This window comes from Triticum urartu, chromosome 7 (genome assembly GCF_003073215.2).
Source record: "Triticum urartu cultivar G1812 chromosome 7, Tu2.1, whole genome shotgun sequence".
Lineage (NCBI taxonomy): Eukaryota > Viridiplantae > Streptophyta > Magnoliopsida > Poales > Poaceae > Triticum > Triticum urartu.
The window spans coordinates 458,243,275-458,315,363 of NC_053028.1; the positions used below are offsets into that span (position 1 = coordinate 458,243,275).

At 43.4% G+C, this 72,089-nt stretch overlaps 1 protein-coding gene across 1 annotated transcript; it reads right to left on the minus strand.

Annotated features, from left to right (window-relative positions):
- Window positions 1–23,738: 23,738 nt before the first annotated feature.
- On the minus strand, window positions 23,739–27,235 carry LOC125521747 (probable polygalacturonase). The gene is made up of 5 exons (XM_048686812.1): window positions 26,739–27,235; window positions 25,487–25,607; window positions 25,068–25,242; window positions 24,885–24,955; window positions 23,739–24,602 (listed from the first exon to the last, which is right to left on the minus strand). The coding sequence occupies exons 1-5, from the start codon at window positions 27,189–27,191 to the stop codon at window positions 23,965–23,967; spliced, it is 1,458 nt and encodes a 485-aa protein (XP_048542769.1). The 5' UTR covers window positions 27,192–27,235; the 3' UTR covers window positions 23,739–23,964.
- Between the last annotated feature and the right edge of the window lie 44,854 nt (window positions 27,236–72,089).

Genomic DNA, 72,089 nt, shown 5'->3' on the forward strand with positions numbered 1-72,089 from the left:
TTGATCATAAACCCACAATTCATCGGTCTCAACAAACACACCACAAAAAGAAGAAGATTACATCGAATAGATCTCCACGAGAGAGGGGGAGAACTTTGTATTGAGATCCAAAAAGAGAGAAGAAGCCATCTAGCTAATAACTATGGACCCGAAGGTCTGAGGTAAACTACTCACACTTCATCGGAGAGGCTATGATGATGTAGAAGCCCTCCGTGATGACGGCCCTCTCCGGCGGAGCTCCGTAACAGGCCCCAAGATGGGATCTCGTGGATACAGAAAGTTGCGGCGGTGGAATTAGGTTTTTGGCTCCCCCTCTATTCGTTTGGGGGTACGTAGGTATATATAGGAGGAAGAAGTACGTCGGTGGAGCTTCGATGGGCCCACGAGGGTGGGGGCGCGCCTGGGGGTATAGGGCGCGCCCCCCTACCTCGTGCCCACCTCAAAGCTTCCTTGGCGTAGGGTCCAAGTCTCCTGGGTCATATTCGGGAAGAAAATCATGTTCCGGAAAGGTTTATTCTGTTTGGACTCCGTTTGATATTCCGTTTCTTCGAAACACTGAAATAGGCAAAAAACAGCAATTCTGGACTGGGCCTCCGGTTAATAGGTTAGTCCCAAAAATAATATAAAAGTGAAAAATAAAGCCCAATATAGTCCAAAACAGTAGATAATATAGCATGGAGCAATCAAAAATTATAGATACGTTGGAGACGTATCATCTTCCACCACAAGACCATAAGCAAAAAGGCAAGGACAAGCTTCAAGAGGAGATTGATGCATTCGAGGAAGCTCCCAAAGCCTTGGTCAAGTGGGTTCCCAAGACTACATCAAGTTCTACTTCATCAAGTACGACTACAACTCCAAGGATTCCCATCAAGATGGTGTGGATCCCAAAGAAGAAGAACTAGAGAGTTCTTGAGGATGACTCCGCCAACCTACTTCACTCTTATCATTTTGGCAAGGACAAGTGCAAACAACTTTCATATCTTGCACTAGTTCAAGGAGTCACAAACCCTCTTGTTGGTAAGACAAGGGACAAGGTAACCTAATGCTTCCATGGACATCATCTTGTGTACACATCACTCTATGTAAAAGTGGTAACCCCACTGGTGCTTAAACGATGAGTATGACCTACGATCAAATGTTCTAATTTGACTCCTAAGTCAATATACTCATATATAGATGACCTAGTCATCGCAAATTGCTTAATAGATGCTAGAGTGTTTGTGCATGCTTTGTCACATATTTATTTCGCTATCTTATTGTGTGAGCATGTTGGTTGCATATTTTACTCATTCGAGGACATCCATTTGTTGCTTTGATTGTTTGGCCTTTTCTCTTTTGCCAAATGGATGGACAAGAATGCCTAAGAACTCCCTCTAGCTATCTATGCTTTTCTCGTCTCAAAATCTATTCATGCTACATCACAAAGTTTGATCAAGTCAGATTTGAACCACTCTGTGTGAGGAGCACTCGGAGTTCCCGATTCGTCATAGACTTAAACTTCCAAAACCTCTTTGTGCATTTCGGTCTGACCGATTCATTCTTTTCGGTCCTACCGAGATCACTTAGTTGATCTAGGTTTTCAATCTCGGTGCAACAAATTAGAACCTTTCGGTCACATCGAGTTGCAGTAACTGCCTGCAGTTTTGCATCTTGGTGCCACCGAGTTGTTCCACTCGGTCACACAGACAGGGTCAGGTTATATATACCGACGGGTCAAATTTTGGAAATTTTTCCGAAACCTCTTCGCCCGTGCATAACCTACTCTGCCTCTTCGGGTCTCTGGATCATCCTCTCGTCGCCAGCGACCTCCCGCCGCTGGTCTCCGCCACTGTCAACGGCAATCTGCCCCGTCGTTGCCGCTGTAGCAAGTTCGCCGCCGAACTAGGGTACGAACTTGATCTTTGTGCTAATCCATAACTTTGATTCTTAGCACATTGCTTTTCCATGATTCTTGCCATGAATGAAATCATCCTATCCAGCGAAAACATCCTGTAGATTAGTTTTGATTTGAAAATTTAGGGTTAGGTCTCCGTCGAAGTCATCTCGGACCGACCGAGTTGTAGAGATCGATCTCACCGATTTGGCTTAGGCCATTGCACATGCCTTTTCAGTCTGACCAAAAATTGCAAATCGGTGTGACCGAGTTCAATTCTCTGTGAAACCCTAGCAGTCTCGGTGCCACCGAACTGTGACTCGGTCTGACCGAGTTCACTAGTTTAGGTTCCAAAAACTGCTTTGGTATCACCGAGTTTACAAATCGGTAGATCTGAAATGCTTTCTGTGAAGAACTAAAACTAAGTTTTTAAGTCATATGTTTTGAAAAACTCATGTACTTTGTGATGCTCATCTACTCTACCTCATCTATAATCTATTCACAGGGTCTGCTGACAGTTTGCCTGCATGATGTCTGACCAAAGTGATAGCCAGAACAAGTCTGAGGAGTAGGTTCAACTGAGTGAGGGCACTAGTCCCTCCAGTTCTTCTGATGATGGCAGCACGAGCACACCAAGTAACTTGCCAAACGCAGCTACCAGGACAAGGAAGAAGAAAACTTCCGATTCAGAGGATGAAGATTATGTGGCTGTTGAGGATGAGGCCACTTCAAAGAAAAAGGTGCTGAAAAAGGAGTATGGCTCAGCTGCTACAGTCAAGCCAGGGATGCATAAGAAGGCACCAGCAAAGAGAGTCCCCATGTCTAAGGCCAGAGCATCCACTGCTGAAACCTCCAAGCCATCTGAAGAGGCAGTTGGAGAAGGCAAGAAAAGGAAGGAAAGGGTCAAGAAGACCACTGCCAGAGTGCTTGGCAGATCATCAATTATGATAGATGATGATAAAGAAGAAGAGGATGCTACACCAGCACCCAAAGCTCAAAAGCTCATGGGAGATGCAATCAGATCAGGGGCTGCTCCATCTAAGCCCAAAGTTGCTCCCAAGGCTACTGCTCCAGCTCAGAATCCTAAACCCAAGAGAAGCACTAGAAACATCCCTGCTGAGGAGAAAAACAAGGCCCCAGTGCCTGAAGCTGCCGAAGAAGAAGATGACTCAGTTGTGTTGAGGTAGCTGAAACCCAAGATCCCTGGCCACAATGATGCACATCCAGTTGCAGAAAACATGAAAATCAGGAAGGATGCAGGATTGAGACTATGGAGACAGTCTGATCCATATGCTATCAGGAGAAGAACTGTTGTGGACTACAGGTTTCATACTAAGGAACAACGGGACTTCTATGAGACAGTGTTGCTTGACAAGAATCCCATTGTGTGTGACATGAAATGGGTTGACTGGGAATACATCCAAGAGAATGAAGATCACTATCCAGGTGTGTATGACAGCTTCAAGGCATGTGGAGTTGATACCTTTGCGGCCCAGAAGCTCACCAAGTGGAACGATGAGCTGATCATGCAGTTTTACTCCACTACTCACTTCTATCCAGGTGGAAGGATAGTTTGGATGTCTGAGGGTACCAGGTACCAATCTTCTATTGACGAATGGGCTAAGCTGATCAGCGCCAATGCAGAGCATGAAGATGACTTGGATGTTTATGCTGAGAAGAAGAAAGACCACAACACAATGGCCAACATGTACAAAGAGATCCCAGATGCTGCTTTGGATACTCACAAGTTTGGATCTGTCCACTACTTGTTGTCTGGTCTGCCTACTATAAATTGGATCCTCAGACACACACTGCTACCCAAGTCAGGTGATCACAAGATGATCAGAGGACATGCTATAAACTTGCTGCACATATTTGATGTCCCACAGAAGTTCAAGGTCATGAGTTTGATTGTTGAGACAATTAAGAGGACTGCTGCTGACCAGAAGAGAAGTTGTGGGTATGCCCCCACAAATTCAGGAGCTCATCAACTCAAAGATGGGCACAGGCACATATCTTTTGGATAAGGAGCACCTACCCATATATCCTGAATTTGAAGACAACACTGTTGTCATGGATGAAAATGAACCATCTTCAGCTCAAGCACATGAAAAGAGAGAGAAAGCAAGGGCAGAGAAAGCTGCAAAGATGCCAACTGTAGAAGAGGCATCTCAGGTATTCTTGAAGAGCAAGTAAGATCATCTTGGATATCTGATCCAATCCACCCTGAGGATTGAGAAGGGCTTGGCCACCCTGACTAAGAGCCAGGAGAATTTGGAGAGGATCGTTGAGCAGAAGTTTTATGATCTGGATGTCAAGGTAACTGAGATCCAAACTGCAGTTGAGCAGCTACAGGAGGAAGCAGAGGAGAAGAAGGGCAAGTCTACCACTGATGCTTTCAAGCGTGTGCCACGAGGTCCAAGGTCTGCTGCAGTGCCAGTCTCAGATGCCAGAACTTCAGTGTCAGCACCAGCAGCCACAGCTCCAGTGCCACCTCCAGCACCCACTCCATCAGCTCCAACTACTTCATCAGAAGCCTTCATCCTTGGAGTTCTCTCTACACCACCTCCCGAAGATCAAGCCTGAGAGTCGTTTAGCACTATGCATTTTTGAACTTTTTGGTAACTTGTTGCCAAAGGGGGAGAAAAATCTATAGATCATAGGCTTCGAGAGAGAGTGTGGTTCTTTTTATCTCTCTTGCTATTTTGGTTGAACTTCTTTATTGAGTGCTTGTGTGAGATACTTTATGTCCTTGTGAGATACTTGTTGATCATGTGGTTGATCATATGCTACCCTTAATGTTTGGTTGAATGATGCTATCCTTTATATTCCTTATATGATCATTCACTTGTTTGGTGATGAGTTCATGCTTTTAATCTCTATCATTTTGACCACTCCACCAAGATGTATATGACATGGAAGAGTAACTCATTATCCTAATCGATTGTGCATTTGCATTCAAAAGCAAATTTTAAATAATGCACAAATTTAGGGGGAGCTCTTGTTTATCACATACTTCTCAAAGCGACGATGTCTTTTCAATCTTATTTATCATTTGTCGAAACTTTGATCTATATGTTGTCATCAATTACCAAAAGGGGGGGATTGAAAGTGCAACTATCCCTGGGTGGTTTTAGTAATTCCTAACAACATATAACTCATTGAGCTAATTCTACTTAAAGATAAACATTTCAGGAAATCTCAATGATTGGCAGGGCATGGATGAGAAAAGTGGATCCCTCAAAATGCTAAGGTCAAAGAATTGGCTCAAGCTCAAAGCTCAGGACTCTACATCTTTTCACTTTAACTGATCCAAGATCACATTGAGTCCATAGGAAAAGCCAATACTATTAAGAGGGGATGAGATGTTGCCTAATGGCTTACTTGCTCAAAGTGCTTAGTTATATGCTTCAAAACCCTCAACTACTTTCTCATATCCACATATGTCCCAAACCAAAAGTCAAACTCGGCCCCACCGAAACTTTCTATCCGGTGCCACCGAGTTCGGTTGACATAGCCACTGCCGGAAACTCTAGTCTTTTCGGTCTCACCGATAGGGATCTCGGTCTCACCAAGATGGGATTGTAATCTCTCTGTTTCCATTCGTAACGTTTCGGTCAAATCGAGATGAGCGATCATTCCCACCGAGATTGCAATGAAAACTGTCTGTTTCCCTTTCGTAACGTTTCGGTCCAACCGAGATGAGCGAATCGGTCCCGCCGAGTTTGCCTGACCAACTCTCTGTTAGTCCATTACCAAAATCGGTCTCACCGAGTTTATGTAATCGGTCTCACCGAGATTACGTTATGCCCTAACCCTAACAAAATCGGTCCCACATAGTTGACATGTCGGTCCCACCGAAAATCCTAACGTTCACATTTTAAACTAAATCGGTCTGTCCGAGTTTCATGATTCGGTCCCACCGAGTTTGGTGATTTGTGTGTAACGGTTAGATTTTGTGTGGAGGCTATTTATACCCCTCCACCCACTCTTCATTAATAGAGAGAGCCATCAGAACATGCCTACACTTCCAACATACATTTTCTGAGAGAGAACCACCTACACTTGTGTTGAGGTCAAGATATTCCACTCCAACCACATAAATCTTGATCTCTAGCTTTCCCCAAGTTGCTCTCCACTCAAATCATCTTTACACCAAATGCAAATCCCGTGAGAGAGAGTTGAGTGTTGGGGAGACTATCATTTGAAGCACAAGAGCAAGGAGTTCATCATCAACACACCATTTGTTACCTTTTGGAGAGTGGTGTCTCCTAGATTGGTTAGGTGTCACTTGGGAGCCTCCGTCAAGATTGTGGAGTTGAACCAAGGAGTTTGTAAGGGCAAGGAGATCGCCTACTTCATGAAGATCTACCCGAGTGAGGCAAGTCCTTCGTGGGCGACTGATGACCCACAAGTATAGGGGATCTATCGTAGTCCTTTCGATAAGTAAGAGTGTCAAACCCAACGAGGAGCAAAACGAAATGATAAGCGGTTTTCAGCAAGGTATTCTCTGCAAGTACTGAAATAAGTGGTAACAGATAGTTTTGTGATAAGATAGATTGTAACGAGCAACAAGTAACAAAAGTAAATAAAGTGCAGCAAGGTGGCCCAATCCTTTTGTAGAAAAGGACAAGCCGGAACAAACTCTTATAATAGAAAAGCGCTCCCGAGGACACATGGGAATATCGTCAAGCTAGTTTTCATCACGTTCATATGATTCGCGTTCGATACTTTGATAATTTGATATGTGGGTGGACCGGTGCTTGGGTGCCGTTCTTACTAGAACAAGCATCCCACTTATGATTAACCTCTATTGCAAGCATCCGCAACTACAACAAAAGTATTAAGGTAAACCTAACCATAGCATGAAACATGGGGATCCAAATCAGCCCCTTACGAAGCAACGCATAAACTAGGGTTTAAGCTTCTGTCACTCTAGCAACCCATCATCTACTTATTAGTTCCCAATGCCTTCTCTAGGCCCAAATAATGGTGAAGTGTTATGTAGTCGGCGTTCACATAACACCACTAGAGGCTAGACAACATACATCTTATCAAAATATCAAACGAATACCAAATTCACATGACTACTAATAGCAAGACTTCTCCCTTGTCCTCAGGACCGAACGTAATTACTCACAAAGCATATTCATGTTCATAATTAGAGGGGTTATAATATGCATATATGATTTGAACATATGATCTTCCACCAAATAAACCAACTAGCATCAACTACAAGGAGTAATCAACACTACTAGCAACCTACTAGCACCAATCCCGGACTTTGAAACAAGAATTGGATACAAGAGATGAACTAGGGTTTGGAGATGAGATGGTGCTGGTGAAGATGTTGATGGAGATTGCCCTCTCCCGATGAGAGGAGTGTTGGTGATGACGATGGTGATGATTTCCCCCTCCCGGAGGGAAGTATCCCTGGCAGAACAGCTTTGCCGGAGCTCTAGATTGGATCCGCCAAGGTTCCGCCTCATGGCGGCGGAGTCTCGTCCCGAAAAGTTCCTTCTTATTTTTTTCTCATCGAAAGACTTCATATAGGAGAAGATGGGCGTCGGAGAGCCACCAGGGGGCCCACAAGGTAGGGGGCGCGCCCTAGGGGGGGGACGTGCCCCCCACCCTCGTGAGAAGGGTGTGGACCCCCTGGCCTTCATCTTTGGCGAGGATTTTTCTTTATTTATTTTAAGATGTTCCGTGAAGTTTCAGGACTTTTGGAGTTGCGCAGAATAGGTCTCTAATATTTGCTCCTTTTCCAGCCCATAATTCCAGCTGCCGGCATTCTCCCTCCTTATGTAAACCTTGTAAAATAAGAGAGAATAGCCATAAGTATTGTGACATAAAGTGAAATAACAGTCCATAATGAGATAAATATCGATATAAAAGCATGATGCAGAATGGACGTATCAACTCCCCCAAGCTTAGACCTCGCTTGTCATCAAGCGAAAAGCCGATAATAATAAATATATCCTCGTGTTTAGAGGTAGAGGCGTCGATAAAAAATAAAATACAGACATGAAGGCATCATGATTATTCTCATAACAGCAACATATATAGCTTTTGTCATATGATTACTTATATTCAAGTGATGATCTATTCACAATGCAAAAGTATAAATCATAAACCTTATTGGGCTCCTACAAACTATAATCTCAGTCATTGAAGCAATTGCAATTTATCATAACATCGGAAAGAGTCTATGTCAGAGCTAAAAAGCAAGTCCACATACTCAACTATCATTTAGTCCTCCATAATTGCTAACACTCATGCGATACTTGTGGTTACGGAGTTTTAATCGGACACAGAGAAAGATAGGGGCTTATAGTTTTGCCCCACAACCTTTTACCTCAAGGGTAATGAATATATATATATATATATCATGTTCTTTCCAACATGATGAGCTTGCCAAAGGATAAAATGAAAAAGAAAAGGTGAAGATCACCATGACTCTTGCATAAGGTAGAAGATAATAATAAAGGATAGGCCCTTCGCAGAGGGAAGCAGAGGTTGCCATGCGCTTTTATGGTTGGATGCATAAAATCTCAATGTGAAAGACGTCACTTTATATTGCCCCTTGTGATATGAACCTTTATTATGCAGTCCGTCGCTTTTATTACTTTCACATCACAAGATCGTATAAAGCTTATTTCTCCCACACCAATTAATCATACATATTTAGAGCAATTTTTATTGCTTTGCACCGATGACAACTTACTTGAAGGATCTTACTCAATCCATAGGTAGATATGGTGGACTCTCATGGCAAAACTGGTTTAAGGGTATTTGGAAGCACAAGTAGTATTTCTACTTGGTGCTGAGAATTTGGCTAGCATGAGGGGGAAAGGCAATCTCAACAAGTTAGAGGATCCATGACAACATACTTTATCTCAGATATAAGAAAGACATAACTCATTACGTTGTCTTCCTTGTCCAACATCAACTCTTTAGCATGTCATATTTTAATGAGTGCTCCCAATCATAAAAGATGTCAATGATAATATATCTATATGTGAAACCCTCTCTTTCCTTATTACTTCCTATTAATTGCAACAATGACCAAAGCTATGTCTGCCAACTCCCAACAACTTTTAATCATCATACTCTTTCTATGTGAAGTCATTACTCTCAATAAGATCAATATGAAATTTTTGTTTCTTTTTATTCTTTTTATCTTTCTTTTATTCACCCAAGATCATGGCAAAATAATCAAGCCTTTGACTCAACACTAATCTTTATTATATATAGCTCACGGACTCGATTACATAGAGAGATCATAAAGCAAAACTCAAAACTAGATCATGCCATAAACTTTATTCTACTAGATCAAGATACTACTAATAGGATCGAACTAATAAAAACGGTAAAGATAGGAGTTGTGATTGTGATACGATACCGGGGCACCTCCCCCAAGCTTGGTAGTTGCCAAGGGGAGTGCCCATACCCATGTGATTATGTCTCCTTTGTCGGTGAAGAAGGTGGTGGTGATGTTGGCTTAGTTGATGGCTTAGGCTTCTCCCTTAATTTGTGCTTTAGGACGGCATTTTGATCCCTCAGATCATCAATCTCCCACTCCAGGGTTAATATCTTTTTGCATAGGTCCTGCTTATTTTCCTACAAGAGACGAAAAGGGATAAACTCGAACTTGGGTTTCTTTACCCTATCAGGGAGACTTGACTTTTTGAAGTCCACGTGCATGTCCCCAAGTTGAGGTAATGGTGCTTCATCTTCATCTGAGCTCGTCTCCTCCTTCCCCTTGGGTTCATAGTCCTCTTCTTCCTCCGTGGTCCATCCATCGTGTTCCACATCTCCATAGACCTTTGGATTTGCTAAGTAATCATCCACATAGCTTTCTCCTTCCGAATCCTGGGAAGACATGTTGATTTAATCTGCAACGGGACAGCCCGAAACGAAAACAAAGGATAATTGCGTGATAGGGGAGTCAAAACCCCCGGGAGATTATATAATGAATTTTTACCGACCAAAATATGTAACGTGCAAGAAAACGGAGTCCGGAAGGCACACGAGGTGCTCACGAGGTAGGGGGCGCGCCCAGGGGGGTAGGGCGCGCCCACCACCCTCGTGGGGCCCTCGTGTCCTTCCCGGACTGCTACTTATTTTTCTATTTTTCTAAATATTCCAAAACGGAGAAATATTGCCCTAACAATTGTTTTGGAGTCGGTTTACTTACCGTACCACATACCTATTCCTTTTCAGAGTCTGGAACGTTCCGGAAAGTGTCCCTTATGTATTCCTCCGGGGTTACGGTTTCAATAATATTGGTTTCAACATTTATGGGATTACCTGAGATATAACGTTTGATTCTTTGACCGTTTACCACCTTCGGATTTGTGCCCTCGAAGTTGTTGATTTTTATGGCACCGGAATGATAGACCTCTTTGATAACATAGGGCCCTTCCCATTTAGAGAGAAGTTTTCCTGCAAAAAATCTTAAACGAGAGTTGTATAGCAATACATAATCACCTATATTAAACTCACGCTTTTGTATCCTTTTGTCATGCCATCTTTTAACTTTTTCTTTAAACAACTTGGCATTTTCATAAGCTTGGGTTCTCCATTCATCAAGTGAGCTAATATCAAATAACCTCTTCTCACCGGCAAGTTTAAAATCATAGTTAAGCTCTTTAATATCCCAATATGCCTTATGTTCTAGTTCGAGAGGTATAAGTGACATGCTTTTCCATAAACCATTTTATACAGAGACATACCCATAGGATTTTTATATGCAGTTCTATAAGCCCATAATGCATCATCAAGTTTCTTGGACCAATTATTTCTAGACCTATTAACAGTCTTCTGCAAAATTAATTTGAGCTCTCTATTGCTCAACTCTACTTGACCACTAGACTGAGGGTGATAAGAATATGCAATTCGATGATTAACATCATATTTAGCAAGCATTTTACGGAAAGCGCCATGAATAAAGTGTGAACCACCATCAGTCATTAAATATCTAGGGACTCCAAACCTCGGGAAAACAACTTCCTTAAGCATTTTAATAGAAGTGTTGTGATCAGCACTAATAGTTGGAATAGCTTCTACCCACTTAGTAACGTAATCAACAACAACTAAAATATGTGTATATCCATTAGAGGCAGGAAAAGGTCCCATATAATCAAAGCCCCAAACATCAAATGGTTCAATAACAAGAGAATAATTCATAGGCATTTCTTGGCGTCTACTAATATTACCGATTCTTTGACATTCATCACAAGACAAGACAAACTTACGGGCATCCTTGAAGAGAGTAGGCCAATAAAAACCAGATTGCAATACCTTATGTGCAGTTATATCTCCAGCGTGGTGTCCTCCATAAGCCTCGGAATGACACTTGCGTAGGATATGTTCCTGTTCATGCTCAGGTACACAACGTCTAATAACACCATCTACTCCTTCTTTATAAAGATGTGGGCCATCCCAAAAGTAATGTCTCAAATCATAGAACAACTTTTTCTTTTGTTGCTATGTGAAGCTAGGTGGTATAAATTTAGCAACAATATAATTAGCATAATCAGCATACCATGGAGTACTACGAGAAGTACTTATAACATTTAATTGTTCATCAGGAAAGCTATCATTAATAGGTAGTGGGCCATCAAGAATATTTTCTAACCTAGACAAGTTGTCTGCAACGGGGTTCTCAGCTCCCTTTCTATCAACAATATGCAAATCAAATTCTTGTAGAAAGAGAACCCATCTAATAAGTCTAGTTTAGCATCTTTCTTTTCCATAAGATATTTAATAGCAGCATGATCAGTTTGAATAGTTACTTTAGAATCAACAATATAAGATCTGAACTTATCACAAGCAAATACAACTGCTAAAAGCTCTTTTTCAGTAGTAGCATAATTTCTTTGAGCATTGTCTAGAGTCGTACTAGCATAATGAATAACATTTAATTTCTTATCAACTCTTTGCCCTAGAACATCACCTACAGCAAAATCACTAGCATCACACATAATTTCAAAGGGTAGGTTCCAATCAGGTGGCTGAACAACAGGTGCAGAGACTAATGCTTTCTTAAGTATTTCAAATGCTTCTACACAATCATAATCAAAGACAAATGGTATATCTTTTTGCAATAAATTAGTCAGAGGCCGAGAAATTTTTGAGAAGTCCTTAATGAACCTTCTGTAAAATCCGGCGTGACCAAGGAAACTTCTTATACCTTTGATGTCCTTGGGACATGGCATCTTTTCAATAGCATCAACCTTGGCTTTATCAACTTCAATACCTCTTTCAGAAACTTTGTGCCCCAAGACAATACCTTCATTAACCATAAAGTGGCACTTTTCCCAATTCAAGACAAGATTAGTTTCTTCACATCTCTGCAAAACTCGATCAAGATTGCTCAAGCAATCATCAAAAGAGGAACCATAGACGGAAAAGTCATCCATGAAAACCTCACAAATCTTTTCACAAAAGTCAGAGAATATAGCCATCATGCATCTTTGAAAGGTAGCAGGTGCATTACATAAACCAAAAGGCATACGTCTATAAGAAAAATTACCAAAAGGGCATGTAAAAGTAGTCTTTGATTGATCTCTAGCCGACACAGGTATTTGAGAGAAACCAGAATAACCATCTAGAAAGCAATAGTGTGTATGTTTGCATAATCTTTCTATCATTTGATCAATAAAAGGTAAGGGGTAATGATCTTTCTTAGTAGCTTTATTTAATTTGCGGAAATCAATTACCATCCTATAACCTGTGATAATTCTTTGTGGAATCAATTCACCTTTATCATTAGGAACAACAGTAATACCTCCTTTCTTAGGGACACAATGGACAGGACTTACCCACTCACTATCAGCAACGGGATAGATTATACCTGCCTCCAGAAGCTTTAGTATTTCTTTTCTTACCACTTCTTTCATTTTAGGATTCAGACGTCGTTGAGGATCACGAACTGGTTTGGCATCTGCTTCCAAATTTATTTTATGTTGACATAGAGTGGGACTAATGCCCTTAAGATCATCAAGAGTATATCCAATAGCAGCACGATGCTTCTTCAGAGTTTTCAATAACCTTTCTTCTTCATGCTCTGAAAGGTTAGCACTAATAATAACATGATATATCTTCTTTTCATCAAGATAAGCATATCTAAGATTATCAGGCAACGGTTTAAGCTCAAACATAGGATCACCCTTGGGTGGAGGAGGATCCCCTAAGATTTCAACAGGCAAGTTGTGATGCAGAATAGGTTCCTGTTTAAAGAATACTTCATCTATTTCCCTTCTTTCATTCATGAACATATCATTTTCATGGTCTAGCAAATAGTGTTCTAAAGGATCACTAGGAGGTACGGCAATAGAAGCAAGACCAATAATTTCATCCTTACTAGATAATTCTTCCTCACGATGTTGTTTACTAAATTTTGAGAAATTAAACTCGTGAACCATATCATCCAAGCCAATAGTAACAACATTCTTTTTGCAATCTATGGTAGCATTAACAGTATTTAAGAAGGGTCTACCAAATATAATGGGACAAAAACTATTTTGTGGGGAACCAAGAACAAGAAAATCAGCAGGATGTTTAGTTTTCCCACACAAGACTTCAATATCTCTAACAATTCCAATTGGTGCAATAGTATCTCTATTAGCAGGTTTAATAGTAACATCAATATCTTCTAACTCAACAGGTGCAATTTCGTTCTTAATTTCTTCGTATAAGTCAATAGGTATTACACTAGCACTAGCACCCATATCACATAAGCCATGATAACAATGATATCCTATTTTAACAGAAATAACAGGCACGCCTATCACATGTCTATGTTTATCTTTATCACAAGGTTTAGCAATTCTAGCAGTTTCACCTTCGAACTGAATAACATGTCCATCTATATTATCAGACAAGAGATCTTTAACAATAGCAATATTAGGTTCTACTTTGACTTGCTCAGGAGGTGTATAAGTTCTAATATTGCTTTTACGAACAACAGTTGAAGCTTTAGCATGATCCTTTATTCTAACAGGGAAAGGTGGTTTCTCAATATAAGAAGTAGGAACAATAGGATCATTATAAGTGATAGTCTTTTCTTCAACTTTAATAGGTGCAACTACTTTTACTTCTATGGGAGGATGATATTTAAACCACTTCTCTTTAAGGAGATCAACATAAGTAGCAAAAGATTCACAGAAAGAAGCTACTATCTCAGAGTCAAGTCCATATTTAGTGCTAAACTTACGGAAAATATCGGTATCCATAAAAGATTTAACACAATCAAACTTAGGTGTCATGCCTGACTCCTTACCTTCGTCGAGGTCCCAATCTTCAGAGTTGCGTTTAATTCTATCCAATAAATTCCATCTGAATTCAATAGTCTTCATCATAAAAGAGCCAGCACAAGAAGTATCAAGCATGGTGCGATTGTTATCAGAAAGCTGAGCATATAAATTTTGAATAATCATTTCTCTTGAAAGCTCATGATTGGGGCATGAATATAACATTGATTTAATCCTCCCCCAAGCTTGATCGATGCTTTCTCCTTCGCGAGGCGAGAAATTATATATATAATTGCGATCACGATGAACAAGATGCATAGGGTAATACTTTCGATGAAATTCCAGCTTCAATCTTTTATAGTCCCATGATCTCATATCATCACATAGCCTATACCATATCAATGCGTCTCCCTTCAAAGATAAAGGGAAGACCTTCTTCTTAGCAACATCATCGGGTATACCTGCAAGCTTAAATAATCCACAAACTTCATCCACATATATTAAGTGCTCATCAGGATGCTTTGTTCCATCTCCTGTAAAAGGGTTATCTAGCAGTTTTTCCATCATACCCGAAGGAAATTCAAAAGGAGTTTCATTTTCAATAGGTTCAGTAGGTTGAGGAGCAACTCTTTGCTCTACTGGACGGGGTGAAGATACCCCGAACAAGCCCCTCAGAGAATTACTTTCCATAGTAACAAGTGATAGTAAATTTCAGCACACTATATAAATTTTTCCTTACCAAATTCCACCTACCAAAGGCACTACACTCCCCGGCAACGGCGCCAGAAAAGAGTCTTGATGACCCACAAGTATAGGGCATCTATCGTAGTCCTTTCGATAAGTAAGAGTGTCGAACCCAACGAGGAGCAGAAGGAAATGATAAGCGGTTTTCAGCAAGGTATTCTCTGCAAGTACTGAAATAAGTGGTAACAGATAGTTTTGTGATAAGATAGATTGTAACGAGCAACAAGTAACAAAAGTAAATAAAGTGCAGCAAGGTGGCCCAATCCTTTTGTAGCAAAGGACAAGCCGGAACAAACTCTTATAATAGGAAAAGCGCTCCCGAGGACACATGGGAATATCGTCAAGCTAGTTTTCATCACGTTCATATGATTCGCGTTCGATACTTTGATAATTTGATATGTGGGTGGACTGGTGCTTGGGTGCTGTTCTTACTATAACAAGCATCCCACTTATGATTAACCTCTATTGCAAGCATCCGCAACTACAACAAAAGTATTAAGGTAAACCTAACCATAGCATGAAACATGTGGATCCAAATCAGCCCCTTACGAAGCAACGCATAAACTAGGGTTTAAGCTTCTGTCACTCTAGCAACCCATAATCTACTTATTACTTCCCAGTGCCTTTCTCTAGGCCCAAATAATGGTGAAGTGTTATGTAGTCGACGTTCACATAACACCACTAGAGGCTAGACAACATACATCTTATCAAAATATCAAACGAATACCAAATTCACATGACTACTAATAGCAAGACTTCTCCCTTGTCCCCAGGAACGAACGTAATTACTCACAAAGCATATTCATGTTCATAATCAGAGGGGTAATAATATGCATATAGGATCTGAACATATGATCTTCCACCAAATAAACCAACTAGCATCAACTACAAGGAGTAATCAACACTACTAGCAACCTACTAGCACCAATCCCAGACTTTGAAACAAGAATCGGATACAAGAGATGAACTAGGGTTTGGAGATGAGATGGTGCTGGTGAAGATGTTGATGGAGATTGCCCTCTCCCGATGAGAGGAGCGTTGGTGATGACGATGGTGATGATTTCCCCCTCCCGGAGGGAAGTATCCCCGGCAGAACAGCTCTACCGAAGCTCTAGATTGGATCCGCCAAGGTTCCGCCTCGTGGCAGCGGAGTCTCGTCCCAAAAAGTTCCTTCTTATTTTTTTCTCATCGAAATACTTCATATAGGATAAGATGGGCGTCGGAGAGCCACCAGGGGGCCCACGAGGTAGGGGGCGCGCCCTAGGGGGGGCGCCCCCCACCCTCGTGAGAAGGGTGTGGGCCCCTGGCCTTCATCTTTGGCGAGGATTTTTCTTTATTTATTTTAAGATGTTCCGTGAAGTTTCAGGACTTTTGGAGTTGCGCAGAATAGGTCTCTAATATTTGCTCCTTTTCCAGCCCAGAATTCCAACTGCCGGCATTCTCCCTCCTTATGTAAATCTTGTAAAATAAGAGAGAATAGCCATAAGTATTGTGACATAAAGTGAAATAACAGTCCATAATGCGATAAATATCGATATAAAAGCATGATGCAGAATGGACGTATCAGCGACGGCCATGGTGGGATAGACAAGGTTGCTTCTTCGTGGACCCTTCGTGTGTGGAGCCCTCCGTGGACTCGAGCAACCGTTACCCTTCGTGGGTTGAAGTCTCCATCAACGTGGATGTACGATAGCACCACCTATCGGAACCACGCCAAAAATCTTCGTGTCTCCAATTGCGTTTGCACACTCCAAACTCCTCCCTTTACCTTCATATGCAATTGTTTTACTTTCCGCTGCTATACTCTTAGAATTGCGTGTGTAGGTTGATTGCTTTACTTGTGCTAAGTTGCTAAAATCTGCCAAGAACTAAAATTGGGAAAAGGCTAGATTTTTATTTGGTCAAGTAGTCTAATCACCCCCCCCTCTAGACATACTTTCGATCCTACACTAAGACTCCATTCTCCGGAACAATGGAGCGAGCAACGAACTTGTTGGAAATAATACATACTGATGTATGCAGTCCGATGAGTGTTGAGGCTCGCGACAGGTATTATTTTCTGACCTTCACACATGATTTGAGTAAGATATGGGTATATCTTCTTGATGAAACATAAATCTGAAACATTTGAAAAGTTCAAATAATTTCAGAGTGAAGTGGAAAATCATCGTAATAAGAAAATAAAGTTTCTACGATATGATCGTGGAGGAGAATATTTGAGTTACGATTTTGGTCTTCATTTGAAACAATGCGGAATACTTTCGCAACTCACGCCACATGGAACACCACAGCGTAATGGTGTGTCCGAACATCGTAACCGTACTTTATTAGATATGGTGCAATCTATGATGTCTCTTACCGATTTACCACTATCGTTTTGGGGTTATGCATTAGAGACAGTTGCATTCACATTAAATAGGGCACCATCTAAATCCGTTGAGACGACGCCATATGAACTGTGGTTTGGCAAGAAACCAAAGTTGTCATTTCTTAAAGTTTGGGGTTGCGATGCTTATATGAAAAAGTTGCATCCTGATAAGCTCAAACCAAAATCGAAGAAATGTGTATTCATAGGATACCCAAAGGAGACAGTTGGGTACACCTTCTATCACAGATCTGAAGGCAAGACTTTCGTTGCTAAGAATGGATCCTTTCTAGAGAAGGAGTTTCTCTCGAAAGAAGTGAGTGGGAGGAAAGTAGAACTTGATAAGGTAACTATACCTGCTCCCTTATTAGAAAGTAGATTCATCACAGAAATATGTTCCTGTGACTCCTACACCAATTAGTGGGGAAGCTAATGATGATGATCATGTAACTTCAGATCAAGTTACTACCGAACCTCGTAGGTCAACCAGAGTGAGATCCACACCAGAGTGGTACGGTAATCCTATTCTAGATGTCATGTTACTTGAACATGACGAACCTACGAACTATGAGGAAGCGATGATGAGCCCAGATTCCGCGAAATGGCTTTAGGCCATGAAATTGGAGATGGGATCCATGTATGAGAACAATGTATGGACTTTGATTGACTTGCCCGATGATCGGTGAGTCATTAAGAATAAATGGATCTTCAAGAGGAAGACAGATGTTGATAGTAGTGTTACTATCTACAAAGCTCGAATTGTTGCAAAATGTTTTCGACAAATTCAAGGTGTTGACTACGATGATATTTTCTCACTCGTATCGATGCTTAAAAGTCTGTCTGAATCATGTTAGTAGTTGCCGCATTTTATGAAATCTGGAAAATGGATGTCAAAACTGTACTCCTTCATGGATTTCTTAAATGAAGAGTTGTATATGATGCAACCAGAAGGTTTTGTCGATCCTAAAGGTGCTAACAAAGTGAGTAAGCTCCAGCGATCCATCTATGGACCGGTGCAAGCATGTCGGAGTTGGAATATATGCTTTGATAAAGTGATCAAAGCATATGGTTTTATACAGACTTGCGGTGAAGCCTGTATTTACAAGAAAGTGAGTGGGAGCACTAAAGCATTTCTGATAAGTATATATATATGAATGACATATTGTTGATCAGAAAGAATGTAAAATTTTCTGGAAAGAATAAAGGAGTTTTTGAAAGGAGTTTTTCAAAGAAAGACCTCGATGAAGCTGCTTACCCATTGAGCATCAAGATCTATAGAGATAGATCAAGACGCTTGATAAGTTTTTCAATGAATACATACCTTGACAAGATTTTGAAGTAGTTCAAAATGGAACAGTCAAAGAAGGAGTTCTTGCCTGTGTTGCAAGGTGTGAAGTTGAGTAAAGACTCAAAACCCGACCACAACAGAAAATAGAAAGAGAATGAAAAGTCATTCCCTACGCCTCAGTCATAGGTTCTATAAAGTATGCTATGCTGTTTACCAGTCCTATTGTATACCTTATCATGATTCTGGCAAGGGAGTACAATAGTGATCTAGGATTAGATCACTGGACAACGTTCAAAATTATCCTTAGAGGACTAAGGACATATTTCTCGGTTATGGAGGTGATAAAAGAGTTCGTCGTAAAGAGTTACGTCGATGCAAGCTTTTTACATCGATCTAGATGACTCTAAGTCTCAATCTTGATACATATTGAAAGTGGGAGCAATTAGCTAGAGTAGCTCCGTGCAAAGCATTATAGACATAGAAATTTGCGAAATACATACGGATCTGAATGTTGCAGACCCGTAGGCTAAACTTCTCTCACAAGCAAAACATGATCACTCTTTGGGTGCTAATCACATAGTGATGTGAACTAGATTATTGACTCTAGTAAACCCTTTGGGTATTAGTCATAGTCACATGGAGATGTGAACTAATCACATAAAGATGTGAACTAGATTATTGACTCTAGTGCTAGTGGGAGACTGAAGGAAATATGCCCTAGAGGCAATAATAAAGTTATTATTTATTTCCTTATATCATGATAAATATTTATTATTCATGCTAGAATTGTATTAACCGGAAACTTAGTACATGTGTGAATACATAGACAAACAAAGTGTCACTAGTATGCCTCTACTTGACTAGCTCATTGAATCAAAGATGGTTAAGTTTCCTAGCCATAGACATGAGTTGTCATTTGATTAACGGGATCACATCATTAGAGAATGATGTGATTGACTTGACCCATTCCGTTAGCTTAGCACAATGATCGTTTAGTTTGTTGCTACTGATTTCTTCATGACTTATACATGTTACTATGACTATGAGATTATGCAACTCCCGAGTACCAGAGGAACACTTTGTGTGCTACCAAACGTCACAACGTAACTGGGTGATTATAAAGGTGCTCTACAGGTGTCTCCAATGGTACTTGTTGAGTTGGCATAGATCGAGATTAGGATTTGTCACTCCGATTGTCGGAGAAGTATCTCTGGGCCCTCTTGGTAATGCACATCACTATAAGTCTTGCAAGCATTGTGACTAATGAGTTAGTTACGGGATGATGCATTATGGAACGAGTAAAGAGACTGGCCGATAACGAGATTGAACTAGGTATGAGGATACCGACGATCGAATCTCGGGCAAGTAACATACCGATGACAAAGGGACCAACGTATATTGTTATGCGGTTTGACCGATAAAGATCTTCGTAGAATATGTAGGAGCCAATATGAGCATCCAGGTTCCGCTATTGGTTATTGACCGGAGACGAGTCTCAGTCATGTCTATATAGTTCTCGAACCCGTAGGGTCCGCACGCTTAACGATCGGTATTATGAGTTTATGTGTTTTGATGTACCGAAGGTAGTTCGGAGTCCCTAATGAGATCAGGGACATGACGAGGAGTCTCGAAATGGTCGAGACGTAAAGATCGATATATTGGATGACTATATTCGGACATCGGAAATGTTCCGAGTGATTCGGGTATTTTTCGGAGTACCGGAGAGTTACGGGAATTCATCGGGAGGGTCAATGGGCCTTCGTGGGCTTTAGTGGAAATAGAGGGCAGCAAGGAAGTGTGGGGTGCGCCCTCCCTAGGCCCAAACCACATTGGTTTAGGGCTTTGGGGTTCGGCCCCCTCTTTCCTTCTCCTCTCCTCCTCTTTCCTTCCCCTCCTAGTTGAACTAGGAAAGGGGGAACCTACTCCTAGTAAGAGTAGGATTCCCCCCTTGGGGCGCACCCTATGAGGCCGCCGGCCCCTTCCTCTTGCTCTTTTATATACGGGGGCAGGGGGCACCCTAGGACACACAAGTTGATTGTTCCAAGTCGTGTGCGGTGCCCCCCTCCACCATAATCCACCTCGGTTATATCGTAGTGGTGCTTAGGCGAAGCCCTGCGTCGGTAGCATCATCATCACCGTCATCACGCCGTCGTGCTAACGGAACTCTCCCTCGAAGCTCTGTTGGATCGGAGTTCGTGGGACGTCACCGAGCTGAACGTGTGCTGAACTCGGAGGTGCCGTACGTTCGGTACTTGGATCGGTCGGATCATGAAGACGTACGACTACATCAACCGCGTTCTCATAACGCTTCCGCTTACGGTCTACAAGGGTATGTAGACGATACTCCCCCCTCTCGTTGCTATGCATCACCATGATCTTGCGTGTGCGTAGGATTTTTTTTGAAATTACTACGTTTCCCAACAATAGTTGTCTCAGTTGCAAGTATACATGTGACTCGCAACTTGTCTCGTAGTTTTGTGTAGTTGTCCCATTTGCAAGTCCAGCCTCTGACCAGCAACTCGTCTCGTAGTTTGTTTTCGTCCTACTTTGCTAGTCCACCTTCGGCTTGTAGACCTTTTTTTTTATTCTTCGCCCCAATTGCAAGTCCACCATTGACTTAAAATTGGGCTCCTAATTTTTTTTCGCAGTTACAAGTTCACATCTACTTGCAACTAGGGTGAGTGACTGATTTTTTATACAAGGTACAATTCCATCTTCAATACGCAAAATGTGAGCCCTCACCCTGACAGTTAATATTTTATTTTTTTCTTTGTTCTCCCTATTTAGCTGCTCAATATTGTTTCATTTTTATTTTTTCCACCCAAACCATTTTTTTCAAATGTCCCACTTGTAAGCCCATTTTCGACCCTTTTTTAAGACATGCAACCGAGTGAGAGGGAACCAAGTTTTCATGTGTATTTTCTTTTGAAAAAACCACCATCTATATGATCTTTAGTTCCAGCCCATTGAGTTAGTTCCCCATCTTTCGTTGAAATCTCATAGTTGTATACAAATAAAACACATCCTTTTTGAGGCATATCCTTTTGTAGATAAGGCTAGTTTGTTCACCAATGCAACAAATGTTTGCGTTTTTCAAATTTTGTTTTGGAATTTTGTAAAAATGATAGCATTTTTCAAAAATTGTGTGCACCAATTCAAAAAAATGTTCGTGTTTTTCAAAAATTGCATTCATCAATTCAAAAGAAATCTAGAATTTAGAAAATATTGAGGTTTTCAAAAGTTGTTCAGAATTTTAATAGATGTTCTCATTTTCAAGTTTGTAAATTTACAGGTTGTTTTAGTTATATGGGAATTTTTAAGTTTCATGGACATTCTTATAAGTTTCCACTCACATGACCCTCGCATGCCCAGCCTGGGAGAGACATGCATTGCCGCCCGCCCGTGTACGTACATACATACGTACACTGATACACACATGTGTGATTCTTCAAGGTATACATGTCAAGCAGCGGCAACATAATGCGTATCATGCACACAAAAAAACTGTAGCACAATGCGTGCATGAAGTGTAGCAGAGACAGTACAATGCGTACCATGCGAAAAAAAGGCGGCAGCACAACGCGTGCTGTTATCGTGAGCAGCGGGGCGCCAGCGAGGCAGCCACACACACACACGTATTACTCCTGTACTCCATCACGTATATGTGCCAGGCAGAAACAGAATTGTTTCAAACCAAAAAAAAATAACAAACAAATAAACAAAAAACAAGAGGGGTGGGTTTATGCTAGGATGAGGTGATGTTGATGTCATACTTAGATGTCACATGGCCTAGACAGACCTTTAACTTCCACTTGGTTGGGACGGTTGCCTTTCTATGTTTTACTAGTAATGTGTACACTCATACTGCGATTCAGTTATATTGCCTTCCTATGTTCTAATGTGTATGAGCTCAATGCATGTCATTACTTTTTTTTCGCCAAGGAAAATTGAACTCCGTACATCAAATGTCCTCGAAACAGGTTTATAAAAAAACAACCGAACAAAGTACACAGCCGAATGATACAAGGGGGAGGGGCATCGCCTATCCTAGGATAGCGGTCACAAAGGAAGAAATGATAACAACGCCACATTACGCCCTAATACACCTATGCTCCAGTCAGCCGGTTCATTCCTCCTATCAGAATGTGTGCTCTGAGTCCGGTGTTCTCTGAATTTATGCTAGAGGTTGGCCATGAAAGCTGTCGAATGACATAGCTTTAGACTTGAAAAGAAATAAGACGCTAGGCCTCCATGCTGTTAACATCCAACCATTTGTTGAGTGCCTCAGAAACAAAAATTGTGACAATGCTTCCTCATGTAATTTTCTTCGGTCATGGGCATGCAATGCATGGAGCAATTTGTGCAGAACCGATCCCACGCAGGGCTTTTGGCTTGTTCGGTTCACCGTCCAAGGGAAAATACATCAAACCTGAACTGTGGAAGCATCAACATATATACATCAAACCTGAACTATCCCCTCATGAGCATGACTAAGTTTTAACTAGAATCGCAAAAGGAAGTATCAGCGTATACGCAAGTCAGACTCCTCTCGACCAGTATCAGTTTTAGAATGCTCAGCATTTCATACATAAACCACCACCTTTTGGAGGTTTCGGGTAAAAAAATCAGAAGAAACATCTCTTCCTTGAGCTCGCCGGCGCCGCCGCGCCAGCCAGATCAGGCAACAGGTCCATCCCACATCGATATGCGACCTCCCCCGCCCCGATATAATGGAGAGATGCCAGTCCCCCTCCACCCCATCCTCCCTTTATCTGGACGTCGAGAGCTCCAATTTTTTTTTTTTGAGCAACCGAGAGCTCCAAATAGTGGAGGCTTCGCCACTAAACATGTTTTGTGCCAGGCTCGGGATTTTCACTTCGGGCTCGGCCCGGGATATGATCAGGTTTACATTGCTACTACCTCCATGCCAAAATGTAGTGCAAATTAGTTTTCTGTTCAAGTTAAACTTTGTAAACTTTGACCAAGTTTACCAAAAAAATTCATCAGCATTTACAATACCATATCAATACCGCCAGGTTCATCATGAAATTTATTTTCATAAATATATATTTGGTAGTTTGCGTGTTCATATAATTTTTCTATATAGTTGGTCAAACTTCACAAAGTTTTATTTAGAACAAATCTAATATGTTTCAATATGTAGGGATGACATAAGAATGGGAGACACGTCGGGCGACACATTGGGGAGAAAGGATAATTGCCTTCTAGTATATTCGATCAGTAAATTACCTATGCCCATCTGCAGTGGATAAACATACAGAAAGACCTTTGTGCCCTCTAGACGTTTTACAAAACAAAGAATACAAGTTTTCAGTGTTGAATCTGCCTGTAAGTTCTATCCTTGTCCTTCTCTAAACACAAGTATAGACACCCCATTTCACCCATAAAAAACTTACAAGTTCTGTATAGTTGCTCAGGGAAGGCCACACCAAGAAGAAGAAGATCCATTATTCCTCAATTCTTCACAAGGTGCAGGGAAAACTTCATGCGCCTCTCCGTACACAGACTCGCATTGCCACCGTATCTGACGCCTTATCGCTGTCAGGCTAACGTTTCTGAAGCATATCCCCTCGTAAACCGCGCCGTGCACCGCCTCCAGCATCGGTGCGCGCTGCACATCCACACCAACAATGTCGACAATATGAATGTCACTGATCATCGGTAGCGCTGTTCGGTCATACTTGTCGTCCGAGTGGTCATCTGAACCCCGGCTGAACCTTATTGGCACCTTGACCTTCTCCATCGTGACATTGGCGATGGTGATGTTGGTTATGTACCCGCCACGCCCCACATCGGTCTTTAGCCTCACCGCGGAAGCAGAGTTCCATATGTGCAGGTCGCGGACAAGCACGTTTGATATCCCACCCGACATCTCACTTCCGAAACCCACACCGGAGCACGTAGGTGTGGTGCCTGAAACCCGCTGGATGATAATGTTTGAGCTGGGTTTGCCTACAGATATCCCATACTGATCCCAACCACTCTTGACAGCAACCAGGTCATCTCCACTTTCGATATAGCAGTCCTCGATACAAACTTCTGAACTTGAGTCTGGTATTGTTCAGAAAGAGAAACTGTCATGGATTAATTTGCTCTTTGTAAAGCCATTTTGTATTTAGTACAGAAAAGATCATAATCCCCAAGGAGTCACATATGAAGTACAAACGAAACTACCTGTAATTCCAATTTTATAATTAACTAAATATTTACTTGAAAGAAAACGATATAGGCCTGCTATTCATACCCAAATCAGTGACGGGCCATGTTCGGAATTAGCATTGGCAAGAGTTGCAGTTTTGAGGGAGAACAATCTGTCAATTTAAGAGCACAAACCTGGATCAATGCCATCAGTGTTTGGAGCATTCAGGGGAGCTAGTATAGTCAAATCCTTTATCACCACGTTTCTGAACATTAAATTTCCGTTGTCAGCTTATGGTTTTAGAAGAAAGACAAATGAGGATGGTTCTCTACTAGGAAACAAAGTGATAATCCACTGTATCAGCATGATGAACTAACCTGCAATAGACCGGATGCACTGTCCAAAATGGGGAGTTGCGTAGGGTGACATTGGAGATCAGGACGTTGGTTGAATTCACGAGCTCGATGAGATGACCTCTTGTGTGGTTCAAAGTCCGGTTCCACCATAGCTCCCACCACATCCGGCCTTGGCCATCAATGGTCCCATTGCTACCTGACATGGAAAAGCAGAACAATTTGCAAGTACAGTCAAAACTAATTCTTCACATGATATACCCTACAAATTATTTCCCGACAAGTATACCCCAAACTGTTTTCTCGACAAGTATGCCCCACAAACTGAAATTTGTGCTTAAATCGGCTGTTACAGGGAGTTACTTCAGCTCTCTGGTTTGCATGAACAATTCATATTTACTTGACCAAATTTGAAAATAGAGACTGTTAAACAGTTGCTGTACCAGTAATAACAACATCATTTAGATCTTGCCCATGTATGAGGCTAATGTGGCGCGGTCCTAATCTTTCCCTTCCGCGCCCGTAAGAAGGCAAAGGTGCAATGAGAGGCCACTCTTCTGGATCCTGCACATCACAGTTCACCGCTACAATCAACACTATGCACTTCTTAAATAAATTTACACAATCAACTTTATGCAGTACTAGTACAGATTCTTCGACTACTTAAATAGGAAGTGGCATGATATATTAATTCGACAGTCTGGGGATTGGTCCCCTTAAAGATAATCTCACCTGTTGCCATGTTGGCCTTGAAAACCAGGCCATGATTGTCCTATAGAATATTAAGGTGGTGGATTGCCAGTGCATATGGCAGCAATGTCAAACTCCTAGCTAACGCTCTTAATCATGCTTTCTTTCCCAACAACTTTGCACTACAAAGCCGCCACTCACATGAAAGCACTAGTAGACAGTATCCTGATATGGGGGAATCTCTTCAGCAAGTTCATCTCACATAAACTCTCCATACATACTAGTAGTAAATTAATCCTAGAAATTAGTATGCCCACTGCATTTGCATGTACCAAAAATGGGTAGTACTACTAGCTAGTGCAGAAAGCTCCAAACTAGAGATTTGTGTAACCATTTGGTGCTAGCAAATATGGAGCAGATGAGACGACACTACAAGCAAAGTACAGTAGTAGAATAGTATAGCATCAAGCCAGGCCAGTCCAAGCAGAAGTAAGGGCAAAGCAAAGGCACACACAGTGTGTTGTGGTTAGAACAATAACATGTGGCAAAGCTGCAGAAGTCACAGGAAGAAACCAACAACCGTTGCGAGCATGTGCAGGATTCCAACCCACAACAGCATCTTCCCCCTTTCTTTTTTTCATTGGTCAGTGACCATTGACAGCACAAGCGTTGAAGCAAGCCTCCAATCAAACATGAACATGGATTGAGATTCTCGTTTCTGTACTACTGGGAAGCTTAGCTATGTGCAGAAAAAAAAAGTAAAAGAAATTGTAGGCATGATCACCATGATTGTTCTTACCAGCAGAAAATAAATTTGCATTTTGTAGATGTGTGTATGGTTGAGTTCCGATGCTAAAAAATACTACTCCGTTCACTCTGTAGCGTGCACTATTGATTTGTGGCAAGATTTGAGAGGAGAAATAAATGGGAATTAATAAAATGAAACAAGAACAAGATCAGAGGAAGAGGAACTAGCGGGCATCGATCAATGGATCGATCACGTACCTGGGAGCCGAGGATGACCGCGCCATGGTGCAGGAAGAGCGTGAAGCGGCTGGTGAGGTTGAAGCTCCCCGTGAGCCACCTCCCTGCCGGCACCTCCAGCCTGGCGCCGCCGCCAGCACCCCTCTCCTCCAGCGCAGCCACGGCACGCCGGAACGCCGCCGTGTTGGACGTGACCCCATCGCCCACGGCCCCGAACTCCTCCACCGAGGCTGTTACCGCGCGCCTCCCCGCCGCGCCGGCGCCGCGGTAGAACCCGGCACAGCTGTCGACAGCGCCGTGGCCGGAGCCATGGCCCGCGGAGGGGGCGATCAGGGCGGCTAGCGGGGCCGCGGAGGGGAGGCGCGTGAGGGCGAGGTAGCAGGAAGCGAGCAGGACGAGGAAGACGATCAGGGGGGCCGACGGACGCGGGCACGGGCGTGTCATGGGCGCGCCATGGACGGTGGCGTGCGCCATGAATAATGGATCATGTCACGCGGGGGAGCCGAGGCGGAAAGAAGGGATTTTTATACGTTTCTTCCGGCGCGGTGAGTCGTTCCAGCTGGCCCCATGGTTGCCACGTGATAGAGAGAGTAGTCGGGTTTCGGAAGTTTGAAATTCAAATAGTTCGGTTCAAATTTAAATCATGTTCGTGTTCTTTTAGAACAAAAATCAACGGGATTGATGGGAATTAGAACAGCAGGGATGGACGAGGATTTGAGGCGGTTCACAAGTCACGAGTCAATGGTGGAGAGGCTGCAAGTGATGATTGGGACGTGGTTGTGTCCGTGTCCATGTTCGTTTATGTGCCCATCAAGCTTGCACGATTGTAGTGCCCGTCATTTTCTCCCTACTAATTATATATATACGCAAGTTAACAATGACAAAATGTCATGGGGGTTATTTCCAAATGCTTTTATCTTCTAAGATGTTTTTTCTTAGAAAATTAACAAAGAGTTTCGTGGGGACGATGGGTAAATTTAACCACGGATCATTTGTCTGAAGGAATCGACAACGGATGACTGTGGGTATGTATGGAGCTATTTAGATTCGGCCCCTGCTAGCCCGCCAAATCTTTGGCATGCCAAATAGTCGGCCAACGTTTTGGCTGCTTGTCGCCAAATTGGCATGAAAGTGAATTGCAACCACCAAAACAAATGCACAATAGTCAACATTTCTTATTACATCCACATTAAAAGGGGACAACATGCGTTGCCCTCCTCTGGCAACACGGGGGAAAACCCTAGCCGCGTCGCCGGGACTACTTCCACCTCCTCCCTCGCTGCGCCACCACCGGAGGGTGCGCCGGCGAAGCCGTGCGTGCCCTAGGAGGGTGGCGGTGGGGCGTTTCCTTTCCTTTCGATTCTCCCGGTGGACGTGGGCGGATCTCGCGGCGGTTGGTGGATCCGGTTGTGCGCAGCGGTGTGGCGGTCCGGCGTCAGACGGCTCACGGGGAGGCGCCCTTCTCGGTGGCTGGGCCGGCGCTGGGTGGTGGCCGCACGGCGGCATGGAGAGGGCCTAATCTGGGCTGCTGGATCCGGCATCAGATTCTGCGCGGGGCGCGTCGATGCTGCCCCTGGCCGTGGCGCGGTGCCTGGCTTCCCCCTGCTCCGGACGCGTGCTGGTGGCGCCTTGGCCTGTCTCGAGCGGCATGTTCCAGTCCGCGTGGTGGTTGGAGGTGGATGTGGTGAGGTGGAAGTGGGTCGGCATGGAAGGCAGGGCGTCGGCGCCACCAGGTCCGGCGTGGATAGCTCTGGCTCTGCCCTAGCGTGCCTAGTGCGTGCTATCGTCCTCCGGCGAGGTGGAGGTGGTGGGGGCTTGATCCAATCCAAGCGGATCTGGCCGGCTTGGTGATGGAGGCTACTGTGATGCGAACTGCTACTCTTCCTGGTGCAGTGGTTGACCCGCTCGCGCAACTCCGATGGGTGTTGGGTTCCATGATCTTGGTCAGGAGAAATCCATGCTTCGAAGAGGCCGGCGATAGTGACGCTCGTGGGCACCGTTCCTTTTCTGGAGGCGTTGTTTTGGCCCTGATCTGGCTCCCTTTCTCGGGCTTAAGGGAAACCTTTGGTCCGTCCACCGGTGACGGCGTCATAGCGTCGTTTTTTTTTGAAGGCGTCGTTTTGTTGTTCGAGGAGTCTCGATGGTGGGCTTCTAGGATGTTTTCGTTAGAAAAATGATAAAGATTTTCATGGGGGCGATGGGTATATTCACCACCGATTATTTGTTTGTGAAGGAATCAACAACAACGGGTGACTGTGGGTGTGTATGGAGCTGTTTGGATTCGGCCCTGCTAGCCCGCCAAATCATTGGCCAAAGTTTTGGCTGCTTGTCACCGAATTACTAGCATGAAAGTGAATTGCAGCCACCGATATAACCTTGGCAAGCTGAATAATGCGCTCCCATCCAAACAAATGCACAATAGTCAACATTTCTTATTTCATCTGCATTAAAAGGGGACAACATGTATGTCATCTTCTTTAAGAGGTTAACAAAATGGCAGGCCGAATTATGTTTATAAATTACTAGCAAAAAAATCCGTGCGTTGCAACGGGAGAGAAAACATAACACGCTCTTAACTCAATAACCATCACTCAAGATCACAATAGGTCCATCTCCTTTATTTTTGCGAGGCGTCATATTTGTGTTGTCGCTTATCCTCCTTCTCACTCTCACCGGTGATGACCTCGGTGTTCACACAAAACAACAAAAAACGTGTGTTGAATATGGTTAATCCTAAGACGTCTCTCTCTCCCTCTCTCCTCCATCTCCCTCTCTCTCTCACACTTTCTCTCACTCTCGCGATGAGAAATCTTTTGTTTTCCCCTGTGACATTTTTCAGAGGTATGCATGTGTAGTTATCGATATTTTCATTTCCGTATATGGTTATAGTGGGGTGTTTATTTGCAATCCGGATCGCCGCCGATATGAGAAAAAAATGAATCTTGCGCTATAAATTATAAGTTTGCTTTAATAACAATATTTTAAAAATATTTAACAGGTAAAATTAACATCATATTTAGATTCCACACATTTTTCTAACAAAATTTCATATATAATATGTTAAAATCGAAGTTTCGGTTTAAAAGATACAGATAATTTAGAAAATCATTTGGTTTGACTCAAATATATTCCAAAATAATATTTAAAAATACTTAGCAGGTAAAAATAATCTCATATTCATATTCTACATATTTTTCTAATCAAATTTCATATATAACATGTTCAAGTCGGAGTTAGGGTTTAAAAGATATGGATGATTTTAAAAAACATGTGTTTAACTTAAATATGATCCGCGGATGAATTACCTAAAACATCAGGAGGGTTTCGAAAAATGTAAAATAACGGTTCGAGTGTGACTTAAATCCGTATGGCGAGTTGATTTCAAGAAAAGACAGAGACTTCTGTGTAAAATACAAAAATAATGATTCGTTTTAACTTAAAACAGGACTGCGGGTTGAATTCTCTGAAATAGAGTGACTTTTTTGAAAAATGCCATGACGGACAAAAGAAATCCAATTTGCTTTATTATTAGGTAAAGATATCAGTTTTCTTGCTTATATTAACAATAGGCACCATCGCCATCGCCATCAACAAAAACTTGTGAGCTACCCCCTCTTTCTCAAAATGTAAGACCTTTTTAGACACTCTTGCTCACAATATCATAATAGTATCAAAAAACGTCTTACATCTTTAGACAAAGGGAGTATATTATATCTCTGAAGCCAATCTATTCCTTTAGTTTGGAGGTTGTGCAATTTTTGCAGACACATACTCCCTCCTTACATCTTTATAAGGCCTAATGCGTTTTCCAAGACCGCTTTTGACTATTGATAAGATTAATAGTACATGAGATGTATAATGTGAAAATTATATCATTGGAAGCTCCTTTCACATACGAATTTGATGGTAATGCTTTGTGTAACTTGCAACTCACTAGTAAGTTCGCACATGCAACGCACGTGTAATCTTCTTAAGCCTCCCATCTTGCATCAAGATGCCCTCTGTCCTTCGGAGAACACATCTCTAATAGTATATTTGTGTCGTAATTGTTATATGCGGACATATGTGCAACCTTCAATTATCTCCGACATTTGCCAAATTGATGAAGTATTAAGAAATGAATTAATATCACTACATTTGATCCATGAATGTGATTTAATAGCAGGTGATACCTAATACCACATGCCTATACTTAATCCCGATCTTGACAAACTCATCATATGAAACCACAAAAGAAAACCCAATCAATCAATTACACAAAATACAGACGTATGAAGTATTTAATAGCAACAGAATAAAGAGTAGGGCATTTTGGAGACCGACCTCCATGGAGCCCTTTATTTAGAAAAATAAAAAATTCATAAATTTCAGTTTAGAAAAATCAGAAAAAAGATACACATGCATGCAAGGATGTAAAGTGCATGTGTGAAAAAAATTCAGGATGAAATACCTTGAATTGCGAGCTGCACAAAAAAAACCATGGACTTTGAAGATGAACAATACATATGCTAAAAGCCCCAGATTTGTCTTTTTTGTGTAGCTCACATTTTAATGTATTTCCATCTAAAAAATTCCATACATGTATATTATGTATGTAGGTATATGTGTATTCATTTATAGAATTTTTTGAAATTGAAAAGTTCAAATTTTGAAGTTTTCAAATAAAGGCCTTCATGGAGCTCGGTCTCCGTTTGGCATTTTCGCAAAATAAAGCTGTAAATTAAATTTGCATAAGCCATGACTTAAGTACACGCAAATTCCAGTGAAATCAATCATCCGACCCACTATTGTGTGCACAATGGATAATACACAAAAGTGAAAGAAATACTGTCGACTTAATCTTTTAGTAACTGTAGTATGATTGGAGAAGCATGAAGATATTTTATTGATCTTGATGTCTAGTAGAAGGAAAAAAGTAGAGCACATAGACTTACCAATGGCTAGTTGTCACGATGTTCTTTTTCAGATTACCATAAGTTACATACGATAAATATGCCATCTCTGAATTTATTGTACTAACATCGCTGACTATCTTCTAAAAAGGATAAGACCTGAGCAATGAGCTATCAATTTTCCTTCACCAATATGATGGACCTCTCAAATGGGGCTTGTTGCAACCAGCAAAGATCCTACATCTTATGACCTCAGGTTCAGAATATTAGCTTCAGCATAGCAACCACTCCAAAATTTGCAGTACTACTATCTACGCTGCTTTTGTGCCCTTTCATATAAGTAACAACATCTATAAGATCATCAGTATGCACCTTTATAGTAAGGCAAAATGAAATAATAAGCATCTACATGATAACAGGAAGTTCAGTTTTATACCAGACTGCTTGTGAATGCACTTGATTAATCACGTTGACTTGGGATTTTCATATGGACAATACTATGCAGTTCCCTTCATCTTGGTGAGAACAAATGCATAGGTAGACGTCTACACATTTGAAATTGCTAATTAGCTGAAAACGCAAGTCTAATCAGATTCTGATAAACACAACGGGATAGAGAAAGACATCAAATCAATATGACACCTGACGACTGGTGTGTGTCAAGGGCATGTAACTGGCCAAACTTAACGCAATGATAGATCCAATGGCCATGGTCGTCGCTTGAGCCTGGGTTGGTGCCCGGCCAGGTGGATGCACCCCGTGGAAGCTGAGAACCTGGGGGCAGCGTCGGCCGGCACCTGCTCGATGTCGACCACGAAAGGGCACCAAACATGACAGATAGAGTGAGAGCCGAAAGGATCCGGTTGGAGGATGTCGAGGATGCGAAGCTAGTGAGGCAGTTGTCCGCGGAGCCGCCCGGATGGACGGTGAGGAACACCGAGGAACATGAGGCGTCCCCGACGACCTGCTAGGCGGTGTAGGAGGCGGCTTCCAGACGGCTGGCTGTAGGAGGATGTGCCGTCCCTGGCAGCCAAGCCAGGTGGTGTAGGAGCAGGCGTCGCCGCCAACGACCGGCCAAGCGGTGTAGGGAGGCGGCACCACCGACAGCTGAGGCAAGGCGAGGCGATGGGTTGGGGCAACACAAAGATGGGAGGGGTGGCGTCCTTCAAGGTGCGGCGGCTCGAGGTGATGGGGGAGGTGTCGTGAAGGTGCGGCGGCCGGAGGCGATTGGGGGCTATGCGATGATGCAGCGGTTACTTTCCTTTCTTTCTTTCTTTCTTTCTTGATTGACGTGGGCAGTTTATTTCCTTTCGTGCCAAAGGAATGTGATCACGGAAGAGAAAGTACTTTCCTTTCTTTTCTTTCTTGACTGATCGTGGGCAGTTTCTTTCCTTTCGTGCCAAAGAAAGGTGATCACATAAGAGAAAGTTGTGTTTAGCGCTAAATGCGTTTAGTCACTCACCATTAGGACAATAACAACTGTTGGATGAATGCAAATGGATGGCCGAGATCAGTTGGATCTGTTTCTTTGGGTCATTTTATATTGGTATAGATATATTATTGATTTAATATTTGGTTAAAGTTAGTCTCAAAAAACGCATTAGACCCTATTTAGATGAAAGGAGGGAGTATGCATTTTGGGGAAAATGGACAGTTTTTTTAAGCTAGGCAGTTTTTTAGTGAGGAGACAAAAGTTCAGTTCTCCAACTGTGATGGAAATGCGATCTAGCGGGCCAAAAGATAAGCACGAGATGCTTTCGGCGGCATAAGTCTCAGGCCATATAGTGGCCTACTTTTCTGTCTGGAAATCTCAATGACGCTGATTCTCACGGGCGAGCAGCGAGCAAACCGCAGATGGCCCAGCCCAAAGTAATAGGATCCATTTGTTTGTTTGCTTGCTTCACGGATTTTCTGGATTTTTTTATTTTTGGTTTTCTATATTCACTGGTTTTTCTTTCCTTTCCATGTTTCAAAAATTAAAACAATAACGTTTTTTTGGTTTTCCATTCTTTTTTTTCAGAAATTCGTGGTTCTAAACAATTGTTCAGAATTTGAAAATTTGTCTGTTTCACAAATATTGTTTGTGTTTCTCAAAATGCAGAAAAGTGATTTCCAAAAATGTTCACAGATTTTTAAAAAATGTTTTGGGTTTCCAAATTTGGATCATAGTTTCAAAAAATGTTTCTCTTTTGAAAAACACCATAGATCCAAAAAGTTGTTCGCTTTTAGAATTTTTGCTCAGAGTTTAAAAAAATCCATCTTCTAAAATTTCAAAAGACTTTCCTGGTTTTAAAAAATAGTTCATGGACTACAAATATTTGAGATTTCCAAAAATTGATCAAGTTTTAGAAAATGCTTGAGTTTTTAAAAATTTATTCGCAATGATGAAAATGTACGTGTTTCAAAAAACATTTTACTTTAAAAAACATGTTTGAATTTTCAAAAAATGTTTAAATCTGTCGATGTTGGTAGTTCTTATGTTCCCGTGCTGCCTATTAGACACCAAAGCTCATCAACTATGCACCTTTTTATTTTTGAGACAATCTCGAGAAGGCTTTATTAATTCGTCACGATATTTACAGGGACAAACGGAAGATTTTCGGATGACCTAACCAAACATGACGGCCACCCACTAGAGAAAGTGCATGCTTCGCTAAATTGTGAGTTTCAAAGTTTGAGCTCCTAAACTCATGAACTATTTTACAAAAATTAAATGCCAAAGAACATTTTGTAATCTCGTGGATGATTTCTCTGTAACTCGCCGAACTACCCTGCTCGATATCATCAACCGCCACCTTACAATCCTAGGCAACATGGATCCGCTCGATATAGAGATCATCCTCTAACAAAAGCCATGGCTTCTCGGATAGCAAGCGCTTCATGTATCATAGGATCAGATATTGTAGGATTGAGGGGGGGGGGTGATTAGACTACTTGACCAAATAAAAATCTAACATTCTCTCAATTTTAGTTGTGGGCAAATTTTAGCAATTTAGCACAAGTCAAGGAATCAACCTACACATGCAATTCTAAGAGTGTAGCAGCAGAAAGTAAAACATTCCATATCAAGGTAAAGGGAAGGATTTGGAGAAGGCAAACGCAATGTAGACACGGAGATTTTTGGCGTGGTTTCGATAGGTGGTGCCATCGTACATCCACGTTGATGGAGACTTCAACCCACGAAGGATAACGGTTGTGCGAGTCCACGGAGGGCTCCGCCCATGAAGGGTCCACAAAGAAGAAACCTTGTCTATCCCACCACGACCATCACCCACAAAGGACTTGCCTCACTTGGGTAGATCTTCACGAAGTAGGCGATCTCCTTGCCCTTACAAACTTCTTGGTTCAACTCCACAATCTTGTCGGAGGCTTCCAAGTGACATCTAACCAATCTAGGAGACACCACTCTTCAAAAGGTAATAGATGGTGTGTTGATGATGAACTCCTTGATCTTATGCTTCAAATGATAGTCTCCCTAACACTCAACTCTCTCTCACAGATTTGGATATGGTGGAAAGATGATTTGAGAGGAAAACAACTTGGGGAAGGCTAAAAATCAAGATTCTTATGGTTGGATTGGAATGTCTTGATCTCAACACATGAGTAGGTGGTTCTCTCTCAGAAAATGTAGGCTGGAAGTGTAGGCACGATCCGATGGCTCTCTCTCAAATGGAGAAGGGGGTGGAGGGGTATATATTGAAGGAAATATGCCCTAGAGGCAATAATAAAGTTGTTATTTATATTTCCTTATATCATGATAAATGTTTATTATTCATGCAAGAATTGTATTAATCGGAAACTTAGTACATGTGTGAATACATAGACAAACATAGTGTCCCTAGTATGCCTCTACTTGACTAGCTTGTTAATCAAAGATGGTTAAGTTTCCTAGCCATGGACATATGTTGTCATTTGATGAACGGGATCACATCATTAGAGAATGATGTGATGGAAAAGATCCATCCGTTAGCTTAGCATAATAATCATTCAGTTTTATTGCTACTGCTTTCTTCATGACTTATACATGTTCCTCTGACTATGATATTATGCAACTCCCGAATACCGAAGGAACACCTTGTGTGCTATCAAACGTCACAACGTAACTGGGTGATTATAAAGATGCTCTACAGGTGTATCCAATGGTGTTTGTTGAGTTGGCATAGATCGAGATTAGGATTTGTCACTCCGTCTATCGGAGAGGTATCTCTGGGCCCTCTCGATAATGTACATCACTATAAGCCTTGTAAGCAATGTAGCTAATGAGTTAGTTAAGGGATGTAGCATTACGGAATGAGTAAAGAGACTTGTCGGTAACGATATTGAATTAGGTATTGAGATACCGACGATCAAATCTCGGGCAAGTAACACACCGATGACAAAGGGAACAACATATATCGTTATGCGGTTTGACCGATAAAGATCTTCGTAGAATATGTAGGGACCAATATGAGCATCCAGGTTCCGCTATCGGTTATTGACCGGAGACGTGTCTCTGACATGTATACATAGTTTTTGAACCCATAGGGTCCACACACTTAACGTTCGGTGACGATTGTATTATGAGTTTATGTGTTTTTGATGTACTGAAGGTATTTCAGAGTCCCGGATATGATCACGGACATAACAAGGAGTCTCAAAATGGTCGAGACATAAAGATTGATATATTAGACGACTATATTTGGACATCGGAATGGTTCCGGGTGAGATCGGGCATTTACCGTTGTACCGGGAGGCTACCGGAACCCCCCGGGAGGTATATGGGCCTTATTGGGCCATAGTGGGAGAGAGGAGAAGGGAGAAAAGGAGGGGGCGCCCCCCAAGCCCAATCCAAATTGGGAAGGGGGCCGGCCCCCCTTTCCTCCCTCCTTCCTTCCCCTTCCTTCTCTCCTAATCCAACTAGGGAAGGGAGGGGGGATCCTACTCCCGGTGGGAGTAGGACTCCCCTTGGGGCGCGCTTAGGAGGCCGGCCCCCTCCCCCTCCTCCACTCCTTTATATACGGGGGAGGGGGCACCCCATAGACACATAAGTTGATCATTGATCTCTTAGCCGTGTGCGGTGCCCCCCTCCACCATAATCCACCTCGGTCATATCGTAGCGGTGCTTAGGCGAAGCCCTATTCCGGTAGCATCATCATCACCGTCATCACGCCGTCATGCTGACGAAGCTCTCCCTCGACACTCTACTGGATCATGAGTTCGTGGGATGTCACCGAGCCGAACGTGTGCAGATCGCGGAGGTGCCGTACCTTCGGTGCTAGGGTCGGTCGATCGTGAAGACGTATGACTACATCAACCGCGTTGTCATAACGCTTCCGCTTACGGTCTACGAGGGTACGTAGACAACACTCTTCCCTCTTGTTGCTATGCATCACCATGATCTTGCGTGTGCGTAGGAATTTTTTTGAAATTACTGCGTTCCCTAACAGTGGCATCAGAGCCAGGTCTATGCGTAGATGTTATATGCACGAGTAGAACAAAAAAGGAGTTGTGGGCATGGATATATACATATTTCTTACTGTCACTAGTTGATTCTTGATTCGGCGGTATTGTTGGATGAAGCGGCTCAGACCGACATTACGTGTATGCTTACGCGAGACTGGTTCTACCGACGTGCTTCGCACACAGGTGGCTAGTGGGTGTCTGTTTCTCCAACTTTAGTTGAATCGGATTCAATGAACAGGGTTATTTCTGAAGATCAAAAAGCAATCACTATACCACGTTGTGGTTTTTGATGCGTAGGTAAGAACGGTTCTTGCTCAGCCCGTAGCAGCCACGTAAAACTTGCAACAACAAAGTAGAGGACGTCTAACTTGTTTTTGCAGGGTATGTTGTGATGTGATATGGTCAAGCCGTGATGAGATATAAATTGTTGTATGAGATGATTATGTTTTGTTAAAGTTATCGGCAACTGGCAGGAGCCTTATGGTTGTCTCTTTATTGCATAAGATGCAAGCGCCATATAATTGCTTTACTTTATCGCTATGCGATAGCAATAGTTGCAAAAGCAATAGTTGCTGAGACGACCATGTGATGACACGTTGATAGAGATCAAGATGATGGAGATCATGGTGTCATGCCGGTGACGATAGAGATCATGACGGTGTTTTGGAGATGGAGATCAAAGGCACAAGATGATGATGGCCATATCATGTCACATATTTTTATTGCATGTGATGTTTACTTTTTATACATCTTATTTTGCTTAGTTCGGCGGTAGCATTATAAGATGATCTCTCACTAAATTTCAAGGTATAAGTGTTCTCCCTGAGTATGCACCGTTGCGACAGTTCGTCGTGCCGAGACACCACGTGATGATCAGGTGTGATAAGCTCTACGTTCACATACAACGGGTGCAAGACAGTTTTGCACACGCAGAATACTCGGGTTAAACTTGACGAGCCTAGCATATGCAGATATGGCCTCGGAACACTGGAGACCGAAAGGTCGAGTGTGAATCATATAGTAGATATGATCAACATAGTGATGTTCATCATTGAAAACTACTCCATCTCACGTGATGATCGGACATGGTTTAGTTGATTTGGATCACGTGATCATTTAGATGACTAGAGGGATGTCTATCTAAGTGGGAGTTCTTAAGTAATATGATTAATTGAACTTTAAATTATCATGAACTCAGTCCTGATAGTATTTGCATATCTATGTTGTTGATCAATAGCTTGCGATGTAGCTCCCCGTTTATTTTTGAAATGTTCCTAGAGAAAAATATGTTGAAAGATGATAGTAACAATGATGCGGATTGGGTTTGTGATCTGAGGATTATCCTCATTGCTGCACAGAAGAATTATGTCCATGATGCACTGCTAAGTGACAGACCTATTGAAGGAAATATGCCCTAGAGGCAATAATAAAGTTATTATTTATTTCGTTATTTTATGATAAATGTTTATTATTCATGCTAGAATTGTATTAACCGGAAATATAATACATGTGTGAATACATAGACAAATAGAGTGTCACTAGTATGCCTCTACTTGACTAGCTCGTTGATCAAAGATGGTTATGTTTCCTAACCATGGACATCAGTTGTCATTTGATAAACGGGATCACATCATTAGGAGAATGACTTGATTGACTTGACCCATTCTGTTAGCTTAGCACTTGATCGTTTTAGTTTACTATTATTGCTTTCTTCATGACTTATACATGTTCCTATGACTATGAGATTATGCAACTCCCGATTACCGGAGGAACACTTTGTGTGCAACCAAACGTCACAATGTAACTGGGTGATTATAAAGGAGCTCTACAGATGTCTCCGATGGTACTTGTTGAGTTGGCATAGATCGAGATTAGGATTTGTCACTCCGATTGTCGGAGAGGTATCTCTGGGCCCTCTCGATAATGCACATCACTATAAGCCTTGCAAGCAATGCAATTAATGAGTTGGTTGCGGGATGATGCATTACGGAACGAGTAAAGAGACCTGCCGGTAACAAGATTGAGCTAGGTATTGAGATACCGACGATCGAATCTCGAGCAAGTAACATACCGATGACAAAGGGAACAACGTATGTTGTTATGCGGTTTGACCAATAAAGATCTTCGTAGTATATGTAGGACCAATATGAGCATCCAGGTTCCGCTATTGGTTATTGACCGGAGACGTGTCTCGGTCATGTCTACATAGTTCTCGAACCCGTAGGGTCCGCACGCTTAAAGTTCTGTGACGATCGGTATTATGAGTTTTTGTGTTTTGATGCACCGAAGGTAGTTCGGAGTCCCGGATATGATCACGGACATGACGAGGAGTCTCGAAATGGTCGAGATGTAAAGATCGATATATTGGAAGCCTATATTTGGACATCGGAATGTTTCCGGATGAAATCGGGATTTTACCGGAGTATCGGGAGGTTACCGGAACCCCCCGGTAATTGTATGGGCCTTAATGGGCCATAGTGGAGAGAGAGAGAGGAGGCCAGGGCAGGCCGCGCGCCCCCTCCCCCTCTGGTCCGAATTGGACTCGGAGGGGTGCGGTGTTGGGGAACGTAGTAATTTCAAGAATTTTCCTACGCACACGCAAGATCATGGTGATGCATAACAAGGAGAGGGGAGAGTATGATCTATGTACCCTCGTAGACCGACAGCGGAAGCGTTATGACAACGCAGTTGATGTAGTCGTACGTCTTCACGGCCCGACCGGTCAAGCACCGAAACTACGACACCTCCGAGTTCTAGCACACGTTCAGCTCGATGACGATCCCCGGACTCCGATCCAGCAAAGTGTCGGGGAAGAGTTCCGTCAGCACGACGGTGTGGTGACGATCTTGATGTTCTACTATCGTAGGGCTTCGCCTAAGCACCACTACAATATTATCGAGGACTATGGTGGAAAGGGGCACCGCACACGGCTAAGAGAACGATCTTAGAGATCAACTTGTGTGTCTAGAGGTGCCCCCCTGCCCCCGTATACAAAGGAGCCAAGGGGGGGTGCGGCCGGCCCTAGGAGGAGGCGCGCAGGAGGAGTCCTACTCCTATCGGGAGTAGGACTCCCCCCTTTCCCTAGTTGGATTAGGACTTGGGGAAGAAGGAAGAGAGGGAAGAAAGGAAAGGGGGGGGGCGCCGCCCCCCCTCCTTGTCCAATTCGGACTTGGGGAGGGGGATGGGCGCGCGGAAGCCCCTAGGCCTCCTCTCCTCTTCCTCCACTAGGCTCATTAAGGCCCATTAGGTTACCGGGGGGGGGGTTCTGGTAACCTCCCAGTACTCCGGTAAAATGCCTATTTCACCTGGAACACTTCCGATGTCCAAAAATAGGCTTCCAATATATCAATCTTTATGTCTCGACCATTTCGAGACTCCTCGTCATGTTCGTGATCACATCCGGGACTCCGAACTAACTTCGGTACATCAAAATATATAAACTCATAATGAAACTGTCATCGTAACGTTAAGCGTGCGGACCCTACGGGTTCGAGAACAATGTAGACATGACCGAGACATGTCTCCGGTCAATAACCAATAGCGGAACCTGGATGCTCATATTGGCTCCCACATATTCTACGAAGATCTTTTATCGGTCAGACCGCATAACAACATACTTTGTTCCCTTTGTCATCGGTATGTTACTTGCCCGAGATCCGATCGTCGGTATCTCAATACCTAGTTCAATCTCGTTACCGGCAAGTCTCTTTACTCGTTTCGTAATACATCATCTCACAACTAACTCATTAGTTGCAATGCTTGCAAGGCTTATGTGATGTGCATTACCGAGAGGGCCCAGAGACACCTCTCTGACAATCGGAGTGACAAATCCTAATCTCGAAATACGCTAACCCAACATGTACCTTTGGAGACACCTATAGAGCTCCTTTATAATCACCCAGTTACGTTGTGACGTTTGGTAGCACACAAAGTGTTCCTCCGGCAAACGGGAGTTGCATAATCTCATAGTCACAGGAACATGTATAAGTCATGAAGAAAGCAATAGCAACATACTAAACGATCGGGTGCTAAGCTAATGGAATGGGTCATGTCAATCACATCATTCTCCTAATAATGTGATCCCATTAATCAAATGAAAAAACATGTCTATGGTTAGGAAACATAACCATCTTTGATTAACGAGCTAGTCAAGCAGAGGCATACTAGTGATGTTTAGTTTGTCTATGTATTCACACAAGTATTATGTTTCCGGATAATACAATTCTAGCATGAACAATAAACATTTATCATGATATAAGGAAATAAAATAATAACTTTAGTATTGCCTCTAGGGCATATTTCCTTCAGTCTCCCACTTGCACTAGAGTCAATAATCTAGATTACACAGTAATGATTCTAACACCCATGGAGCTTTGGTGCTGATCATGTTTTGCTCGTGGAAGAGGCTTAGTCAATGGGTCTGCTACATTCAGATCCGTATGTATCTTGCAAATCTCTATGTCTCCCACCTGGACTAGATCCCGGATGGAATTGAAGCGTCTCTTGATGTGCTTGGTTCTCTTGTGAAATCTGGATTCCTTTGCCAAGGCAATTGCACCAGTATTGTCACAAAAGATTTTCATTGGACCCGATGCACTAGGTATGACACCTAGATCGGATATGAACTCCTTCATCCAGACTCCTTCGTTTGCTGCTTCCGAAGCAGCTATGTACTCTGCTTCACATGTAGATCCCGCCACAATGCTTTTTTAGAACTGCACCAACTGACAGCTCCACCGTTTAATGTAAACACATATCCGGTTTGCGATTAGAATCGTCCGGATCAGTGTCAAAGCTTGCATCAACGTAACCATTTACGATGAGCTCTTTGTCACCTCCATATATGAGAAACACATCCTTAGCCCTTTTCAGGTATTTCAGGATGTTCTTGATCTGTCGTGGAATTGTCACGGCAGATGTCCTTAGTGCCAGGACTTAGTCGCGAGGCCAACGCATCTAGGCGGTAGCTTGAGAGGGGTTGATCAGGACGAGAGACGTAACACACAAGACAAGGATTTAGACAGCTTCGGGCCCCGGGAAACATCATCCGGTAAAAACCCTACATGCTATTTGGGGCTAGGTCTCATTATGATCACGAGAGAGTCGCCGGTAAGCCGGCTCTTTGTGTCTAGCCCTAGAGATTGTTTCTTGTTTCCTGTCCCCCTTTGGGGAGCCCCGCCCCTCCTTATATAAATTAGAGGGGTGGGTTACATGTGGAGTCCAAATAGGATTAGGACTAGCCTATCTTCTACTACAAGCCGGATACAAGTCCGGTTCTTGATTCCTTGTAAGGGAGATATTCCTCACGCCTTTCCTCTTAAGCCGGCCTACCATAACGTAAGCCGGCCTTCTAGGCCTTGAGCCTCCTGGGCCCCCGGGTCTTGTTGCTCCTCTGATCCGCTTGCCAGGTCACCCATAAGTCGCCAGGATCGGGCGGGTCACTTAGTGTGTCGTCCAGTCAGGGCGGGTCATTAGTGAGTCGCCAAGTCCGTTTGGGTTATACATCTAGCCGGGTCATACCGCGGGGTATATCCCCGACATTAGCCCCCAAGTTTAATTTGGATTTATCCATGTTAAACTGATCTGCAACATAAACACAAGAACAAACTGACAGGTTGTACTCCGGGTTAAATATTCTTGTAAGCCGGCACCTAATAATTTTTTAATCCTTGTCATTTTCTTCTTGATACATGCCCATGTACTCATAGCAAATCTCCTTTAGTAGATATGTTCAAACTTTGTGAATGCAAAAAATCCAGATACTTCTTTTGAGAAATCCGGGTAAATAGGCCAGCTTCAGAGTCAATTTGCTGGCATTGGTCTCTTGTAGAGAAATATTGTAAGAAATAATCTACTTGAATCGGCTTCCAAAGCACCGGCCTAAAACATATTGGTCTTGAAATACTCATCTGACTTTCGGCCGGCTTGAAGAGGTAAAACTTGCTGGTTTATCATAACCAAAATTGCCGGCTTGTAAATATTGATAGCACCGGGTCATAACTGTAGCTGACACGGGGTCATAATTATTGGTGACACCAGATCATGATTGTTGCAAACACCGTATCAATCCGATCTGCTCAAAACTGAGAATTTGAACATATTTCTCGCTTATATCCATATTACTTGTAGCCCCCAAGGGCCGGTTTAATCAGCATGAATAAGCTGGGACTTATCACCATGGCTTTAAATAAAATCCAGCTGTGTAGCCCCCATGAGTCGGCTATAGTCATAGTAGTGTAGCCGGGTCATCCTAGAATTGTCTTCAGCAAAGAGCAATATGCATTAGCCGCCAAGTGTCGGGTCATTATGTAATAATGAGCAGGGACTTTGTAAATATGATGATGTAAATTTGAGCAGTAACATGTAGCCCCCAAGGGTCGGCTTAGTAAGATAATACTGAGCTGGGACTTTTCATTGAAAATAATATCATATGATGTTACTCCCATCCTGGGGCTTGAACCCACATCCACAAGGTTAAGAGATTTGTGCTTTACCAACTGAGTAGTGGATCCTTCAATATATAATGGAATAAGGCTTGTGTATCTTGAATTTTAACAGGAGCAATTGGTAACCCCCAAGGGCCGGCTCATTACAACGGGATGAGTCGGGTCGTCAATAAGGCCAATAAAAATGACTTTGCATTAGCCCCCAAGTGTCATGGTGCATGCTTGCAGTGACATGAGACTTGCATATTTGATGTAACCTCAACTTGAATAATGTAGCCCCCAAGTGTCGGGTCGTAAGCCTGCAGCGACTCGGGACTATTTCCTCCATTGTAAAATAAATCATGCCCATTGATAAAGATAATAGCCGTTGCACTAAAGCGACTTTGAAAACCTCAATCATAATACTGGTTATTGATAATCATAATAGAAATCCAGCCATGTTGGCTATTCAAGATAAGAATAATATAATCCGGTATGAAAACCTCAATCATTCAATATCATCATGAAAATCCAGCCATGTTGGCTATTAAAGATTTGAATAACCCGGTTTGAAAACCTCAATCATTCAATATCATAACGAAAATCCAGCCAAGTTTGGCTATTTAAAGATTTCAAATACCTGATCTGTTGACAAGTAAATCCGGAGTTTAAATACCCGGCGGCTCTTGGCCGATGGCAATTCAATACGCCTTCATTGTAAACCGGAATTTTCATGACCCGGCGGCTTATAGCCTTTTGAGAAAAATCCAGAACGGATAATCATTTTGAAGAATCAACTTTGGTAATGAGCTTGAACTTAATCATTTATATGTCATATTTCTGCAAATCCTGCAAAGAGTTTAAACAACATATGCCCTGGCGACTTAGCGTCAAAACCAGGGCAGGTCATAATATCTCACATATAACTACTGTGATATTGAATTTGTACCGCCGGCTTACATAACCTGTGCAGTAAGGGTGATAACCCAATCCTTAGAAGCCAATGCTTCCACATAGATGATGATTGTCATAAACTGGTGACTTATAGTCAAAAGTCAAGCCGGGTTAAGCATAAAACACTTACATATATTTGAGATATAGTCCCAAAAAGGTCTCAAGTTAAGTAATTGTGGCTGCAATAAACTTTACCAGAGACAGAATAAAACTTTTTGAGGCTTCTGATTCAGATACGATCAGTAAACCGTTCCAAAGGGGTTAAGCTAAGATTCGAATACGATCAGCCCCCAGTGGCTTTGGCGATGCCGATCAAGAGGGTATCGACAGCTATGTTCTCTTTGGTTCGAATACGACCTATGTTTGAACAGGAAGCCCCCAAATGACCTTGAGAGTTGTTTAACGATGCTGATTCAAATATGATCCACGTCGGACCCAAAGGGGTTGAGCTATGATTCGGATACGATCAAGAAGCCCCCTAGTGGGTTTGGCAGTATGCCAATCAAAAGGGTTTCGACAACTATGTTCTCTTTGGTTCGAATACGACCTATGTTTGAACAGGAAGCCCCCAAGTGACCATATAAATTTTGGCATTGCGCCGATCAAGAGGGTACTGATAGCTATGCTCGATGAGCAGGAAGCCCCCAAGTGATCATAATAAGATAAGCCGTAAGGCAGGATATCCAAGTTTGAACCGCGCATCATGGCAGCAAGTTCTTTTGGCAACCTTTAATTTTTCTGAGAACTCAAACTTGCGAGAGATTAAATCTTTTTGAACCGGAACTTTAAACCGGATTTAAAAGCTTCAAAACTTTGTGAGATACAAATTTACCTTGAGCCGGATTTTGAACCGGATTTGATAGCTTCAAAGCTTTGCGGGAGAGAGATGTCTCTTGAGCTATATTTTAAACCGGAATCTTCATTTTGAGCCAGAAATTTTTCTGACGGCCTTTAAATATTTGCCAATAAAGAGTAGCCTCCAGGGCCGGGTTATCTTCCCTTCAATGACCCGGAGTTCTTGAATTCATTGAAACCGGCTAATTTTGCCGAGCCATACCATTGTAGCCCCCGAGTCTCAAGATGACTCGAAGAGTTGGCTTGAGATTCTCCATATTTGACCATAGCAGAAGGTGTATATCATTGGCGTTGTAGCGTGATATGAATCCACAGAAGGTTGAGGTGACTGTGGCGGGTTTATAAATGATCCCGTATGAGTCGTGTCAGCAACTCGGCCAATGGTTCCTTCCAACTGGATGTTTGAAGTTTAACCAAACTGTAGTGATGGCGACTTGTGCGCCTGCCCATTGAGCCATCTAGTGCAGATGGCGGCTGATAATACATGATAATTTGCCTCCAATTTGTTAGAAGAAAACCGGGCTTCCCAAGCAGTGACTTGCTCATACTCAATAAACAGCTCATGCAGACAGGTGCGGCCCGATGTGTTGATGTAAACCAAGCCGCGAGAGATGGATGGTAAAGACGACCGCAACATCTGAGGTGGCACAGACAGATGAACCGGTCGTGATGTTGTAAGCCGATGCGGACGGGAAAGTTGTCCTCCTTGTTGTAAGCCGGCGTGGTCGCGAGAAACGGCCACGGCATTGTAAGCCGGCGCGGTCGCGAGAGACGGCCACGGCGTTGTAAGCCGGTGCGGGAGTCCGTTGACTAACGACGACCACCTGTGCCAAAAAATGTTGGCATGCCTCCATCTCTGTGGTACAATATCACTTTTTGTCATAAATAATTGCTCTGCATAAACAATATTGCAGACCAAGGCAAAGATAAACTGTTCCTTGATAAAAACAATATGTGCTAATATAATAACTTGGACAAATATCAACTGAGTTGTACGGATGATAAATGATTTATGTATGACGTCCATAGATAATCTCCGATAATTTCAATGGCGAATTAAGCCCTTTCTGGCCGGCTTGTCCGTACTGAAATATTTGCATTGATGCTTCTGGTGTAACACTAGCTCCACCTTTTCCTTTTCTTTGCCGACAGGCTCCACTTGTGTCCATTGGACAGTGCCAAATCCTGGCAGATCGTATCTTTTCTCTGATTTTTTCTTTACGTGGAAGTAGCCTGCAACAGCGTTGGTTGATTGCCTCGGGACTTGGAGCTGAACATGGACAAGAAGATGTGGCCGAGCTTCCAAACTTGAGACTGGTTGCTGTTGGTCTTGGAAACGGTACTGACAGGCTGTCGAGGCGAGACCCGGAGGCGAAGAAGCACCAGCGAGGCACGGCCGCAGCTGTGGCAGAGTCCGAGTCCTTCTCCAGGTTGTAGTTACTTTGACCGAAGTCAACTGGATTGGGTGGTTAGCGATTGTCGCGCTGAGACCCTGCGGCGCTGGATCAAATCCTTCTCAGCGCTTTGTTTTCTTTTTCTTGATTTTTTTCCTTTGATGATTGAACGGTGACGGCGACTCCGATCGTACAGGTTTCGGTGAGCAACCAATGAAAATTTGACACGCCGATGGCGTTGGCGACTTGTGACTTCTTTTGTTGGCGACTTGCGGCAGACATCAAATCGCAACCTTAATTTCCTTAAATCTTCCAAATTATGAATCTAGACCGACGAACTCGAAACCGATGCAGATCTTTCTCCAACCGGTTCTTCTTCATCCGGAAATTGTGAACTTGTCGATCCTTGTGAGCGATCCCTCCAAGAACTCAACACCACCATGCGCAGGCCCCACGGTGGGCGCCAACTGTCGTGGAATTGTCACGGCAGATGTCCTTAGTGCCAGGACTTAGTCGCGAGGCCAACGCATCTAGGCGGTAGCTTGAGAGGGGTTGATCGGGACGAGAGACGTAACACACAAGACAAGGATTTATACAGCTTCGGGCCCCGGGAAACATCATTCGGTAAAACCCCTACATGCTGTTTGGGGCTAGGTCTCATTATGATCACGAGAGAGTCGCCGGTAAGCCAGCTCTTTGTGTCTAGCCCTAGAGATTGTTTCTTGTTTCCTGTCCCCCTTTGGGGAGCCCTGCCCCTCCTTATATAAGTTAGAGGGGCGGGTTACATGTGGAGTCCAAATAGGATTAGGAGTAGCCTATCTTCTACTACAAGCCGGATACAAGTCCGGTTCTTGATTCCTTGTAAGGGAGATATTCCTCACGCCTTTCCTCTTAAGCCGGCCTACCATAACGTAAGCCGGCCTTCTGGGCCTTGAGCCTCCTAGGCCCCCGGGTCTTGTCGCTCCTCTGATCCGCTTGCCAGGTCACCCATAAGTCGCCAGGATCGGGCGGGTCACTTAGTGTGTCATCCAGTCAGGGCGGGTCATTAGTGAGTCGCCAAGTCCGGCTGGGTTATACATATAGCCGGGTCATACCGCGGGGTATATCCCCGACATGACCGCTATCCAGTGATCCACTCCTGGATTACTTTGGTACCTCCCTTCTAGACTTATAGCAAGACACACATCAGGTCTGGTACACAGCATTGCATGAATGATAGAGCCTATGGCTGAAGCATAGGGAACATCTTTCATTTTCTCTCTATCTTCTGCATTGGTCGGGCATTGAGTCTTACTCAATTTCACACCTTGTAACACATGCAAGAATCCTTTCTTTGCTTGATCCATTTTGAACTTCTTCAAAACTTTGTCAAGGTATGTGCTTTGTGAAAGTCCAATTAAGCGTCTTGATCTATCTCTATAGATCTTAATGCCCAATATGTAAGCAGCTTCACCGAGGTCTTTCATTGAAAAACTCTTATTCAAGTATCTCTTTATGCTATCCAGAAATTCTATATCATTTCCGATTAGTAATATGTCATCTACATATAATATCAGAAATGCTACAGAGCTCCCACTCACTTTCTTGTAAATACAGGCTTCTCCAAAAGTCTGTACAAAACCAAATGCTTTGATCACACTATCAAAGCGTTTATTCCAACTCCGAGAGGCTTGCACCAGTCCATAAATGGATCGCTGGAGCTTGCACACTTTGTTAGCTCCCTTTGGATCGACAAAACCTTCTGGCTGCATCATATACAACTCTTCTTCCAGAAATCCATTCAGGAATGCAGTTTTGACATCCATCTGCCAAATTTCATAATCATAAAATGCGGCAATTGCTAACATGATTCGGACAGACTTAAGCATCGCTACGGGTGAGAAGGTCTCATCGTAGTCAATCCCTTGAACTTGTCGAAAACCTTTTGCGACAAGTCGAGCTTTGTAGATAGTAACATTACCGTCAGCGTCAGTCTTCTTCTTGAAGATCCATTTATTCTCAATTGCTTGCCGATCTATTGGCAAGTCAACCAACGTCCACACTTTGTTCTCATACATGGATCCCATCTCAGATTTCATGGCTTCAAGCCATTTTGCGGAATCTGGGCTCACCATCGCTTCTCCATAGTTTGTAGGTTCATCATGATCTAGTAGCATGACTTCCAGAACAGGATTACCGTACCACTCTGGTGCGGATCTTACTCTGGTTGATCTACGAGGTTCAGCAGTATCTTGTTCTGAAGTTTCATGATCATCATCATTAGCTTCCTCACTAATTGGTGTAGGTGTCACAGAAACCGGTTTCTGTGATGTACTACTTTCCAGTAAGGGAGCAGGTACAGTTACCTCATCAAGTTCTACTTTCCTCCCACTCACTTCTTTCAAGAGAAACTCCTTCTCTAGAAAGTTTCCGAATTTAGCAACAAAAGTCTTGCCTTCGGATCTGTGATAGAAGGTGTATCCAATAGTTTCCTTTGGATATCCTATGAAGACACATTTCTCCGATTTGGGTTCGAGCTTATCAGGTTGAAGCTTTTTCACATAAGCATCGCAGCCCCAAACTTTCAGAAATGACAACTTTGGTTTCTTGCCAAACCACAGTTCATAAGGCGTCATCTCAACGGATTTGGATGGTGCCCTATTTAACGTGAATGCGGCCGTCTCTAAAGCATAACCCCAAAACGATAGCGGTAAATCAGTAAGAGACATCATAGATCACACCATATCTAGTAAAGTACGATTACGACGTTCGGACACACCATTACGCTGTGGTGTTCCGGGTGGCGTGAGTTGTGAAACTATTCCGCATTGTTTCAAATGTACACCAAACTCATAACTCAAATATTCTCCTCCACGATCAGATCGTAGAAATTTTATTTTCTTGTTACGATGATTTTCAACTTCACTCTGAAATTCTTTGAACTTTTCAAATGTTTCAGACTTATGTTTCATTAAGTAGATATACCCATATCTGCTTAAGTCATCTGTGAAGGTGAGAAAATAACGATATCCGCCACGAGCCTCAACATTCATCAGACCACATACATCTGTATGTATGATTTCCAACAAATCTGTTGCTCTCTCCATAGTACCGGAGAACGGTGTTTTTGTCATCTTACCCATAAGGCATGGTTCGCAAGTACCAAGTGATTCATAATCAAGTGGTTCCAAAAGTCCATCAGTATGGAGTTTCTTCATGCGCTTTACACTGATATGACCTAAACGGCAGTGCCACAAATAAGTTGCACTATCATTATCAACTCTTCATCTTTTGGCTTCAACATTATGAATGTGTGTGTCACTACTATCGAGATTTAATAAGAATAGACCATTCTTCATGGGTGCATGAACATAAAAGATTTTACTCATATAAATAGAACAACCATTATTCTCTGATTTAAATGAATAACCGTCTCGCATCAAACAAGATCCAGATATAATGTTCATGCTCAACGCTGGCACTAAATAACAATTATTTAGGTCTAATACTAATCCCAAAGGTAGATGTAGAGGTAGCGTGCCGACCGCGATCACATCGACTTTGGAACCATTTCCCACGCACATCATCACCTCGTCCTTAGCCAATCTTCGCTTAATCCGTAGTCCCTGTTTCGAGTTGCAAATGTTAGCAACAAAACCAGTATCAAATACCTAGGTGCTACTGTGAGCATTAGTAAGGTACACATCAATAACATGTATATCGCATATACCTTTGTTCACCTTGCCATCCTTCTTATCCGCCAAATACTTGGGGTAGTTCCGCTTCCAGTGACCAGTCTGCTTGCAGTAGAAGCACTCAGTTTCAGGCTTAGGTCCAGATTTGGGTTTCTTCTCTTGAGCAGCAACTTGCTTGCTGTTCTTTTTGAAGTTCCCCTTCTTCTTCCCTTTGCCCTTTTTCTTGAAACTAGTGGTCTTGTTGACCATCAACACTTGATGCTCCTTCTTGATTTCTACCTCCGCAGCTTTCAGCACTGCGAAGAGCTCGGGAATAGTCTTATTCATCCCTTGCATATTATAGTTCATCACGAAGCTCTTGTAGCTAGGTGGCAGTGATTGGAGAATTCTGTCAATGACGCAATCATCTAGAAGATTAACTCCCAATTGAATCAAGTGATTATTATACCCAGACATTTTGAGTATATGCTCACTGACAGAACTGTTCTCCTCCATCTTGCAGCTATAGAACTTATTGGAGACTTCATATCTCTCAATCCGGGCATTTGCTTGAAATATTAACTTCAACTCCTGGAACATCTCATATGCTCCATGAGGTTCAAAACGTCGTTGAAGTCCCGATTCTAAGCCGTAAAGCATGGCACACTGAACTATCGAGTAGTCATCAGCTTTGCTCTACCAGACGTTCATAACATCTGGTGTTGCTCCAGCAGCAGGCCTGGCACCCAACGGTGCTTCCAGGACGTATTTCTTCTGTGCAGCAATGAGGATAATCCTCAAGTTACGGACCCAGTCCGTGTAATTGCTACCATCATCTTTCAACTTTGCTTTCTCAAGGAACGCATTAAAATTCAACGGAACAATAACACAGGCCATCTATCTACAATCAAACATAAACAAGCAAGATACTATCAGGTACTAAGTTCATGATAAATTTAAGTTCAATTAATCATATTACTAAAGAACTCCCACTTAGATAGACATCCCTCTAATCCTCTAAGTGATCACGTGATCCAAATCAACTAAACCATGTCCGATCATCACGTGAGATGGAGTAGTTTCATTGGTGAACATCACTATGTTGATCATATCTACTATATGATTCACGCTTGAACTTTCGGTCTCCGTGTTCCGATGCCATATCTGTATATGCTTGGCTCGTCAAGTATAACCTGAGTATTCCGCGTGTGCAACTGTTTTGCACCCGTTGTATTTGAACGTAGAGCCTATCACACCCGATCATCACGTGGTGTCTCAGCACGAAGAACTTTCACAACGGTGCATACTTAGGGAGAACACTTCTTGATAATTAGTGAGAGATCATCTTAAAATGCTACCGTCAATCAAAGCAAGATAAGATGTATAAAAGATAAACATCACATGCAATCAATATAAGTGATATGATATGGCCATCATCATCTTGTGCTTGTGATCTCCATCTTCGAAGCACCATCATGATCACCATCGTCACTGGCGCGACACCTTGATCATCATCGTAGCATCGTTGTCGTCTTGCCAATCTTATGCTTCCACGACTATCGCTACCGCTTAGTGATAAAGTAAAGCATTACAGCGCAATTGCATTGCATACAATAAAGCGACAACCATATGGCTCCTGCCAGTTGCCGATAACTCAGTTACAAAACATGATCATCTCATACAATAAAATTTAGCATCATGTCTTGACCATATCACATCACAACATGCCCTGCAAAAACAAGTTAGACGTCCTCTACTTTGTTGTTGCAAGTTTTACGTGGCTGCTACGGGCTTAGCAAGAACCGTTCTTACCTACGCATCAAAACCACAATGATAGTTTGTCAAGTTGGTGCTGTTTTAACCTTCGCAAGGACCGGGTGTAGCCACACTTGGTTCAACTAAAGTTGGAGAAACTGACACCCGCTAGCCACCTTTGTGCAAAGCACGTCGGGAGAACCGGTCTCGCGTAAGCGTACGTGTAATGTCGGTCCGGGCCGCTTCGTCCAACAATACCGCCGAACCAAAGTATGACATGCTGGTAAGCAGTATGACTTATATCGCCCACAACTCACTTGTGTTCTACTCGTGCATATAACATCAACGCATAAAACCTAGGCTCGGATGCCACTGTTGGGGAACGTAGTAATTTCAAGAATTTTCCTACGCATACGCAAGATCATGGTGATGCATAGCAACAAGACGGGAGAGTATGATCTATGTACCCTCGTAGACCGACAGCGGAAGAGTTATGACAACGCGGTTGATGTAGTCGTACGTCTTCACGGCCCGACCGATCAAGCACCGAAACTACGGCACCTCCGAGTTCTAGCACACGTTCAGCTCGATGACGATCCCCGGACTCCGATCCAGCAAAGTGTTGGGGAAGAGTTCCGTCAGCACGACGGCGTGGTGACGATCTTGATGTTCTACTGTCGTAGGGCTTCGCCTAAGCACCACTACAATATTATCGAGGACTATGGTGGAAGGGGGCACCGCACACGGCTAAGAGAACGATCTTAGAGATCAACTTGTGTGTCTAGGGGTGCCCCCTACCCCCGTATACAAAGGAGCCAAGGGGGGTGCGGCCAGCCCTAGGAGGAGGCGCGCAGGAGGAGTCCTACTCCTATCGGGAGTAGGACTCCCCCCTTTCCCTAGTTGGATTAGGACTTGGGGAAGAAGGAAGAGAGGGAAGAAAGGAAAGGGGGGGGGGCGCCGCCCCCCCTCCTTGTCCAATTCGGACTTGGGGAGGGGGATGGGCGCGCGGAAGCCCCTAGGCCTCCTCTCCTCTTCCTCCACTAGGCTCATTAAGGCCCATTAGGTTACCGGGGGGGGGGTTCTGGTAACCTCCCAGTACTCCGGTAAAATGCCTATTTCACCTGGAACACTTCCGATGTCCAAAAATAGGCTTCCAATATATCAATCTTTATGTCTCGACCATTTCGAGACTCCTCGTCATGTTCGTGATCACATCCGGGACTCCGAACTAACTTCGGTACATCAAAATATATAAACTCATAATGAAACTGTCATCGTAACGTTAAGCGTGCGGACCCTACGGGTTCGAGAACAATGTAGACATGACCAAGACATGTCTCCGGTCAATAACCAATAGCGGAACCTGGATGCTCATATTGGCTCCCACATATTCTACGAAGATCTTTTATCGGTCAGACCGCATAACAACATACTTTGTTCCCTTTGTCATCGGTATGTTACTTGCCCGAGATTTCGATCGTCGGTATCTCAATACCTAGTTCAATCTCGTTACCGGCAAGTCTCTTTACTCGTTCCGTAATACATCATCTCACAACTAACTCATTAGTTGCAATGCTTGCAAGGCTTATGTGATGTGCATTACCGAGAGGGCCCAGAGATACCTCTCCTGACAATCGGAGTGACAAATCCTAATCTCGAAATACGCCAACCCAACATGTACCTTTGGAGACACCTGTAGAGCTCCTTTATAATCACCCAGTTACGTTGTGACGTTTGGTAGCACACAAAGTGTTCCTCCGGCAAACGGGAGTTGCATAATCTCATAGTCACAGGAACATGTATAAGTCATGAAGAAAGCAATAGCAACATACTAAACGATCGGGTGCTAAGCTAATGGAATGGGTCATGTCAATCACATCATTCTCCTAATAATGTGATCCCGTTAATCAAATGACAACACATGTCTATGGTTAGGAAACATAACCATCTTTGATTAACGAGCTAGTCAAGTAGAGGCATAGTAGTGACGTTTAGTTTGTCTATGTATTCACACAAGTATTATGTTTCCGGATAATACAATTCTAGCATGAACAATAAACATTTATCATGATATAAGGAAATAAAATAATAACTTTATTATTGCCTCTAGGGCATATTTCCTTCATGCGGCGCCCGCCCTTTCCTTCCTCCCTCTCTCCCCCTTCCTTCTCTCCTAGTCCAACTAGGGAAGGGGCTGGGGAATCCTAATCCCGGTGGGAGTAGGACTCCTCCAGGGCGCGCCATAGCTAGGCCAGCCCTCCCCCTCCTCCTCTCCTTTATATACGTGGCCAGGGGGCACCCCATAGACACACAAGTTGATCATTGATCTTTCTTAGCCGTGTGCGGTGCCCCCCTCCACCATAACCCACCTCGGTCATATCGTAGCAGTGCTTAGGCGAAGCCCTGCGTCGGTAGCTTCATCAACACCGTCACCACGTCGTCATTCTGACGAAGCTCTTCCCCAAAGCTCTCCTGGATCATGAGTTCGCGGGACGCCACTGAGCTAAACATGTGCTGAACGCGGATGTGCCGTACGTTCACTACTGAGGATCAGTCGATCGTGAAGACGTACGACTACATCAACCGCATTGTCATAACTCTTCCGCTAACGGTCTACGAGGGTACGTAGACAACACTCTCCCCTCTCGTTGCTATGCATCACCATGATCTTGCGTGGGTGTAGGAATTTTTTTGCAATTACTACGTTCCCCAACAGTGGCATCCGAGCCAGGTTTATGCGTAGATGTTATATGCATGAGTAGAACACAAGTGAGTTGTGGGCGATACAAGTCATACTGCTTGCCAGCATGTCATACTTTGGTTCAGCGGTATTGTTGGATGAAGCGGCCCGGACCGACATTATCCGTACGCTTATGCGAGACTGGTTCTACCGACGTGCTTCGGACACAGGTGGCTGGCGGGTGTCAGTTTTTCTAACTTTAGTTGAACCGAGTGTGACTACGCCCGGTCCTTGTTGAAGGTTAAACCAGCACTAACTTGACGAAATATCATTGTGGTTTTGATGCGTAGGTAAAAACGGTTCTTGCTCAGCCCGTAGCTGCCACGTAAAACTTGCAACAACAAAGTAGAGGATGTCTAACTTATTTTTGCAGCGCATGTTCTGATGTGATATGGTCAAGGCATGATGCTATATTTTTTGTATGAGATGATCATGTTTTGTAACGGAGTTATCGGCAACTGGCAGGATCCATATGGTTGTCGCTTTATTGTATGCAATGAAATCGCCCTGTAATTGCTTTACTTTATCACTAAGCGGTAGCGATAGTCGTAGAAGCAATAGTTGGTGAGACGACAACGATGCTACGATGGAGATCAAGGTGTCGTGCCGGTGACAATGGTGATCATGACGGTGCTTTGGAGATGGAGATCAAAGGCACAAGATGATGCTGGCCATATCATATCAGTTATATTGTTTGCATGTGATGTATATCCTTTATGCATCTTATTCTTCTTGATTGACGTTAGCATTATAAGATGATATCTCACTAATTTTCAAGGTACAAGTGTTCTCCTTGTGTATGCACCGTTGCCAAAGTTCGTCGTGACGAGACACCACGTGATGATCGGGTGTGATAAGCTCTACGTTCATATACAATGGGCGCAAGCCAGTTTTGCACACACAGAAATACTCGGGTTAAACTTGACGAGCCTAGCATATGCAGATATGGCCTCGGAACACCGAGACCGAAAGGTCGAGCGTGAATCATATAGTAGATATGATCAACATACTGATGTTCACCATTGAAAACTACTCCATCTCACGTGATGGTCGTACATGGTTTAGTTGATGTGGATCACGTGATCACTTAGATGATTAGAGAGATGTCTATCTAAGTGGGAGTTCTTAAATATGATTAATTGAACTTTAATTTATCATGAACTTAGTACCTGATAGTATTGTGCTTGTCTATGTTGTTGTAGATAGATGGCCCGTGCTGTTGTTCCGTTGAATTTTAATGTGTTCCTTGAGAAAGCAAAGTTGAAAGATGATGGTAGCAATTACACGGACTGGGTCTGTAACTTGAGGATTATCCTCATTGCTGCACAGAAGAATTACGTCCTGGAAGCACCGCTGGGTGCCAAACCCGCTGCAGGAGCAATGCCAGATGTTATGAACGTCTGGCGGAGCAAAGCTGATGAATACTCTATAGTTCAGTGTGCCATGCTTTACGAATTAGAACCGGGACTTCAACGATGTTTTGAACGTCATGGAGCATATGAGATGTTTCAGGAGTTGAAGTTAGTATTTCAAGCAAATGCCCGGATTGAGAGATATGAAGTCTCCAATAAGTTCTACAGCTGCAAGATGGAGGAGAATAGTTCTGTCAGTGAGCATATACTCAAAATGTCTGGGTATAACAATCACTTGATTCAACTGGGAGTTAATCTTCCAGATGATAGTGTCATCGACAGAATTCTTCAATCACTGCCGCCAAGCTACAAAAGCTTCATGATGAACTATAACATGCAAGGGATGGATAAGACAATTCCTGAGCTCTTCGCAATGCTAAAGGCTGTGGAGGTATAAATCAAGAAGGAGCATCAAGTGTAGAAGACCACAAGTTTCAAGAAAAAGGGTAAAGGGAAGAAGAAGGGGAACTTCAAGAAGAACAGCAAACAAGTTGCTGCTCAGGAGAAGAAACCCAAGTCTGGACCTAAGCCTGAGACTGAGTGCTTCTACTGCAAAGGAACTGGCCACTGGAAGCGGAACTGCCCCAAGTATTTAGCTGATAAGAAGGATGGAAAGGTGAACAAAGGTATATGTGATATACATGTTATTGATGTGTACCTTACGAAAGCTCGCAGTAGCACCTGGGTATTTGATACTGGTTCTGTTGCTAATATTTGCAACTCGAAACAGGGACTATGGATTAAGCGAAGATTGGCTAAGGACAAGGTGACGATGTGCGTGGGAAATGGTTCCAAAGTCGATGTGACCGCCGTCGGCACGCTACCTCTACATCTACCTTCGGGATTAGTTTTAGACCTGAATAATTGTTATTTGGTTCCAGTGTTGATGTAACATCCCAAATTTTCAATTTGGAATGTTATACATAGATCATTCATGCATATCATATTTTATTGCATTTCGTGTTGCGATCCTCGAAATCCTAAGCAACTCAAGGACCCTCGGAGAGAGTTGGGGATTTCCCAGTTTTCATATTTGAGTTTTATCAAATATTGAAACGAGGATTTTGGTTTTAATTATTTTTCTTTCCAAAAATATTTCATATTAAATACATGAGACGAGATAATATGACTTCTCCAAAATAAAGGAAATATTGGAGGAAAAAGATTAAAATCAAATATTTGATTTTTATCCGGAGTTTATTGCTATTTTATTTGAATTAGAAAAATTGCACGTTTTTCAAATTTGCATTTTAGGGCCAAGAAAATATTCATCTTGTTCTAAATATTTTATTTAGACGGTGAAAATTTGTTTTGGCATTTTTAGAATTTTATTTTATTTTTCTAGGATTTTTTTAGTTTCGGCGGAATTATTAAAAAAAACGCGTAGTGGCTAGCTGGGCCAAAGCCCAGCCGCCAGCCCACCTTCCCCGCGCCGCCGTCTCCCTCCTGGAGACCGTGCGCCGCCGCCGCCGACTCGGACCAGAGTCCGAGCCGAACTCCCCCTCCCCGCCGCCTTGCCCCCTCCTAAAAGCCGCCCCTCCCCTCTTTAAATACCCCGGACCCCCCGCCACCACCACCAACCTCGCCGCCCGAGCCCCGCCGCCCGGCCGCAGCCGTCGCCGCCTCCCTCGCAGCGCCGCGCCGCCGCCGCTGCAGCGCCGCCGCCGCCGCGCCACTGTCGCCCCGCCGCCGCAACCCGCCTCCCCGCCGCCGCAGCCCCGCCTCGCCGGAGGTAACGCGCCATTGCCGCCGCCATTTTTTTAAAAAAACCGATCCGGTTTTTTAGAAACCCTAGTTCGTTTTTTTATATCAGTTCACCGGTTTTTCTCGGTTTAGTTACTTTGCAGACATTCGTCCGTACGTTCGTTTTAACGAACGGAGTTTACTCGTTAGTAACAGACAACGAACACTCGTTCGTTAGCCTGTTTGTCAGTTTTCTTTTTCTCGGATTTTCCGCGATTATTTTCAATTGCGATTTCTGATCCGATTTTTGTTTTAGTTTATCTTTTCGCTCATTTGTCGGAATCCGGCGACTCAAGCGCCTAGATCTTCGTCTCGAAACCCTCTTTCGTTTAACCAACTTGAACGAGCTTTTGCTACTGTAAAATTTGACCTTAGTCCAGATTAGTAAATGGACCTTGTTTCTTTCGCCGTTTGAGTTTCGTTGCTCCGTTTGATTTGATTCTTTTTGCAAACCGGAGTTCTTAAGTTGAACTTTCTGGTTAGATCTTCTTATTTGAGATTTACCTGTGTTTCTTTGCTTGATTTCTTATGTATGCTTTTGTTTGTTTGTGATAGAATACCCGGAGTGTGAAGCGTGCTACTACGAGTCCCTAGGTTTTGCGGATCATCCGCAAGGCAAGTAACACTTTGATCATACCCCTTTATCACCCAGTTTTTATGCATTAGTTCCAAACCTCAAACATTGCATGGTTAGGATGCGATTAACATGTGGGTTGGGAAGTAGTTGATGAGGTAGAACCTATTGCCATGTTATATTCAAACCCTTGGGAGTTACTTCTACGTATTGCTTATATTGCTATGCTATGCTCGTAGACATGGTTTGGGTGAGTGAAATCCATGACAGATGTGAGATTGTTAATTAATGGTTTAACTTAAGGTGGCAACTTGAATACACATCTGGGTGGATTGTTTGTTGGGCACCTGGGGAATCGAGTGTTGTCCTAGGATATCCCGGAGTACCCGTGTGATAATCCTATGGTTCGCCACCCAGGCTCAAAGGGAACTGAGATATTTTCATGCTAGAAACTTCCATGTGCAGCCACAAGCTATTATGGGCTCTAGCATAGTTGAGTAAGTTGCGTGAAGCTCCCGAAGAGGTGGATCAACAGGTAGTGGGATGTAGGTTCAGTATGGTCTGCCCGGAGTAAGGAGTATGCTTCTGAAAGACTGTGTCTCGGTCATCCGTTTCTCAAACACCCTGTAGTGCGAGAAATCCAACGGAGGAGATCGGGTCTTGTGGGGAAAAGTGCGCAAACCACTGCAGAGTGTATAAACTAATCATGGTTAGCTGTGTCCCCGGTTATGGACATCTTGAGTATCTAGTACTTGGAGTATCCTAAATATCTCATCACTCTAAACTAATATTGTTGGGTTGATAATTACTTTAATTGGGATTGAGTTGGAGGAACCTTCTCAATGATGTTTCAACTACCATGATAGTTAAATAAAATCTATTCCTTTGTTGTAGGGAAAAATTGGCTTTTCGCAAAAACTATAACCATAGAGCTTTCCACCAGCCAAATATGCATGTAGTGATAGCATTATTCTGTTCTTGCTCTACTGTGTTATTTTGCCAGCATATTCCATGTGCTGACATGTTTTTGGGCTGCAACGTATTATGTTGCAGACTTTTCAGACGAGGAGTAAGGTTCGTTAGGTCGTTGCCGTGCAGCTCAGCTATGCCATTGGAGTTGATGGACTCACTTTATCTTCCAAGCCTTCCGCTGTTATCATATTAGATGGCCTTAAGCCATATTTACTATAATAAGTTCTCTTTTGAGACATTCGATGTAATACGTGTGTGATTGCTACTCTGTTATAAATCCTCGAGTACTGTGTGTGTCAGCATTACCGATCCAGGGATGAAACTGAAGCACAGAGACTTGGCCGTTTGAGGTCGGGTCGCTACAAGATGGTATCAGAGCATACACCGAGTGTAGGACACGACCACTAAGCTAAAGCCCTAGATCACTATTCTCTTCTCATTTTCGACTCCTCTCCATTTTCTACTCTTTAGGATGGCGGACGCAAGGAACAAGTTTGCACAACCTGTTAAGGCATATCTCTCTCGATGTAGTTTTGGTGATTGATGACAACATATTTGCGGACTAACCTTGTGCGTTAAGCATTTCAGAGATTCATCCTTTAGCTCGAGACGATTTCTTTCCCCTCGGAGTGTTTTTCAAGACGGTGTAGCTCTTTCGTTTCTTGTTGGTGGACTAATTTCGTAGGAGTCACCGTACTATCAAGAGGGGGTCCGCTTTGGTATGGCTAGGGTGGAATCATCACTTATACTTTCATTTCACACCCTCTGGGCCTTCCTGCGTCGTTGGAGGTCTTTTTCCCTACTGTTTGGGCTGTCTTTAGCCCCAGCGGTAGTACCGCGATGCCCAGCGGTAGTACCGCTTGTGTGTCCTCAACGGCAGTACCGCTGCGGTATCGGACCACTACCGCCTCGACTCGGGGGGGGGGCTCTTCTCGTGTCGGGTTGAGCGGCACCTTTAGTGGTAGTAGGTGCAGTAGTACCACTCATGAGCGGTAGTACCTCCCTGCTACCGCGGCAGTACCGCGTCGGGCCAGTCCCTCCTCTCCTTCTAGCCCTCTCTGATTGGGCGGTAGTACCGTAAGGGGGAGCGGTAGTACCGCTGGGTCTAGCGGTAGTACCGCTGCCCACTGCGGTAGTACCGCCCTCTGCGGGGCTGTTTAGTGGGGTAACGGTTGGATTGTTACCCCCACTATAAAAGGGGGTCCCCTTCTTCTTCATTGACTTACCTCTTCCCCCTCAAGCTCCATTAATGCTCCAAGCTCCATTTTCGCCCGATCTCTCCCTCTAGCCAATCAAACTTGTTGATTTGCTCGGGAGTGGTTGAGAAGGCCCCGATCTACACTTCCACCAAGAGATATTTGATTCCCCCACCTATCCCTAGCGGATCTTATTACTCTTGGGTGTTTGAGCACCCTAGACGGTTGAGGTCACCACAAAGCCATAGTCCATTGTGGTGAAGCTTCATGGTGTTCTTGGGAGCCTCCGATTAAGTTGTGGAGATTGCCCCAACCTTGTTTGTAAAGGTCCAGTTTCCGCCTCCAAGGGAACCAATAGTGGAATCACGACATCTCGCATTGTGTGAGGGCGTGAGGAGAATACGGTGGCCCTAGTGGCTTCTTGGGGAGCATTGTGCATCCACACCACTCTAACGGAGACGTACTTCCCTTCAAAAGGAAGGAACTTCGGTAACACATCCTCTTCTTCACCGGGTCCACTCTTGGTTATCTCTTACCTTTACTTGTGCAAGCTTATTAGTGTTACTTCTCTTGCTTGCTTGTATGTTCATTGTTGTTGCATCATATAGGTTGCTCACCTAGTTGCACATCTAGACAACCTACTTTGATGCAAAGTTTAATTTGGTAAAGAAAAGTTAAAAATTGTTAGTTGCCTATTCACCCCCTCTAGTCAACCATACCGAACCTTTCAATTGGTATCAGAGCCTCGTCTCTTTACTAAGGACTTTGCTGTCCGAAGAGTATGGTTGATACCGTAGACGGTGTGGAGGAACACTCCGGTGTGAATCCGATCTCGTCTACGGGCAATGGGGGAACCTCGGTCTCTTGTGAGGAGTTCAATGTGGCCTTGGAGACATTGAAAACCTCCATGACGACCGAGGTTGAAAACATGTTTACTAAATTTATTGAAGGGCTTAAACTATCCACCGCACCGTTGAAAGTGGGTGATCCCACTGACAAGGTGACAGATGCTATCTCCGACAAGGGGGAAGCTAGTAGTGAAAAGGCTCCTTCTTCTAGTGGTAAAAATGGCACCGACATCTTTGCTCATGTGGAACCACCACTTGTTTATGGTGGACCGGTTCCTTCCACTCATTTGAATCATGCTGGTCCCCCCTAAGATTTTGAAAAATGAGGACTTTGATTCTTGGGTTTATCGATTTAAGCGTCATTTAAATCATGTGAACACTAATCTTTGGAGAATCATTGAAGAAGGTTTCCATCCGCATGATCCAAGCAACTTCACTCCTCGAGAAGCCACGAATAATCAATTCAATGAGAATGCTCTCTTCATCATTCAAGATGCAATTCCACCCGAAGATCTACCTCATCTTCGGCCCTTCACCTTGGACAAAGATGCATGGCTTTGTGTTGTCTCTCTCTACCGGGGAAGCGCAAGCATTCAACGCTCCAACTATGAAGTAGTGCAAGATGAAGCCTATGAGTTTGCAATGAAAGAAGATGAAGAACCTCGTGAGCTTTATTGGAGAGTAACCAAACTCGCGGTCTCACTCCGAGATCATGGGAGCAAGGACACGGATGACAATTGGATCAAGCGCAAATTCCTCAAGGCAATGATGCCTTACCACAAGGCCATGTCCTCCGTCATTCGTCAAAGGCCGGACTTCCACACTTTGACCTCAAGTGAAGTGTTGGATGAGTTTGTGGCTATGCACATCTTGGACAAGACCGCCGACAATGCGGTGCTTCGCTCTCAAAGGGGAAAGAAGCCCAACCTTGCATTGAAGGCCAAGGTTCGCTTTGAAGAAGAAGAAGAGGAAGAAGAGGAAAGCAACCCCGAAGATACAAAGTATGCCTATCATGAACACATGGCACTTGCTTCAAGGAAATTTTGGAGCAAGAAAAACTCAAGGCCAAACTTCAACAAGAACAACTCAAGTGGCACGAAGAGCAAGCAACATGTAAGGACTTGCTACAATTGTGGCAATGTGAGTTATTTTGTTGCGGAGTGCCTGTATGAGAAGAGGGAAGGCAATGGTGGCAAGCTCATTCGAAAGGACAAAGCCAAGTCTTTCCCCAACAAGAGCAACTTCACCAAGAAAACCCCTCACAAGGCGTTGGTGGTTTAAGAAGAGTACCATGAGGATGATGATGATGATGATGAAGATGGTGAGTCGGTTGCCATGGCCTCCGTTGCCATTGCAAAAACTCCACAAATATCTCTCTTCGACTCACCCAATGAAAACATCACCGCCCAGTGCCTCATGGCTAAAGCCACCAACAAGGTAACTCCCAACATCAAAGCTACCATCATTAATAATCCTTCCTTGATGGATTGCATTGATGAATGTGAGGGACCTAATGTGGAGGAAAATGAGTTTGAGTCCTTTATGGGTAAACTCAAGGGTAAAACCAAGAAGCATTTTGTTGCTCTCTTGGAACAACTTGGTGAAGCCAATGACGTGATCGAGGCTCACGAAGATACTATCTCCAAGATGGAGGGGCATAGTCGTGACTATGCCGATGAGATTTCAGATCTTTCCAATGCTCTTGAGGAAGAGCGTGGTATTCATTTGGCTCTTGAGGAGTCACACAACGTTGATCATGCTAAGTTAAAGAAAGATTTGGATCATGCTCTTGTTGTTTCTCGTGTGCTAAAATCCGAGAAGGCCAAACTTGGGGTTGATCTTGATAGACTCAAAGAGGAGTTTGATCTACTCGACAAGGATCACAAGGTCTTGAAGGGTGCTCATGCTAGCCTCAAAGAGTCTCATGATCAACTTCAAGTAAAGCTAACCAAGGAGAAAGCCACTTTTCCTCGTATGATGTTAATTGATAATGCAAATGCTACTAACCCGTGTTGTGAGCATGTGCATCATGTTGAGGAGAACGCTAAGCTAAAGGTGCAACTTGAGAAAGGTCTTGTGTCTTGCATACAAGGTGAGAAGAGCCTCAACGACCTCTTGACCAACCAAAAGGGAGTTGTGGGCAAGGAAGGGATTGGGTACGTGCCCAAGTCCAAGAACAAGGAGAAGAATGACAAGGCCAAACGACCTCCTCCTCTCAAGAAAATCTTTGTGAAGGAGGGTGAGGGTGCTACTAAGGAGAAGGAGAAAAACTTCATGAGGGGTAGTGATGCCAAGAAGGGAAATGCTCCCCTTCCCAACAAAGCCGGCGACTTTAACCCTTCCTATGTGTTGTGCCGCGCTAGAGATGGACATGTTTATGCCAAATTTGTTGGTTCCCCTTATGAGTTCATTGAATGGTCTATTTGGGTTCCTAAGACCCTTGTTACTAACATCAAAGGACCCATTACAAAATGGATACCTAAAACCAAGCATTGATCTCTTGTAGGTGTTTGCTTCCGGTGGGGGATCATGGTTGCTCGATAGTGGAGCTACTAATCTTATGACCGGAAGCAAGGACTTGGTGGTGGACGTGCAAAAGATTCCATCCATGCCCACCAATGTCGAGTGGGGTGATGCCTCATCCTCTAAGGTATTGGGACTCGGCAAAGTTGTCATTTCTCACGGTCTTACGATCGAGAAGGTCATGCTTGTTGAGTCCCTTGCATACAATTTACTTTCCGTTCGTCAACTAGCACTCATGGGCTTTGCCACTTTCTTTGATATTGATTCCGTGGCCCTCTTGTGGAGCAAGACTCTTAAAGTAGCCTTTGTTGGGCATGTCGAGAACGGTCTCTATGTGATTAACTTTTCGAAGTGACCCACTAAGACCGCGACATGCCTAATGGCTAAAGTTGACGTGGGGTGGCTTTGGCATCGCCGTTTAGCCCACGTCAATATGAGATCTTTGCAAAGTCTTCTCAAGGGGACCATGTCCGTGGACTAACAAATGTTAGTTTTGCCAAAGATCGTGCTTGCAGTGCTTGCATTGAAGGAAAGCTACATGAGAAGGCTCACCCTCCCACGACTATCATCTACTCGAAGAGGCCTTCGGAGCTCCTTCACTTGGATCTCTTTGGACCTCCATCCTTTGATAGTCTTGGGGGTAGAAAGTATTGCTTGGTGATTGTAGATGACTATTCAAGATACACTTGGGTATATTTCTTCAAGAGGAAGAGCGAGACCCAACAAACTGTCATCGACTTTGAAAATGAAGCTCAACGACAACACAATGCACAGATCTTGACAATAAGAAGTGACAACGGCTCCGAGTTCAAGAACTACACCTTGGATGATTTTTTGAGTGATGAGGGAATCAAGCATCAATATTCCGCACCTTATACCCCTCAACAAAATGGTGTAGCAGAGAGGAAGAACCGAACGTTGATGGATGTGGCAAGGACCATGATGGCAGAGTTCAAGTCTCCCTACAACTTTTGGGACGAAGCCATCAACTTTGCGTGCCATGCATCTAATCGGCTCTACCTCCGCAAAGGCTTGAACAAGACTCCATATGAGATACTCACCGGTAACAAGCCCAACCCCAAATACTTCCGGGTGTTCGGGTGTAAGTGTTTCATTCTCAAGAAAGGTGTCCGTTTGTCTAAATTTGAGGCTAGAGCTTATGAGGGCATATTTGTTGGTTATGCTACAAACTCTCATGCTTACCGTGTTCTCAATAATTCCACGGGACTTATTGAGGAAATGTGTAACGTGGAGTTTGATGAGAATAATGGCTCCCAAGTGGAGCAAAGTGGTACTTGTGATGTAGGTGATGAAATTCCTCCCCAAGCCATAAGAAGAATGGGTATTGGTCATATCCTACCCATTAAGGAACCCCTTGTGGCCGAAGGAGAAGGACAATGTTCTACTCAAGTGGAACCTTCACCAACCCAAGACCCACACGTTTCCGAAGAACAAAGTGAGGGCCATCAACCTCAAGAACAAGACCAAGGGCGAGATCAATCTCTTGATGGTGTTGTAACCTCAAGTGATGCCCAAGGTCAAGCTCCCTCCTCCGAGCAAGTTCAAGATCAAGTTCCACGAGATCAAGAACAAGCTCAAGACGATGCTCAAGATGATCAAGTGACCACTCCTCGTCTCACCCCCAAGGAGGAATTGGAGCGTCGTACCGCCAAGGTTGCTTCCAAGCTCTCCACCAAGGATCATCTCATGACGAATGTGCTTGGAAGCTTAAGAAAGGGGGTAAGAACTCGTAGACAATTAGCAAACTATTGTGAACATCACGCGTTTGTCTCTTGTGTTGAACCCCACAAGGTCTATGAGGCGCTCGAAGATCCGGATTGGCTCAATGCCATGCATGAAGAACTCAACAACTTCAAGCGCAAAAAAGTGTGGAGATTGGTGCCAAGGCCAACGGGGAACCACAATGTCATTGGAACCAAGTGGACATTCAAGAACAAGCAAGATGCTCATGGGATTATCATTCGCAACAAGGCTCGTTTGGTAGCACAAGGCTACTCCCAAGTCGAGGGCATCGACTACGGTGAAACCTTTGCTCTCGTTGCTCGTCTTGAATCCATTCGCATGTTGATTTCATATGCTTCTCATCATAACTTTAAGTTACAACAAATGGATGTGAAGAGTGCTTTTCTTAATGGTCCTATTAATGAAGAGTGCTTTTCTTAATGGTCCCTACTTTCCCGACCACGTGTATCAACTCGATAAGGCACTCTATGGCCTTAAACAAGCCCCACGTGCGTGGTATGACCACCTTACCGAGTTGTTACAAGACCGTGGTTTTGAAGTTGGGCTAATCGACCCCACTGTTTTTACCAAGAAGGTCAAAGGGGAGTTGTTTGTGTGCCAATTATATGTTGATGATATTATCTTTGGTTCCCCTAACAAAGCTTTCAATGAGGAATTTGCCGCTCTCATGACCTCAAAGTTCGAGATGTCTTCCATGGGAGAGTTGAAGTTCTTTCTCGGGTTTGAAGTGAAGCAAAGGAGAGAAGGATTGGCTTCCTAATTGAATGGGATTGAGGAGGGACATGCATGCATGCATGCTGATTAAATGGGGGATATTTGATACAGGAAGCTAAAATCCACGCATGCATGCTGAAAATGGGAGCGGGATTTGATACATGAAGCTAAATAAATGGTATGAATCCACGTATGCATGCAGGGATTGACGCTTCTATGTGTTGGCAATTGGTTCGGCTTACAGGGTAGTGAAGAGTTTATTTCGCTTGGGCTTATATAGCCTTGGAAGATCATGGTCTTTGCTCATTCTTTTTTTTTCTTGCGTACATTCTCTATGAACAATATATGTTTCAGGCCGGGGAGGAGAAGTAGATAAGTATTGTACGGCTTGGAGTCAGCAGCCATGATTTTGAGCAGGTTTACATGCTCATCTTCAAAATAAGATAGTCTTTCTACTGGTATTTGACATATAATTATAAAACTTTGTTGAGTAGAGTATCAGTGGAGTACGTAGTTGCAACCTCAAATTTCTATGTCAATTGGACTTTAGATGAAACGAACATTTCTATTTTCAGAATGTTGCCTTCTTGCTGTATGCAAAATAAACTATGTACTTTATAAACTAAACCGTGTGTGCAATAATGGTTGTTGACTAGCAAATTTTCTTAAAGGATTCCATTTTTTTCCATCCTTTGAACCATAATCAAGAATATTATGTGAAATAATTCGAGTTGATTCATCCTCGCTTATTTTCTTACTGCCATATGAAGTACCAAAATATCAAAGTTCTACATTCTCTCCATGGAAACACGTGATGCGAGAGAGAAACATTAGCAATTGTTGCGACACATTTGGACTTGTTGCTCGCTTTTTCTCCATAGTGAAGCATAAACTATATGTTAAGAACAAGGAGAGATGAGGCGAGTCTCTGAAATCCAACATCACGAAGTGTATGTTAAGAAGAAGGAGAGATGAGGTGAGTTTCTGGAATTCACCATCTATCCAAGCATTAGAAGAGGAGTGCATTACCACGGGCTAACGGATTAACATATTAATTTCTTTTAGGTGGAATTAACAAGTTAGTATTTGATGATTAACTTTAAACTAGCTACTATTTTTGAAATAGATGACATATGTCTGGAGTTTTGAGGCAAGTTTATTGGGCTTGAGTGTGTGATATTTCTTTCTCCCGGTGCAACGCATGGGCATGTTTCCTAGTCATACATAAAAGAATTCAGAGAAGATTCAAATATTGTTCATAGATAAACTTGATCATAAACCCACAATTCATCGGTATCAACAAACACACCGCAAAAGAACATTACATCGAATAGATCTCCACAAGAGAGGGGGAGAACTTTGTATTGAGATCCAAAAAGAGAGAACAAGCCATCTAGCTAATAACTATGGACCCGAAGGTCTGAGGTAAACTACTCACACTTCATCGGAAGGGCTATGGTGTTGATGTAGAAGCCCTCCGTGATCGATGCCTCCTCTGGCGGAGCTCCGGAACAGGCCCCAAGATGGGATCTCGTGGATACAGAAAGTTGCGGCAATGGAATTAGGGTTTTGGCTTCGTATCTGATTGTTTGGGGGTACGTAGGTATATATAGGAGGAAGGAGTACGTCGGTGGAGCAACAGGGGGCCCACGAGGGTGGAGGGCGCGCCTGGGGGGGGGGGGGGGGGGGCGCCCCCCCCCCCCCCCGAAAATCACGTTCCCGAAGGTTTCATTCCGTTTGGACTCTGTTTGATATTCTTTTTCTGCAAAACTCTGAAATAGGCAAAAACAACAAATCTGGGCTGGGCATCCGGATAAAAGGTTAGTCCCAAAAATAATATAAAAGTGGATAATAAAGCCCAATAATGTCCAAAACAGAAGATAATATAGCATGGAGCAATCAAAAATTATAGATACATTGGAGACGTATCACCCATGCTCATAGGGTTGGGGGGGGGGAACCCTAAAGGGGGCGCCCCCCTTGGCTTGGGGGGCAAGCCCCCTCCCCTTGGCCGCCGCCCCCTCTAGATCTCATCTAGAGGGGCCGCCCCCTTCCCCCTTCACCCTATAAATGGAGGGGTGGAGGGAGGGCAGCAACACCACTGCCAAGGCGCAGCCCTCCCTCTCCCAACACCTCCTCCTCCTCCGTTGAGCTTGGCGAAGCCCTGCCGGAGAACTGCGAGCTCCACCACCACGCCGTCGTGCTTACGGAGTTCTTCCCCAACTTCTCCTTCCCCCTTGCTGGATCAAGAAGGAGGAGACGTCCCCGGGCTGTACGTGTGTTGAACGCGGAGGCGCCGTTGTTTGGTGCTTAGTCGGTATCAACCACGATCTGAATCGCTGCGAGTATGACTCCTTCATCCGCGTTCTTGTAACGCTTCTGTTTCGCGATCTTCAAGGGTATGAAGATACACTCCCCTATCTCTCATTTCTAGTCTCCCCATAGATTGATCTTGGTGATGCGTAGAAAAAATTTAATTTCTGCAACGATCCCCAATAATGGCATCATGAGCTAGGTCTATGCGTAGTTTCTATGCACGAGTAGAACACAAGTTGTTGTGGGCATTGATTTTGTCAATTTACTTGCCGTTACTAGTCTTATCTTGATTTGGCGGCATCGTGGGAGGAATCGGCCCGGACCGACCTTACATGCACGCTTACGTGAGACTGGTTCCACCGACTGACATGCACTAGTTGCATAAGGTGGCTAGCGGGTGTCTGTCTCTCCCACTTTAGTCGGATCAGATTTGATGAAAAGGGTCCTTAAGAAGGGTAAATAGAAATTGGCATATCACGTTGTGGTTTTTGCGTAGGTAAGAAACGTTCTTGCTAGAAACCCATAGCAGCCACATAAAAACATGCAACAACAATTGGAGGACGTCTAACTTGTTTTTGCAGGGTATGCTATGTGATGTGATATGGCCAAAAGAATGTGATGAATGATATATGTGATGTATGAGATTGATCATGTTCTTGTAACAGGAATCACGACTTGCATGTCGATGAGTACGACAATCGGCAGGAGCCATAGGAGTTGTCTAAATTATTTATGACCTGCGTGTCACTGAAAACACCTTGTAATTACTTTACTTTATTGCTAACCGTTAGCCATAGTAGTAGAAATAATAGTTGGCGAGACAACTTCATGAAGACATGATGATGGAGGTCATGATGATGGAGATCATGGTGTCATGCTGGTGACGATGATGATCATGGCGCCCCGATGATGGAGATCAAAAGGACCAAAATGATATTGGCCATATCATGTCACTATTTGACTTCATGTGATGTTTATCATGTTTTACATCTTATTTGCTTAGAACGACGGTAGCATAAATAAGATAATCCCTGATACGTCTCCAATGTATCTATAATCTTTGATTTCTCCATGCTATATTATCTACTGTTTTGGACATTATTGGGCTTTATTATCCACTTTTATATTATTTTTGGGACTAACCTATTAACTGGAGGCCCAGCCCAGAATTGCTGTTTTTTTTGCATGTTTTAGGGTTTCGAAGAAAAGGAATATCAAACGGAGTCCAAACGGAATGAAACCTTCGAGAACGTGATTTTCTCATTGAATACAACTCAAGAGACTTGGACCCTACGTCAAGCCACGTAATAGGAGCCCACGAGGTAGGGGGCGCGCCTACCCCCCAGGCGTGCCCTCCACCCTCGTGGGGCCCCTGTTGCTCCACCGACATACTTCTTCCTCCTATATATACCCACGTACCCCCAAACGATCAGAGATGGAGCCAAAACCCTAATTCAACCGCCATAACTTTCTGTATCCACGAGATCCCATCTTGGGGTCTGTTCCGGAGCTCCACCGGAGGAGGCATCGATCACGGAGGGCTTCTACATCAACACCATAGCCTCTCCGAGGAAGTGTGAGTAGTTTACTTCGGACCTATGGGTCCATAGTTAGTAGCTAGATGGCTTCTTCTCTCTTTTTGGATCTCAATACAATGTTCTCCCCCTCTCTTGTGGAGATCTATTCGATGTAATCTTCTTTTTGTGGTGTGTTTGTTGAGATCGATGAATTGTGGGTTTATGATCAAGTCTATCTATGAATAATATTTGAATCTTCTTTGGATTCTTTTATGTATGATTGGTTATCTTTGCAAGTCTCTTCGAATTATCAGTTTGGTTTGGCCTACCAGATTGATCTTTCTTGCAATGGGAGAAGTGCTTAGCTTTGGGTTCAATCTTGCGGTGTCCTTTCCCGGTGACATTAAGGGCAGCAAGGCACGTATTGTATTGTTGCCATCGAGGATAACACGATGAGGTTTTCTTCATATTGCATGAGTCTATCCCTCTACATCATGTCATCTTGCTTAAGGCGTTACTCTGTTTTTAACTTAATACTCTAGATGCATGCTGGATAGCGGTCGATGAGTGGAGTAATAGTAGTAGATGCAGGCAGGAGTCGATCTACTTGTCTCGGATGTGATGCCTATATACATGATCATACCTAGATATTCTCATAACTATGCTCAATTCTGTCAATTGCTCAACAGTAATTTGTTCACCCACCATAGAATACTTATGCTCTCGAGAGAAGCCACCAGTGAAACCTATGGTCCCCGGGTCTATCTTTATCATATCAATCTCCTACTGCTTAGTTATTTATTTTTCTTTTTACTTTGCCTTTATTTTACTTTGCATATTTTTCATAAAAATACCAAAAATATTATCTTTATCATATCTATCAGATCTCACTCTCGTAAGTGGCCCTATAGGGATTGACAACCCCTATTTGCGTTGGTTGCGAGGATTTATTTGTTTTGTGCAGGTACGAGGGACTTGCGTGTAGCCTCCTACTGGATTGATACCTTGGTTCTCAAAAACTGAGGGAAATACTTACGCTACTTTGCTGCATCATCCCTTCCTCTTTGGGGAAAACCAAAGCAATGCTAAAAGAGGTAGCAAGAAGGATTTCTGGTGCCGTTGCCGGGGAGGTCTACGCGAAAGTCAACATACCAAGTACCCATCACATACCATTATCTCCCGCATTACATTATTTGCCATTTGCCTCTCGTTTTCCTCTCCCCCCAATTCACCCTTGCCGTTTTATTTGCCCTCTCTCTCTCTATCCTCCCTCTCTATTTGCCCTTTTTCGCTTGCTTTTTGTTTGCTTGTGTGTTAGTTTGCTTGTTTGTCGCGATGGCTCAAGATAATACTAAATTTGTGACTTCACCAATACCAACAACAATGATTGTATTAGCACTCCGATTGCTCCTCTTACCGATGCTGAATCTTGTGAAATTAATACTGCTTTGCTGAATCTTGTCATGAAAGATCCGTTCTCTGGCCTTCCTAGTGAAGATGCCGCTACCCATCTTAATAGCTTCATTGATTTGTGTGACATGCAAAAGAAGAAAGATGTGGATAATGATATTGTTAAATTGAAGCTATTTCCTTTTTTGCTTAGAGATCGTGCTAAAGCTTGGTTTTCATCTTTGCCTAAAAATAGTATTGATTCATAGAACAAGTGCAAAGATGCTTTTATCT

Coding starts and splice junctions, on each gene's coding strand:
- LOC125521747 (XM_048686812.1), bottom strand. CDS start 27,191: ATGGCGCACGCCACCGTCCATGGCGCGCCCATGACACGCCCGTGCCCG. Junction 25,243..25,486: donor AAATGATGTTGTTATTACTG/GTACAGCAACTG, acceptor TTTCCATGTCAG/GTAGCAATGGGACCATTGAT. Junction 24,956..25,067: donor GTGCATCCGGTCTATTGCAG/GTTAGTTCATCA, acceptor TTTAATGTTCAG/AAACGTGGTGATAAAGGATT.